The sequence below is a fragment of the Triticum aestivum genome, chromosome 3A, assembly GCF_018294505.1.
Source record: "Triticum aestivum cultivar Chinese Spring chromosome 3A, IWGSC CS RefSeq v2.1, whole genome shotgun sequence".
Lineage (NCBI taxonomy): Eukaryota > Viridiplantae > Streptophyta > Magnoliopsida > Poales > Poaceae > Triticum > Triticum aestivum.
The window spans coordinates 671,883,430-671,954,158 of NC_057800.1; the positions used below are offsets into that span (position 1 = coordinate 671,883,430).

General features: G+C 49.2%; 4 protein-coding genes across 5 annotated transcripts; 2 read left to right on the forward strand and 2 right to left on the reverse strand.

Moving 5' to 3' along the window:
• Positions 1-796: 796 nt before the first annotated feature.
• LOC123059034 (uncharacterized protein At4g15970) lies at positions 797-6,183 on the forward strand. The gene is made up of 3 exons (XM_044481691.1): positions 797-1,289; positions 5,097-5,462; positions 5,543-6,183. The coding sequence occupies exons 1-3, from the start codon at positions 1,080-1,082 to the stop codon at positions 6,065-6,067; spliced, it is 1,101 nt and encodes a 366-aa protein (XP_044337626.1). The 5' UTR covers positions 797-1,079; the 3' UTR covers positions 6,068-6,183.
• A 1,319-nt stretch (positions 6,184-7,502) lies between these two features.
• On the reverse strand, positions 7,503-9,949 carry LOC123063110 (glycine-rich RNA-binding protein 2, mitochondrial). The gene is made up of 5 exons (XM_044486847.1): positions 9,755-9,949; positions 9,050-9,167; positions 8,880-8,948; positions 8,685-8,791; positions 7,503-8,074 (listed from the first exon to the last, which is right to left on the reverse strand). Exons 2-5 carry the CDS (start codon positions 9,156-9,158, stop codon positions 7,679-7,681), a joined length of 681 nt encoding a protein of 226 aa, XP_044342782.1. The 5' UTR covers positions 9,159-9,167; positions 9,755-9,949; the 3' UTR covers positions 7,503-7,678.
• A 3,942-nt stretch (positions 9,950-13,891) lies between these two features.
• On the forward strand, positions 13,892-22,511 carry LOC123063111 (UPF0481 protein At3g47200). Of its 2 annotated transcripts, XM_044486849.1 has the most exons (3): positions 13,892-14,768; positions 21,740-21,943; positions 22,012-22,149. In XM_044486849.1, exons 1-3 carry the CDS (start codon positions 14,127-14,129, stop codon positions 22,015-22,017), a joined length of 852 nt encoding a protein of 283 aa, XP_044342784.1. In that variant the 5' UTR covers positions 13,892-14,126; the 3' UTR covers positions 22,018-22,149. The 2 variants fall into 2 exon arrangements, with proteins under 2 accessions (XP_044342784.1, XP_044342783.1); XM_044486848.1 differs by having other exon boundaries at positions 13,894-14,768; positions 21,740-22,511.
• Positions 22,512-46,326: 23,815 nt separating this feature from the next.
• On the reverse strand, positions 46,327-48,130 carry LOC123063112 (uncharacterized protein At4g15970). Its single transcript, XM_044486850.1, has 3 exons — positions 47,617-48,130; positions 47,161-47,535; positions 46,327-46,990 (listed from the first exon to the last, which is right to left on the reverse strand). The coding sequence occupies exons 1-3, from the start codon at positions 47,824-47,826 to the stop codon at positions 46,499-46,501; spliced, it is 1,077 nt and encodes a 358-aa protein (XP_044342785.1). The 5' UTR covers positions 47,827-48,130; the 3' UTR covers positions 46,327-46,498.
• Between the last annotated feature and the right edge of the window lie 22,599 nt (positions 48,131-70,729).

The following is a 70,729-nucleotide window of genomic DNA, read 5'->3' on the forward strand; positions in this document are numbered from 1 at the left end:
TATTTCCAACAAATATTTCATAATGCACTTGTACTGATAGGTGAATGATATTTCCCCTTTTTTATTTTGAAGAAACGCTATTCTTGGATAAAAAATACATGCACACTAATTAAGTTGGACCTGTGTCGGCGATTAGAGGTCAACTGCATTGGTCAATCAAGGAGAAACGACTTTCTATCCTAACGATATTTGTTGGGTCCTCGCTTGATTTCAAACTGTATCATCATATATAATATAATGTTTCGTTGTGTACCAACAAAACAAGAGTGCACTCGTTAAACTTCTGGCTAGTCTCATCAGATATTTTTCTTGCTTGAGGGCGCATCTTAACATTCCGTAATGTTTCGTAATATATGATATATATCAGCAAAATCCGGATGCACGAATCTCCAATATATTTCACGGTGCATATATAGATGCGCGCTGACCGTTCTTGCCCATCGAGGCGCAAACAAGTCTCCGAATACAATGTTCCATCCCGTCATTTCCGCTGCAAACAAGTCTCTGAAACATCGGTCTGTGCCGTGCCGTGCCGTGGGTGCTCTTCTACCTCAGTCTACTACTGTTTCTACGCTTGGGTATGGGTATTCAGCAAGGTCGCCCTAGCCGGACGTTCAGCGGGTTACTACGCACAGGTGGTCCAAGGTAGTGACCTCTGACCGCGTGCAACTAAACTGAACGCGTCAATAAAAAGAAGCATCCGGAAAATCCAAAACATCCACATTTGCACACACAATCGCATCGTTGACAAGTACTCCCTCGGTCCGGTGAAGAGTATACCAGTAGAAAACCGCATCCCCGGCCGCGTCGACAACCGTAGAAATTGCCTGCCCCCCTGGGTAGCATAGGCTAGCAAGGGATCCATCCCATTGGCCATGGCTAATCACACGTCGTTGGTCGATCCTTTGGAAGAACTAGACCAATTCATATATACAGCTAGCTATGACCCAGCCCACCCGTGTAGGCAGTGGACTGCAACGACCTAAGCTTGCCTCCTAGCTAGTACCTCCTCGTATTCTTGCCGATCGATCGCTCGACGAGCTAGCTATCTATCTCTGCGTCGTGGTTCGGAGAGAGCTATGTCGATGGGGTCGGTGAAGGAGGGGAGCCTGAAGCTGAGCGGCCACCACGTGGTGCCGTTCTTCCTCGGGGCAGCTCTGCCCACGATCCTCCTCTTCGTCTTGGCCTCCGACCGGGTGGGCGAGCAGCTGTCCAGCGTCTCCGGCAGCTGGCTGGGGAACAGCAACGGCGGGACCCCAGGGACGGCTCCGGCACCACAGCAACATGAGGTAATCAAGAAAGCAAGCCCATCGTATATTTATCCATGCACACGTGTTCACCTCCATCCCATGTTTTTATTTATCCATTTGCCCAGCTCTTGAGGGGGCTAAACACTTGCATAGACCTTGTTGAGTTGTGCCCTCAGCAGAACCTTCGTACTTGTGTGTGAGACTTGGGTGTGTGTGTTTGAACTAGTCCATGTATGTGCTCTGTGGCGGTTTGCTTTATTTATAAAGCGGGGCGAAAACCTTTTTCGATAAACACTTGCATGGATAAATTTCACTAGGTACGATGAAGATTTTCCTTCTATGATAAATTTTATGTTATGAATACCAGACGGGTGATGTTAAGGAGTTGTTCGGCAATCCGCCCTCTCCCTGAAATTTAAGAATCTGCGGAGTACCTGTTCACTCTCTTCACGGTTTTTAACTGGAACTCTGCGTGCTCGGCGAGCGGCCTCATGGAGCGGAGGGACTCTGAACAGGCCCTAATTTCTCCATACGTTCCAAAATACATGTAGTTATAGTTTGTCTTAAGTCAAACTTCATCACATTTGACCAAGTCTATATAAGAATATACAAACATTTACAACACTAAAGTTGTTTCACTACATTCATCATAAAAATATATTTGCATATTGTGCTGTATATATTTGATGGTGTGTGTATTAGCATTTTTTTTAATGTAAATCTGGTTAAATTAATGATGTTTAACTTGGGACAAAGCTAGAACTTCAAGTGTTTTGGAACGGAAGGAGTATGTATGATCGATCCAATGGCTCAAATCTATGATTGCTTCATCAAAATATCTTCGGAGCAAATCAATGTTTGGGCTCAAGGCGCAACACACACTATGTGGCCCGCTACGAAGAAGATAAGTGGCAAGCAGACATCGGGAGGATGAAAGAAGAGAAAAGGAGAGAAGGGAGGGGGTGAAGATGAGTGGGGCAACTAATCGTGTTGAGAGAATTAAGAGGTGCAAAGAGTCGGCGACTCAAGGAGGATGGACAAATAGTGGAAGAGCAAGAAGGTGATCAATAACGACAATGGAACCTCGTGGTAGGGATAAAGGACAGAGGAGGAAGAAGGATCGGGAAATGCTCTTACTTAGAAAAAACAGAGTACAATATACTTTGTTCCAGAATAACGAATTGAATTAAAGGGCTTGCTTTGACCCTTAGGAGTAGGTAACCCGTTCGATATCCTTGTTTCTATTTCTATTGCATTCTATCTCATAGTATTGATTTCCATGCAAGTCAATTATTAGAATATTTGATCAAGATTATAGAATGAAATAAAAACCTCAGCAATACTTGATAGATAAAATATGAAACTACTTTTCATGATGGATCAAATGATATAAATTTTGTATTTTTGATATTGATATATTTTTCTAAAAACTTGGTCAAACATGCACTCGTTTGACTTTTGAAAAACAAATATACTCCTAGTATAAAGGAACGGATGAAGTATCAAGATTGATAAGGTCTAATTGTTTTTTTTTCTAGTATAATTTTGGCTTATTGTCAGTAAGGTGTCGTCTAAAAGCACGGCCAAAATGGGCTTTTGTACTCCTCGTTCAGTTCCACTTTTACAAACAGTGGACTAGCTTCACACGGAATTTCCTATTGGCCGCTCATTGCGGCAAAATGCCGCCGCTTCGCACATGGGAACGACCGAGTGACGCTGCTTGGGCCGGCCCACTTACATAGATACCTTAGGAACTGCCCAATCCGGTTTTGCCGAAAAAGCAAAGAAATGTTCCTATTTTTTCAAAAAATGTTCTTGTTTTCTAAAATTTGTTTCATAATTTCTAGAAATACATGAAAGTTTCAAAAAATGTTCGTTTTCTGCAAATTGTTTTCAAATTTCCAAAACTTTCATGTTTTCTGATTTTTGTTCATAAATTCAATAAATGCTCCGAAATTTCAAAAAATGTTCGTGTTTTTTAAACTGTTCAGAATATTAAAATATGTTCCTGTTTTCAAATGATGTTCTGCAATTTAAAAAAAATGTTTATGCTTCTGAAAAACTGTTCAACAAGTCAAGAAATGTTACCAATATAGAAAACTATTCAGAATATTAAAAATTGTCTCACAAATCCAAATATTGTTCGTGTTTTCGAAAAATGTTCTGAAATTTCAAAAAATGTTCAAGCTTTTAAAAAATTATTTAACAATTCAAAACATGAACTCATTTTCAATTTTTGTTCTCAAAATTCTATAATTGTTCGAGCTTTTAAAAAAATGTTCAGGAATTTCAAATTATCTTTGCGCTTTACAAAAATTGTTCCCATTATTCAATTTTTTGTTCTCAAAAGTCAATAAATGTTCGCTATTTCAGTCAATGTTCAAGAATTCCATAATTTGTTTTGCCGAAATATGTTCACGCTTTTATTTTATTTTTTGGAATTTGTCTGAGTTTTTCAAATTTTTGTCTTCTTTATTCAAACTTTGTGCGTTGCTACAAAAAATAACAATTTCCGAGGAAAGTTCGAACTATATCAAAAAAGCTGTCCGGGTTCTTTTATATCGCCACGCTCTGATTTTTCACAAGTACTTGTTAGGTCAACTGGTTAGCTCTCTCCGACCGTTGTTGTAGGTGCTGAGTTCGAAGGAAAACGTTTGTCTAAAGTCGGATGAAAAGAACAAAACGCAAGCCGCTCCCGTTGATCGACACGTGTCCTCTTGCCCTCCACCGCTTCGCTCAGCCGGCCTTATCTCTTCACCCCGTCTCTCCTCCACACGTTTTCATCCCCGCTCACTTTTTTCTCTTTCCCATCTCTGCTCGCGAGAAGAGGAGAGCCCCCATGGCGTACTTCGGCCACGGTGCTGCGAAAAAGGGAGCGACGGCTCCACCACGCTCCTGCATCCCACCACAAATGGAGAGACGGTGAAGTCCGCACGCCACCGCCGCGGCGTTGCATCCTCGAGGGTGTGACGCAACGCGTACGGGGGAGGCGCTCGCTCGTCGGTACCGCCGGCGATGCGCCGCGCTCGTCGACGACCATCTGTGCTCCAATGCAGAGCAACGCATCCATGGCCACAGCACTGCGATACAACCTGCTGATGCTGCAAGTCGCCGGCGGCGGAGCTGCATTGGAGAGCTCTTGGGGCCATTGGAGCTCCACCGCGGCTGCAGTGAAGCGTCGCCGGAGGGTCGGGGTTGCAATATAGCATCACCGGAGCTGCAGTGAAGCACGCCAGAGGGTCGTCGGGGTTGCAATGGAGCGTCGCCAGGAGCTGCAGTAAAGCAGGCCGGAGGGTCGTCGGGGTTGCAATGGAGCGTCGCCGGAGCTGCAATGAAGCATGCCGGAAGGTCGTCGGGGTTGCAATGGAGCGTTGCCGGAGCTGCAGTGAAGCACGCCGGAGGTTGCAATGGAGCGTCGGCGGCGCCACCAGTGCTGCCATGGAAGCTGCTGCGCTTGGTACAGGGAAGGAAGACGAGATTTGTGCTGCGATCCAACTGCCGCGCTGCGTACATGGAAGGAAGACGAGGCTGTGCTACGATCCAACGGCAACCCCCGTCAGATCGGACGGCTGGTTAGGCGGATGATTTCCCGAGGAAATCATCCGACTTATTCGAATCCTGGTGACAGAGACTCTGCCTGCATTTCCGTTTTTTTAACATCAATGCGCTCACTACATCACCCTCTATTCGGGCCGGCCCAGTCGGGGGGTCCGTGCGTGGTCGCTTCGCTGTTTGACGCAAAATGCGTTGAATAGGAGCTCCCGCTTCACACACCCCTAACGGGCCCTTTGCACCGTACTTATGTTTCAGTTTCTAAATGAGCCCATTTTATTATCTCGCGCGCAGGCGGAGAGATTCCCGGGCCTGGCCCAGCTGCTGCCGAAGGTGTGCACGGAGGACCGGACGGTGATCATCACGTCGGTGAACGAGGCGTGGGCGCGGCCGGGCTCCCTCCTGGACCTCTACCTCGAGAGCTTCAAGAACGGCGAGGACACCGCGCACCTCCTCGACCACCTGCTCGTGGTCGCCCTCGACCCGGCCGGCTTCCGCCGGTGCGCCGCCGTGCACCCGCACTGCTACCTCCTCGAGGTGACCACCGTGAACCTCACCTCCGCCGCCCGGTTCATGTCCAAGCAGTACCTCGAGCTGGTGTGGACCAAGCTGGAGCTCCAGCAGCGCGTCCTCGAGCTCGGCTACAACTTCCTCTTCACCGTACGTGAGATTGAACGCCACAACACCACAAGCACAACTAATCAATGGTGATTTATATCTATCGCTTGCATGTACCGTAGGACGCCGACATGATCGTGCTCCGGAACCCGTTCCGGCGGATCCCGGTGTACGCGGACATGAGCGTGTCCTCCGACGACTACTCGGCGGCGCGGGCGCGCCCGCTGGACAACCCGCTCAACACGGGGCTCTACTACGTGAAGGCGACGAGCCGGGGCGTGCGCATGCTCAAGTACTGGCGGGCGGCGCGGGCGAGGTTCCCCGGCGCGCACGACCAGTCGGTGTTCGGCAACATCAAGCGCGAGCTCGTCCAGAAGCTGGGGGTCACCATCGAGCCCCTGGACACGGTCTACTTCGGCGGGTTCTGCGAGTACCACGACGACCTCGCCAGCGCCTGCACCATGCACGCCGACTGCTGCGTCGGCGTGGACAACAAGGTGCACGACCTCAGGGACGTGGTCGCCGACTGGAGGAGGTACCGGGGCATGGCGCCGGAGGAGAGGAAGAGGGACGGCCGGAATATGACATGGACGGTGCCCGCCCGGTGCCGGAGGTCCGTGAACTGGCGCAAACCCGTGCACCCCTGATGGCAGCTGCAGATCGATTGATAACTGATATACTATGGTCTGTTGACGGCATTGCCCAGGATTTGTGCACACGTACTGAATAAATTGTTGAAAAAAAAATACTCAATCAAGATGTTTATTTAGGCCCGGATGCAGCTGGTGTTTTCTGAATGTAAAGCTCTTGTTGCAAGCTTAACAAAGGTGGACGTGATCCATTGCTTCCGCGAAGCCAACAGTGTAGCAGATAGCTTAGCAAAATACTCCCTTAGTAATAGATCGTCTGAGGTTTGGGATAGCTCAATTCCGGACTTCATTTCTCATCTCATTGTACATGATCTCTCTATTATCTCTATTCTTATAAAAAACCGAGTTGGTGATGATGGTGTGCCTGCCATCTTGTAATATAGACTGTCCGATCTATATCTGATAGATAGAAAGCAAACTATGACAATTTTACAAAAGATACCCGCACCTCTTTCCATATTTACAGATAAGGCCTTGCCTCGTTCATCCTTATCTCCCACAACCTCATTGCTGAGCAATTAAAAAAGGAAGTCTCTAGAACAATCTAGCATGGTGGCCGCTGCCACCTTCCGGCGCCGTCCATCCCCATGCCTCCGCCCAGTCCGACCACCAGTCACCACCACGCTCTATTCCTCCTCACCTTATCTCTCATCTTTCATTTTTTTGATGAAATTCTCGAGATACCATTTTTTCGATAAAATTCTCGAGATATCATTAGTTTTTACACATGGGATTACTCCTGCATGGGTCAATCACAACCGGTGTTTTGTAAAAAAAATGCATCTTGATGTTCCGTGCAATGCACGGGCATCTTGCTAGTCTGAGGAATAAAGTTCTTTACCCGTCAAAAAATTTGTTGAGAAAATACGTTTAGTTCTGAAGAGTTTGAGAGAGGAACAGTAGTGCAGTTTCAGAGGGAGGCCCGTGGAGATTCTTTCAGGAAACTGCCGCAAACTGCTACTTTCAATGGGTTCAGAAGCACCTGCCAAACAACAATGTCTCTTGATCGAGCTGATTTCTTTTCAAATAAATGAATGCGAGTTTGTATGACTGGATGGAAAAGGAGCAGAAAACCTCAAGCGGATTCCCCTGCATTGTACAGAAAAGCCTGCATTCTATATGCATGGGTTTACACAGGCAGTTCAGACACAACAGAAAACAGCAAATGAGGAGTAACAGGTCATGGGATATAGGCAAAGAAGAACAGACAAAATATAATCCGAGTAAATAAACCTAGAAAAAATACTGACAGAAAACAATATGATCCTTGTGGCCACCAATCAAATTGTTCTGGGTAACCCTTGTCAGGCCATTATCAGAATGAGCTTCAGGTCGGTTGATGAAACCACAAAACTAACGGTTCCAAACATGATCCCCAAAATATCATCACTGCTGAAGGATAATTTGTGAAGAGAACGAAAAACATGCTAAATCAGGCAAACTGAAAGTGCATTCTCATTGTCACCTCAACGCAGGTACTCGAGTAAGTTATTTGGTCTCTACTAGACAGTCATCCGGAAAGTAGTCTCTGGTCTGGAGGATCATTCACCTCACACTTATCCAAGGTACATAACTAGGGACTTGCAGAAGGAGATGCAGACTGGAGCCCTAGAAATTCTTGCTGGCGTACTTGTCAGGTTCATCATCCTTGAAGAGGTCGTCCATGACATCGTCATTCTTGGCGCTTTCAAAGCTGGAACCAGGGGTGCCAAGGGAGAACTCATCACCACTGGTGGAACCTGCAGGAGCACCATGGTTTCCAGCTGGGTTTCCACCGAAACCACGGTCACCACCAAAGTTGCCGGCAGCAAAGTTGTCGCCGCCAGCAGGAGCAAAGCCGCCGCCACCACCACTGTTGCCACCATAACCACCTCCTCCATAGCCACCACCGCCATATCCTCCTCCTCCAAAGCCGCCACCACCACCTCCATAACCAGCACCATTACGGAAGCCAGCGGTCCTCTCAGTGGCAGCACTAACCCGTAGGTTGCGTCCATGTAGATCCTGAGATAAGGAAGAAATAAGTTGATGGGCAACATTAGATGCAAAGCTTTGAAACTTATATGAATCATTGCATGTTCTTGAAACTGAAACTCCTACAGTAAACCTGTCAAGGGAAGGTGATGAAAAAAATTGTAGTAAGCTCACTCACTGATGAACTTGACATAATTACATTTTCCTAACAGGCTAGCAGAGCATTAAGAAAGATGATGTGGCAGAATTCACGACTTTTTTTGCTATTATAACATCAATATCACAGTTCCCAATACTTCCATTACATGCTAGAGTTATCCAACTTGAATCGGATTGCAGTGATAACTGATGTACACCACATATCTCATTCTTTGTTATTAAAGACACAGCCATGACATCCAGGGAAGTACAACGAACTTCCAACCAATCAACAGGAGTTTCACCATCATTAATGTAGAATACGCAGTTAAAAAACAAGCTTAAGAAACATTGCTTTGATGGAGAGAATTGGGGCAAGATATAGTTCTAACAAATTTATCCTGGTCTGAAATTTCTCAGCTAAACATAGAGTAATTAGACTAATATCAGAAAGCACAGCACCAAAAAAATCTGTTAGAGTTCATCCCGATTATGATTTTACCTTTCCGTCCAAGGCCATGATGGCAGATGAAGCCTGTTCTTCTGCTGCATAAGTTATAAAGCCAAAACCTCTAGACCTTCCAGTGTCGCGATCTACGATAATCTTAGCTGGAAAGAACAAAGCAAAAAGGAAGAAAAAACCATTACCAAAACAGCAGCCCAAGATGAGCACAGAGAAAGATTAAGAACTGCATACCATCAATAATTTCTCCATAATGGGAAAAGGCATCTCTCAGACTGCCCTCGTCTGTGTTAAAGGAAAGCCCTGCAACAATTACTCATGGCAGTCAGAGAACAGCATCGCAGCAGAACAACTGATTTTTGAACAGATCATCAACAGAGGTATAAGCTGTAAGGAGGTCAAACCTCCAACGAAGAGCTTCGATGATGACATGCATCTTATTGCCTGATAGAGAGTCGGATTCGAGCTAGTGGCCTTCTTGAGCAGATTACCAAGCTTATTAACCAAGGCCATAGCTTCAATCTGCAGCAGGACGAGACGTCAAAACACAGAACATGTAAGGAAAGTTGATTCTTTAATGCAATGCCAGATTGCCGGTTGAGGAACAGGTAAGTACTTGGCACTTAGCAGCTAAGTTACACGGGACGGGGATACGAACACTGAATATACCGGTAGACGGCATTTCCCCAAAACACGAATTCAAGGATACGTGAGTGTGTGCTCTTTTTTATTTTTTATTCTTGAGAAGGAGAACACAACATGTGACAATACTACAAAATAGTGTCAACGGATTTTCGTCGTTCCCCTTTCCTAGGCTCTTCATTTCTCAAATTTTCATTAGGCTCCCAAGCAGCAAGCATCATCATATAGATATAGACAGCCAGACACATATACAGATGAATAATACAGTACAAATTAGCAAATTGGGAGCTACCAATCAGACCTATTCCCAATTACAGGCCGAGCCAACCCACTACTGCTGCCGCTGTTGCCATTCCTGTTTCTCTCTCTGCTCGGCGTAAGCAGCCAGGCACGCACCGAGCAGGGCGAGCACACACTACGGCAGAGAAAAACAGAGAGGGGAATGAGAGAGCCGGGGAGGAGGTCACCTGCTTCCTGCTGCAGTGGAGGACGGAGGCGGCGAGGGGCGGAGGATCCTGGAGGCGGCGGCGAGGGGCGGAGGGTCCTGGAGGCGGCGGCGCGTGTAGACCTGGCAGGTGCGTCTCGTCGTCCCTTCGCTCTGAGTCTGTGACCTAGGCAGTAGTGGACTGGACACTTGTTTCGTGGGTATGCAATTGGGCTGAAATCTTTTGGGCTTTCGGGTTGAAATTTACTGGGCTGCATATCTTCCCCCATCGGTGCCCTCTTTTATGGACGACGCCACGCTCTCTGAGTTTTGAACCTTTTGCTCAAAAAAATACATATCTGAGCTTTCAACCCTCAAAAGGAGCCTTAAAAAAACTCAAAAGGAAAGTTCTGATGGAATCATGAAAGAAGTAAGCATATTGATCTGAAAACATCATTATGTGTGTGAATGTGTTGAGAATGGAAGCGTAGAAGTGGAATTTGTACGCACAAGAGATCAGCTCGCAGATATAGACAAAGGCGTTGGGAAGAGTTAGCCTCCTGAAACTTAGGGACAGAATCGGAGTACGTTCATTGGAGCAGATCCCTTAAGTTTGAGGAGCTGAATGATGTTAACCTTGACGTATCTGCATCATTTAGTTTTTCTGTTTATTTGCTTGGTAGCAACATAAGTGCAGTCTCATGGTTTAGTCGAATTTATGTAGGTTGCACGGGCCAAAAGCTAGCTCGTTCTTGTTGTGGCCCGTCCTAGTCTTTAGCTTGGTTTGTTAGCTCCAGACTCGGCACGATCCTAGCCCGTGGGACGACACGCGTATTAGTTTTCTTTAGTTGGATTGTGGCGAGCTTCCTTCTGTTTTTCAGTTGCAAGATGGAATAAACAAAGCCCCAGAAAAGATGCAAAGAATTACCCATCGCAAAACTCTTATTTCTCTGTGTGACTGTGTTCCTCTGTTTTCAGTCTACCTCATGTGTGTAATGTTCTTCAGAGAAAAATTTAGAGAGAAGAAGAGATAGTTGAGATCACGCCATAAATCTAACAAATCAAGCATTTGAAAATGTTATAATGTGATTCAAGAATTGTTAATCTTATATTTTAAAAATATTTATCAAGCATTTAAAAAATGTCCAAATTGTGTATAGAAAAATATTGACAATGTCTTAAAAACTTGTTAAACTTGAATTTTAAAAAAATATGTATTAGAAAAATGTTCTTGACGTATACGAAAAGTGTAGACCAAGAACCAAAAGAAACGATGAAAACCAAAAAAGCAAAGAAAACACGAAACTAAAGAAAATGAAGAAACAAGTGCAAAAGGAATGAAAAACAGTGAGAACCAACAATGAAACAAAAAATAAAAAAACATTGAAAACCAAGAAAGAAACAAAAAATAGAGGAAAAATGGAAACTGGGAAAGAAAAGGAAAACTAAGAAAAGAAACAAAAACATAAGAAAGAACAGAAAGCCCATGAAAAATGAGAGAGAAATGGAGAAGGCAGGTTGGAAAAAAAATGATGAGAACCCATTAAAGAAACAGAAAAGCCAAAGTAAGAACAAAAAGAAGGAAAAAAATCGAAGAAACTGACAAAACTGCGCTGCCCAATGACTATACGTGATGGAAAGCATTTAGGCGAGGGCAGCACATTTCTGGCTATAAGCGAGATATAGCTCCCGCACGCCCGGCGTGCCTAGCGTCGTGTCGTGCCGACCTGAATAGCATTTAGGCTGTGCCTGGGCTAGATGGTGCAGCACACGGGCCGGCACAGCACCACTTGTTTAGTAAACATGCCCCCATGGGCCAGGCCGGGCACAATTATGGTGGGCCGAGCCGGGCCGGCTTGTTCGGCCTACCGTGTTTCTCAAAATGGGTTGAACAGGGGAGCAACTAGTTAACGAGCGCTTCTTCGGGAGCCTCGCAACGATCAGCGCCATTTGGCGCGTTCTCAGACATTTGTCACGTGTCGTGCTCTGGACGCTCCCTTTGAATTTTATTTTTTTTTATTTTTCCGCACGTGTTTTCGGCTTTTTAAACTGTTTTTTGGGTTTTTTCGACGTTTTGGTTTTTTCTGGTCTTTCTTAACTTTTCGATCAAAAAAAATTCCGAATTTTTTTTTCATGAAAAAACGCGTTTTTTTTCTTTCTTTCGTGAAAGTCACGGTTTTTCTTTCGCGAGAGGCATGGTTGTGCTTTAGCGAGAGTCACCGCCGTGCCTCTCGAAAACAAAAAAACGCGTTTTCTGTTTTTTTCTTTCGTGAGAGTCACGGTTTTGCTTTCGTGAGAGGCACGGTTGTGCTTTCGCGAGAGTCACGGCCGTGCCTCTCGGAAAGGGAAAAACAAAACGCGTTTTTCTATTTTTTTTCGTTCGTGAAAGTCACGGTTTTGCTTCCGTGAGAGGCACGGTTGTGTTTACGCGAAAGTCACGGCCGTGCCTCTTGAAAAGGGAAAAAAATACGCGTTTTCTGTTTTTTTTTCTTTCGCGAGAGCCACGGTTTTGCTTTCGCGAGAGCCACGGTTGTGCTTTCGCGAGTCACAGCCGTGGCTCTCGGAAACAGAAAAAAAAACACGTTTTCTGTTTTTTTTCCTTACACGAGAGTCATGGTTTTGCTTCCACGAGAGGCACGGTTGTGATTTTGCGAGATGCACGGGCGTGCCTATTTCGGAAAGGAAAAAAACCGTGCTCCCGGTTCGGTTTTCTCGCCCGTTTTTTTTCGTGAAAAAAAAGTTCGTCAAAACCTATCAATATGGGACTCTAGTTTTGAAGATCTCGACGCGAGGAATTCAACGGTGAAAACGGTTCGAGATTTGGACGCACGGTTTAAGAGATAAAACGTTTTGAATAAACGAATCTACGAAAAAAGAGAAAACTTCCGGATTCCGACAAGTGGCGCGCTGCAAAGTGTAGTGGTCTTTGCAACGAGTACCTTCTAATTAGTGATTTGGGTTAAACAGTGTCGTGCATGCCTCGGTCGTATCGGATGCAAAAGAGAAAGGTGTGGACTGTGGAGACACTGAGGCGAGGTTGAAGACCGACACAGATAAGAGTGAGCTGAGACAGTGATGGGTTGCCGCAAAGCGAAAGGGTCTTACTACTACTTGAAACTAAGGATTAAACCAACGCGAGGTCAAAAATATTCTCTCCTGCTTTCGATGTAGCAGCTGTCAGAGCCACGCCTCGAACTATCGACGATGCGGCGTCCGTCAAACAGAAACAAAAGATGGTGTGCTGCAGGAGCAGGACACACTGCCCTTGCTGGCCCCTGGGACCTGGATGGTGCTCGCTCGGCGGATCGAAGCCTGCAATTCCGTCGTTGATGGAGATGAAGCTCGCTGGTTCTGGCAGAGATATCTACTGACGTGTTTGGGATCCTGAGCTGCGGCGATAGCCGCCGCCCACCGCCTGTTCATATGCTACCGGTTGATCTTTTGGTCTTGCCGCCGGTGTGGTTTGATGGGCTGGGATCGATCGTCCGTTGTGCTGCATGTAACTAGCCTTTGCTGCTTGTTTACTATCAGAGCTTTCTCTATTTTTACCTTGCTTTTGTTTGCGGTGTACAAAGATGTCAATTTAGAGCCCGGGTGTCCTCGATGAGCGCTTTATTTTAAATAAAAAAACCATGTGTGGAATTGCTTTAGCATTAAAAAAACGAAATATTTAAAATAAAGTGCTCACTGACACCTGTAGCTGCAAAAACCCTATTGATGCATATTTCTTGAGTCCCATTCCGATAATCCTACACCTACGAAGTGGCTATGAAGGCCTATATTATTTCCGTCCCATACACCTCTCTCGCCCCCTGATTTTAACAGGGTGGGCCCGTTCCCTCTAACCGATCCAATAATCTTTCTTCACGATGTTGTTTACGTTGAACCCGTAACAGACCTTACGTAGGTCTAGCATTGCCCGTCTCATTCTGCCAAACTGGAAACTCCCTTTACAGCAGGAACGCGTACTCAGATTTGTACACCTTTCAAACTTGTGCGCTGGATGCCGGTTACTCGTAGTCTATTTCGTTAGCTCCTCTCTTGACAGTGGAACCGGGCATAAACTCAGCATCAGTAAGAAAAAATGTGAGGAAAAATGGTGGTCGTGTCACTGCATTATTGGGGCCGGCCAGATTTGCTTTTTCCGCCGATACCATAAATAATCCACAGACAAGGTTAGGTTACCGCCGAAAGGGGCGGCCTATGGTGGAGGGAGCCCACGCAAGAAAATTCCTTGTCCTTACCGAAGACGATCATCGGCATCGGTAGCGTGCGCTTCCAATCCATGGGTGTGGGCGCCATCCGACCAATTGCAACTTGCCTGCCTGCCCCTTCTCCATAGCGACAGTGCAGCGACCTTCCAGCTCAGTGCCCCAGTGAGCTGAACCCAGTCCAGTCCCGAGCGTGATCCATTAATGGGGGAGGCGACGGCGGCGGCGACGGTGGAGGCGGACGCGGGGGCGCCGCTGAGCAGCTGGGTGGTGGAGATGGAGAAGACGATCGGCGAGATGCACATCGACCCGGCGGCGGAGATGGCGCGGTGGAAGCGGCACTCCATCTACCGCGTGCCGGAGCGGATCAAGAACCTGCACAACAGCAAGGCGTACCAGCCGGAGCTGGTCTCGCTGGGGCCCTTCCACCACGGCGACCCGGAGCTGCTCCCGATGGAGGAGCACAAGCGCCGGGCCGTGGTGCACCTCGTCAAGCGCTCGGGGCGGCCGCTGCGGGAGTTCGTGGCCGCCGTGGCGGAGGTGGCGCAGCAGCTGCAGGACGCCTACAAGGACCTCGGCGACGAGTGGCGCGGCGCCGGTGAGAACCGGGACCGCTTCGTGCAGCTGATGGTCACCGACGGGTGCTTCCTGGTGGAGGCGATGCGGATGGACGCGCTGCGGGGAAAGGTGCACGAGGAGTACGCGCCCAACGACCCGGTCTTCAGCAAGTACGGCTACCTCTACCTGTGGAACTACATCCAGTCCGACATGGTCGTCGTCGAGAACCAGCTGCCGCTCCTCCTCCTCCAGAGGCTCCTCATTGTCCTCGATCACCACAAATATCAGGTACTTTTCGCTCCTTCATTCATCCCCCTTGCAAGCACTAGTTTCCTTCCGTCCGTAGTTTGCCAATGAAATCCCGATCGATCCACCAGATTCAAACCGGCAATAATGACTTCACTGATAGATTTACTTAAAGTACTGCTACCGTTGATGCGATCTGCATTGGAGTAGTTGGATTTGACAATAATGTCTTCACTGGCAATAGATTTATTTATTCAAGGAATTGATTCGACTGAGTGGATTGGTTGCTGGATTCAGTTTAAGTGGCGTAGAAGCATCGCTCAGTGAGTGTCGTTGCATGCCGACCTGGACAGGAACAGAAGGAGACATGACATGCTTGATTGGCAGGCTGCAAAGGGGAGCCAGCCAAACGTTTGTGTGAAAGTGATATCTTACTTGAAACTTTGAAAGAGAGGCATAGAGATAATTGAAAGATATTATCATGCACGGACAAACATACGCAGTATGCATGAAATACACGTGGATACTCACACGATAAACAACTTGATGCCGGGATAGAAGAACCGTTGTATATGTTTTTTTGTTGTGGCCTTCCTTCCGGCATCTAGTACAACGAAGACTTTTCTTGATTATTATAATGAACTTTAATGAAAAGGCTTGAACACTTATGCGATTGATAAGGATAAAATATTTCACACTGGCAGCTTATTTGTTCAGTCCGCAACTAAAAACATCTTATGTTAACTTACAGAGGTCACGAGGACAGTGGCTTCAGTCTCACAAAGTTCTTTGGCAGGCATTGTTCTCGTGCATCGTCCCTGTGTTCTTAACACACTAGTACATATTACTAATAAGTATTACTTCCTTCGTCTCATAATATAAGATGTTATTACAATAATATGTATATTATATTATGGGACAGAAGGAGTACAACTTTGTACGCGTGAAATTTTTGGGAGAAAAACTTCAAAAAAGTATTACTATTACGGTATTACCCTGCGCCAGTCTCCACTACAAATACTAAGAATACTAGGCCCGTAAGGGATTCATTTTTCTGGTTTTTTTGAACTTTTTTTTAGCACGGTTGTTGGGGTGACGCGTGTCCAGCAGTTTTCCTGGGTGCAGTAAAAAAATCTTGGTTGGATGGTTTTAGCACGTTTGATTTGACGTGGTGATTGCCAAAGTCAGATGACCTTGTCTATTGACGCGTGTGCATGAGATTCTACCGGAGAGTTCCTCTATATTATTGTACTTGTCTTTTGATATTACGTGGCAGTGGCCTATTTAGACGGGTGGATGTGGAGGCGTCTAGAGCTGTCTCTCTGGACCTCTCGAGAGGCATCCCATCAAAACTGCTTCCGATGTAGACGACTATAAAATGCCCCTATTCATCTCCCAGATCGCGGCTCCCACAACCATCCTTCCCGTTCTCTGCCAGGCCCGACTGCCGGCATCCAAATCCTCTCGGAGCGACGGCTTCACATCTACCCTCCCCGGGCCAAGGTGGTGGCGCACGTAGCCATCGCACCTCCTTCCACTACGGCTACACCACCCCCTCTTCACATACACCCTGTCCTAGCCGGCTGCACAAGGGAGGCGACCGGGCACCTCCCAGAGGAAGACGAGACGGGCGACCACCGGGACAGCCAACCCACGGTGCTGGATGGCGGAGAGGGACGATGGTGACGCCGCTCGGCGAAGAGGTGGCGATGGAAGGGGCGTTTGTGGTGGTCGGTCGCGGACGGCATGGTCATGGAACGGTGACTGGGCAGACGAGCGGTGGCGGCACCAGGCGGTGGGGCTCGCGGGGAGGACACGACCGCGTCAAGTTGGTGCTCGCCAGCATCCTCACGGATGGGTTGCTGTCCGCTGCGTCCGTGAAGCCAAGATTGAGAGTGTGCAGCGCCGTCCTCGGCACATCCCGGCGACCGCCGCCCCAGCAAGCCGCGTCACCGCCACGCATCCCCCATGCCCCGAGTGATGGCGTTTCACCTGATGTTTCTCCCCACGGAAGCGCAGAAGGGAACCGACGCGTCATCTGCCAGTACGGGCGAGCGAGAGGATGATGCTGACGGATCTGCTCTCTTTTTTTCGGCGTTGCTCTCAGTTTGGTCCTAGGCGGTGCCCTTCCGCCTTCCTCGGCAAGCCTACAGCGCCAGCTTCCAACTTGGTGGCGGCGGTGGACGAGCCCACTGCCCACGGCCTTCTGTCCTCCGGAGGCGAGCCAACAGCGAGCTGCTGCAGTGTTTCACCCCTCCTTTCCCCACGAGCTCTCGACTCCTCCTCTGTCACTCACGCGGCAAGCAGCGAGCTAGCAACTCTCAGGCGGTAGCTCTCCAGTTGGTCGTCACTTTATTGGCAGTAGCAACACCACTAAGGTATGCTCCTCTTTTTGTTCTTTTTCACATCCACTGTTCAAATCTATATAACTACACACACCATAATTATTACTAGATTAGATGATAGTTTGTATTATCTAGACTTCTGTTTTTACTGATGTAAGGGAAAAAACATGTGGGAGGTTTTTTTGCTCTTGGTTTGATATGTCGTTGCAGAAAGGTTTTGTTTTACAAGGAGATGAACTGTCATTGCTTACAAGTTCAGATCAGAAGGTGGGTGCATATAGTACAGAAAATTGTATACCTAATTGATTATTAGTCTAAACGGAAGGTTTACCAGGTATGTGTGCAAGTCTGTGGGGAGGACATGGATTTTGAGATCCAGCTCCTGCCCGTATGTGCAAGAAATTCATGACCTACATCTCTAATATAGCATGGTAAATCGTTTTTATTCTTGATCTATCCATTACGTTGTGTTCCATTTCCTGGTAGGAATTCTGTTTTAATTTCGCATGCTGTTCAAACACATAAGCACTTGATGTGCATTACTGACGTACTGAGGAAATGCTACAGCTTGATGTCTATGTACATTTGGAACTTTAGTTCTGACGAGATGTGTCTTGTGGAGTATATTGGCTTCCAGTACAACTGAGCATGATTTATTGGCAATATACTGCTGCACTACATTATTCCCGAGTCAAGCATAACATTTTGGGCATAACTTTACATGCAGTGCAATTTGGCAAAACAGATGAGAAATTCCTTCTTATTCCAGAACCACTTAAATTTCCCCGTACCTATTTCCCCATTTGATCTTTGTAGGAGATATTGGCACAATGACTTTATGTTTTTAGCAGTATTGTTTGTATTTTCTTTTGCAAGAAATGCTTTAGAAATTGGACTGTAGCAGTTTGGTCTCTTGAGCTCACAAGATCTGTTCTTACTAACAGAGCTGCTTACAAACGTACCGGTCATTAATTACCAATTAATGGTTGCATAATCTGACTGCTTTCTCTCCTATGGATCATGCTTACAGTTGAGTATCCACTGATTCCTAAATGCTTGAACTGGCTATACATCTCCTTTTGTAAATCATTCTAGCTCCTGATTACCAGCTAGGCAAATTTTAACATGCTCCCTCTTACCCCAGCTTTTTACATGTCAGGTAAGAAGGTAAGAGTTAATTAGACCACCAATTAATGAGATCAACGGGTCAGATCTATTATATGCTCTTACCTCTCATGTGAAAAAAGGAGATAAGGGGGAGCATGTTAAAACTGCTCAACTACCAACTAACAGCTGCATAAGAGGACTTCGCTTTCTCCCTTGTTAATCATGCTTCCAATTCAGTGCCTACTGATTCACATTGTCTAATATGCATGTACCATTTTTTGTTTATAATAATCATGCTCTGGTTAAATAGTAAAGAGCATAGACCAACATTTCCTATAAGATTCTCCAAACAAAATATATATTAGAGAGCTACTTAGTGCCTACCTTTTCAATACCAATTACTGCAAGTAAATAACCCTATTGTGGATATTTGGGTAACTTCAGAATTATTATTTTCTTTGCTTTCTTGCACTCTGAGAAAAAACGACCACACCCTACACAACTTCTGGGAGCCAAGGTCGTTTTAGCCTTTTGTCATCTCTATCTCAAGGCTGCTTATTATGTGGAACTTCCTACAATCTTTTCTTTTTTTTGTTCACTGCTTCATTGCTGCTCTAGCAATTAGTTTGTACAATTCCTTTTCTAAATGGAAGTACCTACAAATCTAAGTGAACTTGTGCCTTCTCCATGTCATTTATCGTATTTTATTTTGGAAGGTTGCTAATTATATACTCCATCTATTTTCTTTCTTTTTTCTTTCATACTTGATTGTTTTCTTGAGGCCACAAGGGATTTTCCGTGTTTCTAAGGTTCTAATGGCCTTTATCAGTATAAAACTTAGGCCCCTGGAACTTCCCATTTCTAGCATCATTGCTATCTTACATAAAGCTGACAATTTTATCATGAGATTTTCCTTGGTCCTTAGATAGTGTGGTCTGGTCACATGAATTTCTACAGATTTCAATCCTGATATTAAAGCAACTCAAATGTTTGCATACATCGTGCTGATCGGACATCATCCGTGCTAACTAATTCTCTAAAAGGACAGTTGATTGTTCCATGAAGCCGAGCTGTTATGGATTTGGCGCATTGTATATCATCCATGCTAATGAATTCTCTAAAAAGACAGTTGATTGTTCCAGGAAGCTGTGTTAAAGTTGCACATGTGGTCTTCTTGAGTGTTTCCCAGTATATATGTAGTATGAAAACTGACCGGTAGTGATTAAATAAATGGGGTCTTGAAACAGCCTCATTGTTGGCATCATCTTCTATTTGTTAGCGAAGAACAATCCTTTTTTTAGCTAACCTCAGGTCTAAGAAAAGAACTAGAGCTTTGCAATTTTGTATCCAGTAGCCACTATCACCACGTACTGTAGATCACTTATGCATATACCGCCTAGACTAGATGTACCCTTTTCCCACCTACTGTAGATCACTTATGCATACACCCTTTTCTTATATGAACTACTTTGTCGTGAATTAAGCCTTGAGATGACTTACCAAAAATTACCAAAAAAAACAAATAACTAATTTGCCGTGAATTAAGCCTTGAGACGACTTACCAAAAATTACCAAAAAAAACAAATAACTAATTTGTGGTGAATTAAGCCTTGAGACGACTTACCAAAAATTACAAAAAATAAATAAATAACTTACCAATCCATGTGGCGCGTGCCGCCGCGCACTACACGCTAGTTTTAGCTATCAGGACTATACTCCTGATCAGATCAATAGCTTGAGCGCCATCTTCCAAATCCCAGCACCAGCACAGTTGTTCTCTTCTTCATGCTGAGCTGAGCAGAGCCGGGAACATTCCCTCGCCTTGGTCTCCATGATCTGGAGGCATTTGTCCAGCATCAGGACACAGTGGCCTCCATCTTTTGAGCAAGCGCAACAGGCGTCGCCGCATCATCCGCAAAACAGACCAAACTGCATGGCCAAAAAATATGTCATTTATCAGTTTCCAAGTGGTCCACAACTCCACATTAATCCAGAAGAAATCATGTAAGCTAAAGCCTCTTTTCTTATTACACAACCAAGGACTTGCAACATTAACATAGCTGTCAAGCACAACAGGAACATCAACTATGACTCCCACTTCTTTCCAGGGTAGTGCCAATAACATCAAATTCAAAGAAACGGTGGCGAGTTTCTAATCTACAGCACAATGAGTATCTTTTATCAGGGATGTCTTGTCTCTCACACAAATTGTCTCTAATGAGCAATTTATTGTGTGACAAGAGCCTGTACCCTGGGGGGAACGATGGGTAATTTTCAAACAGCAGGGACAAAGATGGGGGTACTCCCCCCTGAAATTAATCACTACATAAAGAAACTGCGACTATGCAGGCCAGAACCATGTAATTGCTAGGCCATCTGGTCCGGACAATCTGTACAAGGTCTTCCTGTTGCTGCATAAGTTTAGCATCAAAGCCCCTCCCAAAAGAGATCTTGATTTGAACCCCGTCCCAAATCTCGGCAATAGTGACATTAACCTCATTGCACACAAAATTTATGTCAAAGAACTGAATAGCTGAACTAAAATATTTGACTGACCGAAATAAAAATAGCCGCCTGCCAAGTTAATTTCACTACTCACTCCGATCCATATTACTTGTCGCGCAAATAGATGTATCTACATGTATACATCATTTTGAGTGACAAATAACATGGACCGGATGGAGTATGACTTTACATGACGTTGTGTGATTAAAATGACACATTTCTCTATGAATTTTTTATACTTCAACTAGATTAATTTTTCTTTGCAATTGAACCAGATTAAACATTAACTAGTACTCCCTCCGTCCGAAAAAGCTTGTCCCTCAAATAGATGTATCCAGCATCAAGTTAGTGCTAGATACATCCATTTGAGGGATAAACTTGGGACGAGCTTTTTCGGACAGAGGGAGTATATAAAATTATACATATACATGGTTGCACACGCCTACTTGTTGTCGTACTGGTCTTCATTAGCTGGTCTTGTCAACCGGGATGAAAATCCTTGTCTAGATCATCTTTCATCTTTGGCCGGATGTGGCGGTGATAACGTGAGAACGTTATTCCTTCTTGAAGGTGTTGCTGCAGAAGAAGTCGACTTAGTTGTAGGTGCTTTTTTCATATCTTGTAATGGTTCGGTTGTGGCTACTTTGTTTTGTACTCTGCTTACTAATTGATAAAAATGGATGTGTGCAACAATGATGCAGAGACCGGGGGTTTGAACCTTGTGCGCTGGGACGTAGAACCCATTCCTGTTAAATTCATATTCCAGTTTGACGAGTTATTTTTTCAGGGGTATTTCTTTTAGGTGTAGACTTAGAATTCAAGCATGCCACCATGTTTGCTCTAAGAATTTGAAAATTCATATGTTCATCGAATAAAAAAAGATAGCTATACTCTCGGCCTTGAGGTGGCATAAGATTGTCATAATGCAGATTAATCAGAACATTATATATTGAACCTGTTAATATTATTACAAAGATATCATAGTCGGGTCATACACACGATGGAGATCAGAACAACCTTGTTAGTTCTAACTTTATGTCTAACTAATTTTTATAGAACGCTTCACGGGTGAGCAGGTTGGTGCTTGATTCTCTATGTCCGTGGCGCCGACACTTGGTTGGCATCAATCACCTTGGGCTCCACCCTCTCGACATCTTGTACACAAGCCTCACCCACGGCGACCATCAAGAACGCACCGGATCGACGGCGTATGTCATGCCCTCGGCGATGGAGATATACGAGGCCGGAATCCATTTCAGGGTGAGCGATACCGACAGCCTCCTCGACGTCCACTTCGAACGTGGCAAGCTAAGCATGCCGGCGATCAGGGTTGATGACAGGACCGAGAAGAAGTTTCTGAACCTGATGGCGTTCGAGCGGCTCCACCCCGGTGCTGGCAATGACGTGACGGCGTACGTGATCTTCATGGACAACATCATCAGCTCGGCCAAAGACGTGGCGCTGCTGAGATCCAAGAACATCATCGAGTGTGGGCTGGGCAGTGACGAGGAGGTGGCCAAGCTACTCAACAACACGCTCAACAAAGGAGGAGTGATGAGCCCGGCTAGCAGGCTCCACGACGTGCAGCGGCGGGTGAAGGCCCAGTGCACGATGAGGAGGAACAAGTGGCGAGCCAATTTCATACAGAGGTACTTAAGGAATCCTTGGGTGTTTATCTCACTTGTAGCCGCCGTCGTCCTGCTTGTGGCCACTCTATTGCAGACTGTGTATACTGTTTTGCCCTTCTATAAGATTATTTAGTACCACTTGAATATACCATGTAAGCTTTCTAATATTGAAGCATATATGTTTTGCCCAATTTGGTTCATGGACTCTCTCCCTTGTTTGTTTTATGAGTACCTACCTTGTCCCAATTTTTTTGGCCATATGCATCCCACCACCAACAACACCACGACGCTACAGATCAGAGTTACCGGTATTTGGGGAAAGCGTCTTACGTGCAATGTGTGCTCCAAGGACTCGCAGTCGCATACTTGCACGGACTCTCATTTTCTGCTCAAGCTCAACGCAGTGGTGGTGCATCATATCCATGCGTCAGAATAAATCCTGCACGCCATGGCAACCCGTGTGCAGTTGACGTCTTGACGTGGCTCAGAACAGAAAATAACCCTGGACTGTGTTGGCTGCAGTTGGCTATGTGCATCATGTTACGCCCTCCATATGGTGATACTGAAATTGCCTTTATATTATCGCAAATCGTGTGGGCTTTGTGTTACTCCAGATTGCTACAGATGTAATCCCTGGTAGGGAGTCGTCTCAACTCTCGTGTATCGTGTGCGTGTGGTTGTAAGGCCCTGTTTGGTTTCAATAAGTCACCTGACCATCAACCTATAATCATGTCTACGGAAGAGCAGGGTTCCCACAGAGGGAACTTAAATTCAGAATTCCTACGAAGCAGCACTACAGTGAGCAAAGTAACTCTAGCGACAGGGAAAAAAGCTCGTGGAAACTACATAGCTCATCCAAGAAGTGCACCTTATTATTTATGTTGAACATTTGATCATATCTCTCTTCAAATCTTTCTGTTTTGATTCAATGTGGGCTCAGCATGGGACCTCAAAATCTGACTTCATCATCGATATAACAATTAGCGAACAAAATGAATATATCGCCTTCAAAACTCCTGAAGTTAAGGTTCAACGCAAGGACAAGATGCAGGTAAACTGAAGTCATAGCTGATACAAGGAAGCAAGACAAAGTCAAGAATTCGTGTGACTTACTTCAAAATGTTCAGAGTGTGCACTGCATACTATGGATGATGGCCAATTGGCCATGGAATCCAAATAATGAATATATCCTATCTACTTATAAGGAGTATTGCACTGTGCGGCAAAATCACCTGTTAGCCTGTTAATGCGTTCTGCAACCATTGGAGTTTTTGAGCCAGCCCCTGACAAGAACATTATGTCTATTTTGCCAGGAAGTTTTTGTTAAAATCTGTGGAAACAGAGAGAAAACATAAATCACAGAGACAAAAGAAAATAGTACTCAAGTTCTAGGTGTTATTGACTCATTATTGGTTTGACAGGTACATGAGGGTCTAAGGTATATTGATGGAATAACTTTTCGTCACCTTTAAAGTATCAGATAGATCATTATGTTTGAAGAGTCTTCAATCATGTCCGGCAGATTAAAGCTTCCCACTTTGCGTAAAAAGAGTAAATGTCACTGGCGGTCTTAGAACTTGCGCTGCTGGTGCACTTAAGTCACACTACTTACAAACAGGAAAAACCCGTCACAGAACTTGCGTTGCGGGTGCATTTAAGTCAGAGAGGCAAGCTGAACCGGTCGGACGCCCGATTTTCTCTCTTTTGCAGTCTCGCAAGGCGCACGTGACACCTCCGGGGATTGGTATTTTTGCAGTAAAGTCGGTACTGATTTATTTGCAGGGCCGTATTGCGAAATCGCTAGATGATGATCGCCGAGCAGCATGGCCGGTAAGGAGATGATGGAGAGTGGCAGCGCCGCCGTGGCTAGCAGGCGCACCCCTTCCTATTTTCCCGTGCGCCCGTCGTCAGTCGCCTTGAACATAGCCGTGCGTCCAGCTCTCCACCGCCACCATTCTACTGTTGCCACACGAACAGTTGCCGCTGCCCTGCAGCTACGCCTTGCCTCCTACCTGCCGGCTGCTCGCGTACGGCGCGCCGAGAAAATGTTAGGAAATAAGCCACAGTGGGCACGTGTGTGTGCGGTGAGCGTGTCGGGCGCCGATCCGTGGCCGCGCCGAGCCCGTGGCAGGCGTGCGTGTGTGCGTCTGGTCATTGTATGGGCATAGCCCGACTAGTGTATGGGCATAGTCTGACTAGTGCGTGGGCAGTGTGCGTGCGTTTCGAGTGTGTTGTTGCGCGGCCGGAGCCAGAGTCCAGCATGAGCATGCAGAGGCGTGGGCGCTCGGGTCGGATGCGCAAGTCGCCGAGCTGCAAGTGGACGTGGGCGAGTCGCCAGCGTGGGCCGTGCATTGAGGAGCACGTCCTGCGGACGAGGGCATGCTCGGGCGCAGCGTGATCCGCGTCGAACGAAACGGCGCTTGAAGACCGGGTAGTGGAGGAGTGCTCCGTGTGGTGACCCTGGTGTATAAAGGGCATTGTAATCAGGCGTTTTGGGTTGAGTCCAGAGAGAGAATAAGGCTAAGATACAGGCGTTCGTCGCCACAGCGTTCGTCGCCGGAATATCCTTGTGTGCTCCATTGTTCTTCATCTTCCTTGCGTTCTCGTCGCGAGAGAGAGTGACGGTACAGCTGGAGGCGTCCTGGACTCTAAGGATCTAGGGGTCTTTGTGCGAGAAAACGATGCAGCCTAGAGGCGCTTAACCGCAAAACAGAAAAAATCGGGCGTCCGATCGGTTCAGCTCGTCTTTGTGACTTAAATGCACCCGCAACACAAGTTCTGTAACGGGTTTTTCCGGTTTGCAAGTTGTGTGACTTATGTGCACCCGTAAAGCAAGTTCTAAGACCGCCAGCGCCATTTACTCCGTAAAAACTAATGGTGCTAGCAATACGAATGTCTTCGGTCCTTTTGTTCCGAGCAAGTTGGGGTTGGCTACAGATGAAACCCAACAAAAAGCCATGAGAAAGAGATAAGAATAATTCCAACTATCATGTCATAAGCGGAAAGAGAAAAGGATCAACATAGTTAAGTACCTAGCACGAATTCTGAGATATACAATTGGCCTGCAAGTCCCACAATACAGGCGTTCTTTGTGATCTCTTTGCAACTGGCAGCCAGTCAACATTAACCATCAGAGATCTAATCAATTTACTGTAAAAAAAATCTATAGTAGTATGCAAGAAATGGGAGCCTTACATCACGTTGTGCAGAAGTAGAGTGCATATAGCACGTTAGAATCCTCGTTCCATTGTACTTACTATAGCTACCAAATGTTCAGCCCCAGTTACCAAATGTTCAAACATAGAGCAGAAATGTTCAACTGGAGTACAAATAATTTTAACACCTATCTGACCAAAAAAATTTCGATAAACGGTGGATTTTATTGACTCAAAATGAAACATCAAAAAGATACAAAACACGATGAGCCCATATCCGGGCTTTGCATAACTAAGAGCATCTCCAGCCATTGTGCCCTCCAGCCGGCATTTTTTTTGCCTTTTGGGGTTGGCCTGGCAAAGTATTTGGCATGTGATCGAGAACTTTCCCAGCCGTCCTCCCCAACCGGCCCCGAGCGCGCCACGCCTCCTGCCTGCTCTCATGCATTGCGACACCTCATTCTCCCCCTGCTCTCTCCCTCATTCCCTGGACGCCATGGCCGAAGTCGCCGTTCGCTCGCTCTCACTCCCCCCCCCCCTCTCGCTCTCTCCCGCCTCCCCGCGCCACCACCACCTCGCCGCGCCAGCTCCCGCCTCGACGTTGCGGCGCGCGCAGCCGCGTCCTCTTCTCTCTCCCCTCCCCGTCCCCTTCCCTGCCCTCGCAGCAGCGCGCGACTCCGCGCGGCACGCTCCCTCGACGAGCAGCAGCCGAGCAACAGCCTCGCTCGAGCAGGGGGGAGACGGGGACACGAGCAACAGCAGCCGCCGCCACAAGGCCAGGCGCTCGCCGCTGGGCGTCGCCGGACAAGAGCGCGTCGACGGCGCCCTTGCGCGCGAGCGGCCCATGGACTCGACGAGCGGTGGCGCGCGGATGGTCACCAGTCAACCCCGCGCAACCCCGACTGGTCCAGGAGCACCGCCAGCGTCGACCACTTCTCCTGCGGGCATCGGAACGGGCTGGGTCGCCGTAGAGCTTTGGGATCGACCGCCTCTTCCCGCTTCGGTCGCCGGAGATCCCCGCCGAACCCACTGCCGGCTATTGCTACTGAGCTTCTCGCCGAGCCCCCTTGAGCCCCTCTGGTGAGCACCGCCGCTCCTGCATCCCCTCCTGAGCTCCATCTCCTCCTCTAGCTAGCTGGCCGCAGCCGCCGGCTCTGCCGTCCGCCATGAACGAACAACGACTCGATGTCGAGCTGCCCGAGCCCACTCCTGATGCCCGTTGTCGGTGTCAAAACCGGCGGATCTCGGGTAGGGGGTCCCGAACTGTGCGTCTAGGCCGGATGGTAACAGGAGGCATGGGACACGATGTTTTACCCAGGTTCGGGCCCTCTTGATGGACGTAAAACCCTACATCCTGCTTGATTGATATTGATGATATGGGTAGTACAAGAGTAGATCTACCACGAGATCAGAGAGGCTAAACCCTAGAAGCTAGCCTATGGTATGATTGTTGTTCGTCCTACGGACTAAAACCCTCCGGTTTATATAGACACCGGAGAGGGCTAGGGTTACAGAGAGTCGGTTACAATGGTAGGCGATCTACATATCCGTATCGCCAAGCTTGCCTTCCACGCCAAGGAAAGTCCCTTCCGGACACGGGACGAAGTCTTCGATCTTGTATCTTCATAGTCCAGGAGTCCGGCCGAAGGTATAGTCCGGCCATCCGGACACCCCCTAATCCAGGACTCCCTCAGTAGCCCCTAAACCAGATTTCAATGACGACGGGTCCGGCGCGCAGATTGTCTTCGGCATTGCAAGGCGGGTTCCTCCTCCAAGTACTTCATAGAAGATTTTGAACACAAAGGTAGTGTCCGGCTCTGCAAAATAAGTTTCCACATATTGCCATAGAGAGAATAATATTTACACAAATCTAATATGCTGACGTATTCCGTAGCGTGACATCATACCACGGCCAAGTCTTTATTTGAATCGTTTTACTGTCCCACCTCAGTGCGTTTAGCGAGGCGGTTTCCTTGGCACGTCTTGTTAAAGCAGAGATCGTGTCCCCTTATTCCGGGATTCTCATCAATACGGGTGTGGGAGATAAGCGAGTTTTACCACGCTGGTGGGGGCGCATAGTCGCGTCCGCCCATATAAGGGGATAAGGATCCACCTTTTCATCCACGCCTTCTTCCTCCTTTGCCTATCCATTTCCGCGCACTCGAGCTCCAGCGCCCAAGTCCGCATACCCCACCTCAACCTTCTCCAGCCATGTCCGGAGCGGGAGGCAAGTGGATGGTCTCCTCCGTCACGGAGGGACACATCAAAAGACTGAGGAAGGCCGGATACTTGTCTAACGACATTGCGCACCGGCTTCCCGAAGAGGGGCAGCTCATCCCCACCCCTAGGCCCCATGAGAGGGTGGTGTTCCTCCCCCATTTCCTCTGCGGACTGGGCTTCCCTCTCCACCCATTTGTCCGGGGGCTCATGTTCTACTATGGCCTGGATTTCCACGATCTGGCCCCGAACTTTGTCCTCAACATATCGGCGTTTATCGTCGTGTGTGAGGCTTTCTTCCGCATCTGCCCCCATTTCGGCCTATGGCTCAAGACTTTCAATGTCAAGCCAAAGGTGGTGCACCGCACCCAAGCGGAGTACGGAGGCGCCATGGTGGGCAAGATGCCCAACGTCCTATGGTTCGAGGGCTCCTTCGTGGAATCCCTAAAGGGGTGGCAGTCGGGGTGGTTTTACATCACCGAGCCGCGCGACCCTGAATGGGTCGCAGCCCCCGAGTTCCGATCTGGACCCCCTACGCGGCTCGCCTCCTGAAAAGAGACGGGCCTGTCGTGGGGTAAAAAAGGAGAGCTGACCGGACTCCAAACATGCATCCAAACCCTAGTGGACAGGAAGCTCAAACTTGTCAACGTAGTCCAGGTTATGCTCATCCGCCGGATCCTCCCGTGTCAACAACGGGCTTTCAACCTGTGGGAGTTCGACCCGGCGCGACACCGAACTCTAAGAAGGCTCTTCGACATGATGTACGAAGATGCCTAGAAGGTGCTTTTAAAGGGCGCCGAGGCCCCCGCATCCGCTATCGAGGATCGCGGATTCAGCACGCAGCGTCACGCTTGTGCGGTAAGCTGTTTTTACCTTTTACAGGGTATTAGTTTTTCATAGTTTGACTCCATGCGGGATCTAAGCTCCCTTACCTTTGACAGGATTGGCAGAAGACGTCCGGACAGATCAACTGTCCGGCTCCTTTGCCCGAAGGCCCAGCGGACGCTCGCTTGGCGAAGCTGCTGGTTCCGGCACCCTACGTGGTGCTAGAGAAGAAGGCCGAGAAGAAGGCCACGGGGACTGGAAAGAGTGCCCAGCGCCGGGAGGTGTCGGATTCATCATCCGACGACTCCAAGGCGCACTCCTCCCATGAAGACGAGGAGGAGGAAGAAGAGACCTCTCCCTCTCCAGCGGGGGGAAGGAAGAAAAGGAAGGCCGCCCCAACTAGGGAGGCCGAAGGGTCCAAGAGGGGGAAGACCCCTCCTCCGGACTACTCCACCAACGCCGACGACAGTGAAGAAGAGTGGCCGCACAGGGCCAAGCCCCTGGCGAGATCGTAAATATCCGGATACCAGAGTGATTCATAGTATTCCCCCATTGCACAACTTTTCCTTATGTCAAACATGATTGTGCAGTCCGCCCAAGGCCGGGCTTGATGAGTCGTCCAGTGGCTCCCTGGATTCGTCAGATGTGAATTCGCTTCCGATGGCTTCCTCCCCCACCCTACGGACGGCGCCGAGGTGGCGTTCCAACAGGTTCCAAGCCAGGAGGAGGTGTCCTGGAGGCGCCGCAAGGCAACCTCCCGGACTCCAGGCGTAAAGGGGATAGAAGCCCCAAGGGCTCCAAGTCCGGCCTTGAGCCGGACACCGCGCTGGAACCTTCAACGGTTCCGGACTCCGGTAGGCAGCCTCCTTCCAAGAGGAGCAAGCCTACCGAGCCGGTGACCTCCGTCCAACCGGAGGCACCGGACAATTTGCTGGAGACGCTTAATGGCGCCTCCATCGACGAGGAGCACCGCACTATTATGAGTGCGGTGATCCAGAAGGTTCAGTCCGCCAAGAGCGGACTGACTAAAGCCTGTGCCAGCCTTCTAACAGGCTTTGAGCTAAGTAAAGAATATGTAAAAATATTACCGCATAGACAGTAGCCCCTAATGCTCTGTTCGGTGTTCGGAAAGAAAAGCCGAATAGAGGATCTAATAACATTCATAGGAGTCTAACATAATCAAGTCAATATGCGTATGCAGGCTTCGCCGCTGGCCTCCGCCGCACTGACTGCGGAGGTGGATACGCTGAAGCAGAACCTCGAGCGGTCCGAGCAAGAGCTCAGCCTAGCCAAGCAGCAGCTCGAGGAGAAGGAAGGTAAGAAATACCTTATTGAAATATGTGAAAGGTGCAATTGCAAAAAGTGACAGGATTAACGCGGCTATTGTAGGGGCCACAACTGAGGTGGTGACCCTTAAGCAAGCGTTGTCCAAGGCCGAAAAAAGGGTGGCCACGGAGCGCACCGAGCGGGAGAAGCATGAGACGCAGGTTGGCGAGGTGCAGCAAGAGGTCCAGTCTCTCATGAAAAAACATGAGAGTTTGGAGCTTGACTCGAAGACGCGAGAGTCTGAGCTCGCGGCGGCCATTGAAGATGCCAAGTCTGCCAAGGCCGAAGCCTAGAAGGCCCTCCAGGAGGTTGAGGCAATAAAAAAGATAGCGGCGGGTAAGGCATTCTTTATGCAAAGCAAGCACATAAAAGTAAATTACTTGTTACTTACCCGAATGCGGAGCTCTCCAGGAGCATTCGTAGACTTGCCCCGTAGCGTGTCAGATGCCGCCGCCTTCTACCGAGCCAAGGAGGGAAGCTCGATGGAGAAGGTGTTCTGGTCTCAATATGCTGAGGCCGAACATCCGGTGCCCTTAAGCGACCAGCTGAAACAGCTGGTCGAGCTCCATAAGGTGGCCGAGCAGGCCATGAAGGGCCTCATAGTCCGGCTGTGGCCTGGAGAGGCCATGCCTGGGAGCTACTTCGAGCTGGTGAGGCGGCTGGTGGAGGCCTGTCCAAGGCTCGAAGTCATCAAGCGCTCCGTATGCATCGAGGGTGCCCGTAGGGCGCTTGCCCATGCGAAGGTGCACTGGGGCAAGCTGGATGCTGAGAAGCTTGTGAAGGACGGGCCACCACCGGGCAAGGAGCATCGCAAGCCCGAGATGTATTATGAGGGCGTTCTGAAGGGTGCCCGCCTTGTGGCGGATGAATGTTCCATGGATGTAATTTTTCAGTAAACTCGCTCGTTTTGTCCTGTGCGCTCAAAACTTGTTCATGTGCGCTAAGAAATGCTTTTTGAATTTAAAATATTACCTTCTGTGCGGCCGTTTATCAAATTTGAGAGATGGCGAGTCGTCGGCTTCTACCCCCATGGCACGAGTGCTGGGGTGTTCGGGATAAACATGAGCGCTCTTTTTCCCATTCTTGGGTCCTTCGAGGGAGGCGCTCAACACAACGAACAAGGCAATCGGACTATAGTACTTGAACACTCTCACTTAGCCATAGAATTCTATAATTTTATATTTCGGCGAAGCCCCTAGTGTTCGGAAGACCGAATTCGGGGCGCTATCCACGCCTAGGCCGGACAAAGCCGACTCCTCGCTCTAAGCGGCATAAGTATTTAGGGACTCGAAAACCTCTCGAACAACGACCAGCTCTCGCCTCATCATGACGGTCAGTTTTAGCTTTCTCTACTGAGGTGCTTAGCCCAGTTCAACTAGGGCACAATCGCAGTAGTTCTCCTAGTGCTACCTTAGCTGATATAACAAAACGTAAGGTACCAAAACATAGGAGCCGGGCAAACCCAACTATTGACCCAAGACATGATTCGGAGCTGATGCATATAATGCTATAAGTTCGGGGTGCCGCACTTGTGAAAGTGTTCGGACTTCTTACACCGTATTGTGGGGTACTTAAGCCCCTGGCGTATTGGCCGTACCAAAGTGTACGGTGCAATATGTCATTAATGAACATATATTCGTAAAAAAAGTAATGTAATAATAGACGGAAGCTATGCATTGTTTATTTAAAAAGGTTGCGATCAAAGCAGGACGATACAAATAGTGTGATAAGCAAAAGATGAGAGTATCAAATATGTCCTTTCCAGGGGCGAGCTGCGGAATGTTATGCGAAACAGGTATACTGCTCGTTATAGAGACCACCTTAGAGTTTCGTAGTGCGGCGTAGCTTTCTGCTTCCCTGGTTATATCGTTTGTGCGGCAATTGTACTAACGGACAAGCCTTCCGAAGAATGGAGTCCTGAAAATAAGAGAAAATTAAGAAATCGGCAGCCCCTAGTGCGGTTTAAGCCGCGTTTCGGCCGTGCCGTGATGGTGCCCCTCCCCCTGTGCCCATGGTATTTCCAGAGCATAGTTATGTACGCGCAACACTGGTTTCGCAAGTTCGCGAGGGCTGGGGCTGGGGCCGCATTGCTACGCTTGCTCTGAACGTGCCGGGCAGTCTTGGTGTAGGTTACTCCGGGTGCGCTTGACGGTGTCCAGATGTTTAATGGCCGGACTAGAGAATTGCCATGAGAGGCTGCTTTGTACTTCCGCTGCGATAGCCGCCGTATGCTCCTCCGTTCGGAGAGAGCGTTCGGTGTTTCCATTGACCGTGATGACGCCTCGAGGGCCTGGCATCTTGAGCTTGAGGTATGCGTAGTGCGGCACCGCATTGAACTTGGCAAATGCGGTTCGCCCGAGCAGTGCATGATAGCCACTGCGGAACGGGACTATGTCGAAGATTAACTCCTCGCTTCGGAAATTATCCGGAGATCCGAAGACCACTTCAAGTGTAACTAAGCCTGTACAGTTGGCTTCTACACCTGGTATGACGCCTTTAAAGGTCGTTCTGGTGGGTTTAATCCTCGAGGATCGATGCCCATTTTCCGCACTGTATCCTGATAAAGCAGGTTCAGGCTGCTGCCGCCATCCATAAGGACTCTAGTGAGGTGAAATCCGTCAATAATTGGGTCTAGAACCAATGCGGCGAATCTGCCATGACGGATGCTAGTGGGGTGGTCCCTTCGATCAAAAGTGATTGGGCAGGAAGACCATGGGTTGAACTTTGGGGCGACTGACTCCATTGCGTATACGTCCCTTAGCACACACTTTCGCTCCCTCTTGGGGACATGGGTTGCGTATATCATGTTCACCGTCCGCACTTGTGGGGGAAAACCTTTCTGTCCACTGTTGTTCGGCGGCCGGGGCTCCCCCTCGTCATCGCTATGCATCCCCTTGTCTCTGCTTTCGGCATTTAACTTGCCTGCCTGCTTGAACACCCAACAATCCTTGTTGGTGTGATTGGCTGGTTTTTCGGGGGTGCCATGTATCTGGCATGAGAGGTCGAGTATTCGGTCCAAACTAGACGGGCCCAGAGTATTTCTTTTGAATTGCTTTTTCCGCTGACCGGGTTTAGAGCCTCTGAATCCGGCATTAACTGTCGTATCCTCAGCATTGTCGCTGTTAATGCGGCGCTTTTGCTTGTTGCGACGCGACCTGCCACTGCTGTCCTTGGTATCCGAATTACCAGGGCTCTTGGTCATGTTATTGCTGCGAGCTAGCCAGTTGTCTTCTCCCGCGCAAAAGCGGGTCATAAGTGTCGTGAGGGCTGTCATAGATTTCAGCTTTTCCTGTCCTAGGTGCCGTGCAAGCCACTCGTCGCGGATGTTATGCTTGAAGGCTGCTAGAGCCTCTGCGTCCGGACAGTCGACAATTTGATTTTTCTTGGTTAGGAACCGTGTCCAGAATTGTCTGGCCGATTCCTCTGGCTGCTGAATTATGTGGCTTAGGTCATCGACGTCTGGTGGTCGCACATAAGTGCCCTGGAAATTGTCGAGAAATGCGGCTTCCAGGTCCTCCCAACAACCAATTGATTCTGCTGGCAAGTTGTTAAGCCAATGCCGAGCTGGTCCTTTAAGCTTGAGTGGGAGGTATTTGATGGCGTGTAGGTCATCACCGCGGGCCATGTGGATATGAAGGAGATAGTCCTCGATCCATACCGCAGGATCTGTTGTGCCATCGTATGATTCAATGTTCACGAGTTTGAAACCCTCGGGGATTTGATGATCCATTACTTCATCTGTGAAGCATAGTGGGTGTGCGGCGCCTCTGTATTGGGCTACATCACGATGCAGCTCAAACGAGCTTTGTCTACTGTGTTCGGCCCGACCGGATTTACCGTATCCGGCGTGACGAGTACCGTCTCGTGCCGTGGGGCGCCCACGTGATCCGTAGATCGATCTTGTTTGCCTTGTCTTGTCCTCCAATATATCTCGCAGGTCTGGCGCATTTTCCCATGCCTTGGTATTTTTTGAGCGGCGCCGGGGTGCGACTTGAGTGGAGGGCCGAGAGGCCTCTCTGTCGCGGCCACGGGGTGGCCGGTCGGCTGCATCATGCGCTGGTGATGTAAGTTTAGGTGCTTCCTCCTCTAATTGGGGTAGCAACCTGCGCTTTGGGTAGCTCTTGGAGGGGCGTTTGAGTTCATACTCTTCGGCCGCAAGGACTTCAGTACATCTGTCGGCTAGCAAATCTTGATCAGCTCTAAGCTGTTGTTATTTTTTCTTGAGGCTGCTCGCCGTGGCCATAAGCCTGCGTTTGAAACGCTCTTGTTCGATGGGATCCTCCGGCACGACAAATTCGTCGTCGTCGAGGCTTGCCTCGTCTTCGGAGGGAGGCATATAATTATCGTCCTCGACCTCTCTGTCTGCCGCTCTCTCATGAGGGCTGGCTTCTCTATCCTCTTGTGCTGAATCTTGCTGGAGGTGGTTGTCTTCGGCACTGTCCGGGGTGTTATTATCTCCCGTGCCGGAATCACCGTTTTTGTTTTGGTGGGATTTAGAGCGGCGCCGCTGACGCCGACGCTTAGGCTGCTTCTTGGAGGGGTCATCCTCCGCTGTTCCATCGCCATTGCCTTCTTTTGGGGTGTCCACCATGTATATATCATACGACGAGGTGGCTTTCCAGTGCCCTATAGGCGTTGGTTATTGATCGTCTCCTGCATCGGCGTCCATACCGTCGATGTCTTCGGAGTCGAAGTCGAGCATATCGGTTAAATCATCGACAGTGGCTATGAAGTGGGCGGTGGGTGGGCTTTGAATTTCTTCATCATCCGCATCCCAACCTTGCTGACCATAGTCCGGCCAGGGCTCTCCTGACAAAGAGAGAGACTTTAGTGAATTCAGAATATCGCCGAAGGGCGAGTGCTGAAAGATGTCCGCGGCGGTGAACTCCATGATCGGCGCCCAATCGGGTTCGATCGGTCGCGCGCGGAGGGCTCGGTGTCTGGAGAGGAGTCCGGCTTCTTGGAGTCATGGGCTTCGCAGAGAATAGGGCTGGTGTTCGGCTCGATCGCCATAGAGATTGCATCCCCTGAGGCGGTGTCTAACCACCCATCCTTGATTGGTGTGATCGGCTCCGAGCTAGGGGTCGGAGCGGACACAGGTGCGGCCTCCAGGGCACTGTTCGGCGGCAGAGCTAAATCATGCCCATCGTGACAGTGCGGCGCGCTCGGCTGTGGCTCGAATCTATCGAAGATCAAGTCTCCGCAGATGTCGGCCGTGTAGTTCAAACTTCCAGCTGACCTGATGGCCAGGGGCGTAGCTTTCGATCTGCTCCAGATGACCAAGCGAATTGGCCCGCAGTGCAAAGCCGCCGAATACGAAGATCTGTCCGGGGAGAAAAGTCTCACCCTGGATCGCATCGCTGTTGATGATCGGAGAAGCCATCGGGCCTAAAAGTGACGACACAGAGGAACTCTCAATGAAAGCACCAATGTCGGTGTCAAAACCGGCGGATCTCGGGTAGAGGGTCCCGAACTGTGCGTCTAGGCCGGATGGTAACATGAGGCAGGGGACACGATGTTTTACCCAGGTTCGGGCCCTCTTGATGGAGGTAAAACCCTACGTCCTGCTTGATTGATATTGATGATATGGGTAGTACAAGAGTAGATCTACCACGAGATCAAAGAGGCTAAACCCTAGAAGCTAGCCTATGGTATGATTGTTGTTCGTCCTATGGACTAAAACCCTCCGGTTTATATAGACACCGAAGAGGGCTAGGGTTACAGAGAGTCAGTTACAATGGTAGGAGATCTACATATCCGTATCGCCAAGCTTGCCTTCCACGCCAAGGAAAGTCCCTTCCGGACACGGGACGAAGTCTTCAATCTTGTATCTTCATAGTCCAGGAGTCCGGCCGAAGGTATAGTCCGGCCATCCGGACACCCCCTAATCCAGGACTCCCTCACCCGTCATGCTCTTTGAGCTCCCAGTAGTCCGCCTAGCCGCTCGCTACGCTCGAAGATGAGCCATAGCAGCACGACGCGGCTGCTCCGAGGAGATGCGGGCGAGGCCGGCAACAGGAGACGGGGTCGTCCGCTTGTGGCTCCTCCGGGGAGATGCGGGCGAGGCCGGCGACGGGAGACGGGGCCGGCCGCTTGCGCCTCCTCCGGGGAGAGGCGGGTGAGGCCAGCGACGGGAGACGGGGCCGGCTCGCCGGTGGAGGGCGTCCAAGATCGCAGGAGCGAGGAGCAGGGGAGAGAGGAGAGAGAGCAGAGGAGCGAGGCGGGAATGCGAGAGACAGCTTGTCTTTTTTACATGCATCACGTGGTGGGCCAAGCCAGGAAAAGAAGGAGAGAGAGATTAGAGAGGCTGCCAGTGGGCCTTTGGCAGCGAAAGTATCGCGCCGGCGCCCCCAGCTGCCTCCCGCTTGCGCGCGCCGGCCGTAATTTTAGGCAAATCCGGCGCAAAACGAGGTTATGGGGTGTGACTGGAACTTTTTTGATCGCCGGTGCTAAAAAAAGGCTCCTGTGGGTTTCTTGGGGAGGCGGCTGGAGATGCTCTAAGATGCACACAGCCAATACACGCAAACACGCCGGCAATTAGCAAAGTCATAAGACCAAAGCTATGCATGGGCGAGGAAAAGATAAAAAAATCCCAAAGCAATCAGATCAGCGACTGCCAAAACTACAACAATGACCATGTATGCACCAATCATATCATGACACAACATGGACGATGAGGTCTTCAACAACAACGCCTTCAGGGAGAGTGATGCTCAAGCATCATCGTCACTGGATGCAGCCATAAAGGCCAGAATCTAGATTTTCACCCTGAAGAATCAGTCCGAAGCATGTCCAAGCAATGCCTTCAACAAGGTAACAACGCAAAAAACATCGCCATTGCCAGGTATGACCAACTCCGGTCGAACCTAGGTTTTCACCCCGGAGCTCTAGACTGGGTGCTCGGATAGCACCACCATTTATCCGCAATCCCAACAGTACATGCGATGTGTCGTCGCCGTTGCACGATCATTCCTCTGCATCAAGCCGCCGTCCGTAGTTTTGCATCTCACAGCTGAAGTCAACCGCCGGATCTCAAGAGATGAACCCTCCGTAAGACCTTCGGATGACCATCGCCGTCATGGAGCCGTAGGAGGTCAGTCACCACCAAACAGACCGACTGGATCTGGATCACCACCACCAAGCCTTCCAGGCCTGAATCAAGGCAACTACGCCGGGGTACCATGCTGTGGCCGCCTGACTACAGATACGACTGTCTGGCATACCGTAGACAGTCGTCCGTTCCAAGACTCTGGCCACCCGCACACCGGCACCAGGAGGCCGGCGTCTGCGCGTGCGCTACAGATCCATGCTGGGAGAACATGCGCCTTCTGCCTCGGGCTGCCAGCTGCCACCACGCCGCGGCCCTCGCACGCTAGCTGCGGCAGCACGGGACAAGTCCGACCGCGAGCCCACGAAGCTGGGATCCATTAGGACTGACCCAGCTCATAGGTAAGAGCATCTCCAACAGCCGCGCCAAAAGGCGCGCGCGGTAAACTTGGTGTTTTGCGCGCGCTGGACGGTTTCGCACGCTCCAGCGGTGGCAGGAAACAATTACGCGCGCGGGGGAAAGGGCGGCAGCTCGCTCGCTACTTTTGACGCGCCGCTTCCGGCGCGCCTATAAATTGCGGCGCTTGCCACGCGCGCCTCGTAGCTTCTTCGCCGCTCCAGCGCGTCCACCGCTTCCTCTCCTCGCCGCTCCAGCGCCCCGCCACCGACGCGCCACCATGCCGCCGCGTCGCCGAGGAGCATCGGGCTACCGCGGCGTCCGCCAGCACCCCAACGGCTGGTACTCCGCCGAGATTCGGTCCGGCGACGTCCGGCTCGGCCTCGGTACGTTCCGGACCTCGCACGAGGCCGCACGCGCCTACGACGCGGCGGCGTGGCGCCTGGACAGGCCGCAGCAGATGAACTTCCAGGATGTCCAAACGCGCCAGCAGGCGCAGGACGTCGCCCCTCCGCCTCGTCTTATCACGAACTAGGACCGTGCGGATCACGCTCGGCGGCAGCGCCGCCTCCTCGTCGCCGAGGAGGACGAGCGGGCCATGGCGAAGTGGCGCCGGCGCCACCCGGAGGACATCGCCAACGAGGAAGCCTTCTGGGCAAGGCGCCGCGAGAAGACGGCAAGGTGCCGCATGGAGCGGTTGGACAGGCGTCGGCGGAAAGCCCTGGCGTTATCGCAGTGCGAAAATCGTTGAAAATGGTGGGCAGTCGATCTTTTCGTCTAATGATGACCGTTGGGAAGACATGTGGCTCGATACCTCGGACGAGATCAGCGAAGATGGCGATGATGATGACGACGACGATTGGGAATAGGCTGTAATTGCACTATCTAGTAATTTTTTTAAAATCGTTGCACCGTAGTTTTTTTATCTATCTATGCTATCCAGGATATCTATCTATGTATCGTTTTAATCTATGAATTTTATTTATCATTTTATTAAAAAAAATATACGCAATGTTTAGCATGTGCTGCATTTTAGCGCGGCCGCTGGAGCTACGCGTGCGCGCTCAGTTTTAGCGCGGCTGCTGGAGCCAGCGCTGCCGGCCGCGCTAAACCAGACAAAGAGCGCGCGGCAAATGAGTTTTTAGTGAAGATGCTCTAACGCGTGCTGTGCCGATGCACCCCGCCGAGCCGCGTGGCCTCGCGCCTCTGCCAGGATGAGCGGCCCCTGCGACCCCCACCCAAGGAGAGAAGAGTAGGACTCACCGCCACCGACCCTGAGCGGGCTTTGCCCGGCGACGCTTGTCAGCTGCGGCGGGGAGAGAGACGGCGGCTCGCGGCGACTAATTTCACGCCCAGCTCGCCCGCGGGGGAGCGACCGGGGCGTCAGTTACGGGCCAGTTGTTTGTCTCGTGCGCGTTTTAGCAAAGCAACGAAGGGGGCGGCAGAAATGACGCCACGAACTAATGATCCTCACCAGAGGCAGATCCGTAGGCTGCAGCCTGTAACTTATCAGTAGGTGTAGAATTTTCGTGCGCGCCGCGGCGGCCTCCGACTCCGACTCCGTCTGCAACCACCCGGCAGCGGATGCGAGGAAGGCGACGGACGGGAGGGTGAACTGAATTTCGAACTATCATTTTTTGAATTTTCAAAAAAGTACGTGCATTCTAAAAAATGTCTTCGTGTTTTTTGGAAAACAACGGATGAAAAAAAAACACTTGAAAACAAAAAAATAACCATTAGAAGCCTGAGCAGGGAATTTTTTTGGGTTCCTCAACTATCTGGAACAGAGAGTCTTTTTTTTAAGTAAGAGAGTTGAATGGGCTGACCCACTCGGTCGTTCACTGGGCGAAAGGTCCAGATTACAGGCTTGATGTGCTCTAGTTGTTAGTTCGGGCTGGAGTTAGATGGGCATTGGTTGTCAGGCCATGGCCAGGAAGAGTTGCATCGAAGGTCTTAGCCAACTGGCTGAAGCAGATTCTCCTCGATATCATCTCCGAAGAGCAGTCCGCTTTTGTCCCTGGACGCCTTATCACAGATAATTTTATCACAGCTTACGAGTGTTTGCACTATATGAAAACCAGGAGGGTGAAGGAAAACAGGTTTTGTGCACTTAAGCTAGATATGATGAAGGCATACGATCGCCTAGAGTGGCCGTATCTGAAAGCGGTCATGATTAAGTTGGGTTTTAGCCCCAGATTTACAGAGACCATTATAAGGTGCGTTTCTTCGGTTTCTTTCTCCGTTCTGTTTAACGGTGGCAGTTTGGAGGGTTTCAGGCCTACACGTGGACTTCGGCAGGGGGATCCGATCTCGCCTTACCTTTTCCTGCTAGCTGCGGAGGGTTTATCGTGCCTTTTGAAGTCCAATATTGGGGTTCAGGGAATATCAGTGGCGCCTGAAGCACCTCTGGTTAATCACCTACTTTTCGCTGACGACAGTTTACTCTTTTTTGAGGCAAACGATGAGGCTGCTACAAGGGTTAATGGTCTGCTGAGAGTATACTGTGATGCTTCGGGGCAGAGAATCAATGTGGAAAAATCATCAATCTTTTTTAGCAAGGGGGTTGCGGATTCGGTAAGAGGATCAACCATGAATATCCTTGATGTGCACAATGAGTCGTTAACTGAGAAGTATTTGGGTTTACCATCAGACGTGGGCAGAGCAAAGGAAGGATCTTTTAAATATTTGAAGGACCGAATTTGGAAACGTGTTCAGGGTTGGATGGAAAAGTGCATGTCAACGGGAGGGAAGGAAGTTCTCATCAAGTCTGTAGCCCAGGCCATTCCAACATACTCAATGGCATGTTTTAAGCTACCCCGAGGTTTATGTGAGCACATCAATAGTTTGATACGCAAATTTTGGTGGGGGAGTAAAAACGGTGAGCGAAAAACAGCATGGGTGTCGTGGGAAACAATATGGAAACCAAAATTTATGGGCGGCCTGGGTTTCCGAGATATTGAGCTATTCAACCTAGCTCTTCTTGCCCGGCAAGCGTGGCGATTGATGCAGCAGCCGGATTCCCTTAGCGCCCGCATTCTAAAAGCTCGTTAGTTCCCAAATACAGATTTGCTGAACGCCACACTTGGCAATGCTCCTTCGCAGGTTTGGCGGTCACTCTTGGAGGGCCGTGACATTCTGTCTTTGGGGCTCATCAAGAGAATTGGAACCGGAGCAACTACGCATATTTGGCAGGATAACTGGTTGCCGAGAGATTATAAGTTGAGGCCCTTTTGCGCCCGCTCCACGAACCCGCCGGGGATGGTTTCAGAGCTAATCAACCCAGCCACAAGGTCATGGAACCGACAAGTATTATCTGAGTTTTTCATTCCTGCTGATGTAGAAGCGATTCTCAATATACCGCTCAGTACCAGGCAACAGGAGGACTTTTGGGCATGGCACTACGACAAGAGAGGGATCTTTTCGGTTCGATCAGCTTACATGATGATTTGCGCCATCAAAACACAACGAGAGGATTGGCTTGAACATCGCCCTGGTCATTCTAACGTGCCTGCGGACAAAAACTCTTGGTCTCAGCTATGGAAGGTGAAGGTCCCCTCAAAGATAAGAGTTTTTGTATGGCGGTTGGCGCATACTTCTATCCCTACCGGCCGGGTGAGACATGAAAGACATATGGCAGAGTCCCCTGCCTGCTCTATATGCGGAGCAATGGAGGATACATGGTGCCACTCGCTACTGAGTTGCTACATGGCGAGATGTGTTTGGGCTCTGGAGGATGATGAACTGGTTGAGCATATGATATCAAACCAAACCGAAGATGCGAGACTATGGCTGTTCTGGCTGTTTGAGAATACAAATCAGCGAGACCTAGCTCGAATTTTAGTGACCATGTGGGCGATTTGGTGGGCTAGGAGAAAAGCTATACACGAGGAGGAATTTCAGAGCCCGCTTTCCACTATGTCTTTCGTAAACAAATTTTGGGAGGAGCTGTATATAGCTAACTCGCTAAAACCCTCGACTACTGTCACACGAGTTAACCGGCAACGAGCAAAGGTGTGGCTACCACCCCCGGGCGAGACCTCAAAGCTAAACTGTGATGGGGGGCTGTCAACCTTAGGAGACAAAGGAGCAGCAGGAGTTGTGTGTCGTGACAGACTTGGCAAGTTTCTTGGTGCTTCTGCAATGGTGTTCGATGGCCTCACTGACCCGGCAAGTCTTGAAGCTCATGCATGTAGCGAAGCACTAGCTCTAGCCCGGGATTTGCATTTTCAGGATCTCACCATTGCCACGAATTGTGCTGAAGTGATTTCAAACATTAGATCGTCAGGGGTTCCTTCTTATGCTCCTATCCTTCGAGAGATCCATACTAGTTGTAATGATTTTTCTTTTGTTGATTTCCGTTTTGAAAGTAGAGATAATAATTTTGAGGCCCACTTGCTTGTCAAGGGAGCTGCGTCTCTCGCAGTGAGTCGTCATGTGTGGCTAGGGATGCTACCAGAGATTGCTTGTATTCCGGACGTTGTGAACTTTGAATAAAATCCCTAGATTACCTTCAAAAAGAAAAGAAAAAAAAGGGGCATCGTCTCTTCACTCCATCGACTCGCCTCGATCCCCAATTCCCCGTTCTGCCCAAACCCTGAATCCACGGGAAACAAACGAACAGAATGGAAGGAGAGACGCGGCCGCCGCCGGAGCTGGACGGAATGGAGGGTGAGGCGCAGCCGCCGGCGGCGGCGTGTGTCTCCAAGGTGCTCGACGACGAGAACCTCCTGACGGAGATCATCGTCCGCGTCGGCTGCCCCACCAGCCTCGTCCGCGCCGCCGGAGTCTGCAGGCTCTGGCTCAGCCACGCCTCCGACCGCGCCTTCCTCCGCCGTTTCCGCGAACTCCACCCGCCCAGACTCCTCGGCTTCTACCTCGCGCAAAGGGAGTATCCGGACGCCGCCGCACGCTTCTTCCCGATGCTGCCTCAGCCTCCGGGGCTCGATGCCGTCGTCCGCCGCGCAAGCTTCAGCCTGGACACCTACGAGGGCGCAGACATGATGGAATGCTGGAACGGCAGCGTCCTCACCTGCTTGCACGTACAGAACTTCAATCACCGCCGATCCGAAATTATATTTGCTGTGCACAGCCCGCTATGTTCCGAGAGAGGTATACCCACCATCCCAGCATTACACCACAAATTCGGGGAAGGCAAATTATGCACTTTTATTCAGCTCTTTTCCAAAGAAGAAGGCGATGGCGTGTCCTACTTTTATATCAGGGTGGAGTGCGACAGGCTTCAAACATATTCTACGGTGCATGTATATGTGTTGCAAAATGGTGATGATGTCTGGCGCACCCATCTTACCTTGGCCTCAGGAGACATCCTACTATATCCACGATCCAGTCCCAAAGGGGTGCTCGTTCACAACAAAATCTATGTGCCGTGCGACCCAAATGAAATTGTTGTCCTGGATTTGACAACCTCGATCTTATTGACAATTCAGCTCCCACAAGGGGTGGGTTTTGGCTTAGCAGGCAACACCATGCTGTCACGGGCTGATGATTCTTCTGGTGTATATCTCATCCATGCCAAAGAGTTTCAACTTCACATATGGCTCCTCAAGGGAGACAGCTGGTTGTTGGTGGACACCATTTGTTTGCGTGAAATGTGTGCTAATTTGCTTGAGGATGAGCCTATTGCTGATATCTAGATAAACCATGTGGGGGACTATAATGAGTTTGTATTCTTGGAGATGGGTCGATGTGCACTCTATTTGGATATCAAGTGCAGGACACTGCGTAAAGTGTATGAGATGACATCAGAGGAGCAACATTTGGGTGATATCTATCCTTTTATGATGAGCTGGCCTCCCATATTCCCTGCACTCGTGGATAGTCCTACAAGGTGTGCCTTTTTTCCCTTTTGGTGATCTGTATCGCGTCCTCGTAGAGGTTGCAGAGTTTTCCAATGTGCATCGTGCATCTCACTGTTTCGTATAGTTGTGGGGTGGTTTTACATATGTGATTGATTCCTTAGGCCTTTTTAAGAATACTAATTAAGCGACATTAGTGAATTTTGCTCAATATTAGTTGCAAAATTGCACATGATAGTGTCGATGGTTGTTGTTGTTTGTACATATATTGAAGTATTAGACTGTAGCGGACCCCTCTGTGACTCTGTGGAATACTCCCTCCGTCCAGAAATACTTGTCATCAAAATGAATAAAAGGGATGTATCTAGAACATACATCCCTTTTATTCATTTTGATGACAAGTATTTCCGGACGGAGAGAGTACTTGCTTCTGTTTGTGCTGGCAGCAGAAGTCATGCTTCCTGAACCTGGTCTTCCCTTTATAGTCTCATAATAAAAATTCGTAGTGGTGCTGAAAACTGCCCTATTTGCTTCTTTCGCATGGATCTCTCATTCTGTTCTATACTTGTATCACAGTTATCTGAACTAGCAGTGCAAAATTGCAAACTGGACCTACAAAAACATGAGACAGCATGTATAAGAGGATTAAGAGCTGAAGTATGCCTAGCCTTGTCAATCTGTTATCATGCTGACCACTATGTTTTCTTGCACATAAATAGTCAGAAACCCATAAATTCTGGAATTTCCTATTTCTTAAATCCATTGTGTAATTTTCTACATACTACTTCTCGACTGTGAACCTCAAGCTACTTATGAGGTTGCTAATACTTGTTTCCCCCCAGAATGTTGCCTAGTGGATCGTATGTTCTTTTTCTCAAACACAAGTGCTGGATTTTACGCCGGTGCTCTTGACCTTATTCATGATTTGTGATTCAGATATATTGCAGTGAAAACCTTCCTTTTGGTACTCCCAAGCTAAAAGTGGCTAGTTTATGTTTGTGTGGCATTTCTCTTTCTATATCGGAGTTTTGGTTTTGTTGGAATACAAACTATAAAATGGAAATATGTCTGACTGGGATACGAAGGCATTTAACCTATGCTGCTGTAAATTTTGGAAATAAAAACTATATTGCTTGACCAAATCCATCCCTTTGATTTCTGAGTGCACTTGACATTTGACTATCGGTGGTGTTATTGTGATGCTTAAAGTGGCAAATTGAATGAAACATGATGCTTAATTACCTCCATCTGGATTCTCCTATGTCTTCTCTGAAACAGAAATGTCACGTGAAGGAGACTAGGAAGCTTTTGGATGGTTTGCTTGTGTCAAGAGCGCTATAAACGAAGAGCACGGGGCTGCATTTCCTCAGTAGCAGTTCTAACCGTGTTCATCTTATAAGTAGTGGTGGATTAATTAGGATGCTATGTAACTGTATCAGGCACTCTTGTCCTGTGACATCAGTAGTGTTACTCTGTTAGCGACCAATTGATTTCTCTGTTTCGTCTTGTTGCCCTGTGTGGTTCCGGTGCTTGCCCGCTTCAGCTTGCTCCTTGTGGCATCTGGGGGTTGGTTCCACAGCTTTGCTACTTGTGGCATCTGGGGTTGGTTCCACAGCTTGCTAGTTGTGGCATTTGGAGAAGCGTCTTACTGTATCAATATTACAGAATCGGTTTCAGTTAGGGATGTGTAGCTATCTGACGTAACAGTAAAAGAAAGCTTCGTTGAAGGCACGATCTACTCTTCTTCTACTTTCCCTGTTCCTAAATATAAGTCTTTTTGAGATTTCAATAAGAATATTTTTGTTGAGAACTCCCTTCGAACTGCTCAAATTTGAGAGGCGGTCGACACGACTCCTAACTTTTTGAACAGCTAAGAGCAACTCTAGCCTATCCCCTAAGAAATAGAGAAAATGGCCGAGTAAAGTTTAGTGGAGCCCTTCGACCAATCAAATTTGAGAGGCGGTCAACGCGACTCGTAACTTTTTGAGCAGCTAATAGCAACTCTAGCCTAACCCCTAAAAAATAGAGAAAATGGCCGAGCAACTCTAGCCTATCCCCTAAAAAATAGAGAAAATGGCCGAGTAAAGTTTAGTGGAGTAAAAATACTCCAGTAAGTTTTGACCAGACCTAGCCGACCCTCTAAATATAAATGGAGTAAACTTACGTTTGGGTCATACATTTTGTCGAACACATGCTATGCACCGCTGCAATGATGGTGGCCACGCCGGCAACGTTGGTGCGCACTTCAGACACGCTAGCAATGCTGGTGAGCGCTTCTCGCGGCCTTACTGGAGCGGGGCCTCCGTCCACACCATGCATGGTGGGGCGCTAGGGGCGACCTTGTGGCCCGTGCTGCTCTAGCGAGGCGCGGGCGAGGAAGGATGCGAGGTTCGAGGTGTCAGCATCCATGGTCAGGGCGTGCTTTGGTTGGTGTGGGTGACGTCGCTGGTTCTGTTGGCTTCTTGGTTGCGGCTTCATGGGTCGCTTCGCGTCCTACCGCAGCTGCAAAACTCCTGCAGCAGCGGCAAAGGGGTGGGACGCTACAGAGGTGGTGGCCCAGGGGCGGAGCTGGTGATGGGATGCAGCGGCAGATTTGGGTCGGAGGGGGCGAGGAAAGCCACTAGATTTTACTCGGTCAGCTAAAGGCCGAGTATATTTACTCTACGGATAGGCTGAGTAAAAAAAATTTACTCCCCTAACCACTTGAGGAGATTGGCCAGGTGCCTGTTAGAGGAGTAAAATCAAAATTTTACTCTTTTATTATACTCCCTCCGTACTTGAAAAAGTGTACTTTCAACTTTGTTGAAATGTCAAAATATCTCAAAGATTGACCAAGTATGTGCAAAACTATATTAATTTTGTGAAACCTAATAGATATATGATAAAAATATATTTAATCATGAATCTAATGCTACTAATTCGATGAAAAAAAGTTAGTGTATTATTGTATAAAATACGGTCAACTATAAATTTTTTTGACTTACCAACAAAATTGAAAGTACACTCTTTAAAAAACGAAGGGCGTAGTCTTTAGGGGATCGGCTAGAGTTGCTCTCAACCGGCCGAGAGTTCGACTAGGTCTGATTAGGGTTGGGCTTGAGATGCTCTAACTGCTTGACAGCAACAAAATTACAGTTTAACACCGTAAAATCCACCGGAGCATAGCAATACGTATTCTTCTTCCCTAAGAAAAGCATAATTTTTGTGTACTCTTTTCGAGAAATATAGCATGTGTGCGTGTTGTAACTAGTTAATTTCTGAAATATGAACAGAATGGCGAAACACAGCAACGACAGGCCGGAAGCTCGCTCGCAATCTTCCATGCACCATCGGTCTCTCTCAATGAGCATTCCCGCATCGATCGGTCCCCGTCGTCGATCTCAATCAATCAACAAATCGATCAATCAATGTATGCACTTGCCTCCCTCGAACCTCCACCCGATCTTGCCGGCCCGGCGCTCCCACTCCGGGCGCGACACGTAGCGCCTCCAGTCCTCGACGACGCGCCGGAGGTCGTGCAGCTTGTTCTCCAGGCCGATGCAGCAGGTCATGTGCACGGTGGCGATCCGGTTCAGGTCGCGCCCGAGCTGGCAGAAGCCGCTGACGTGCTTGCTGTCGACGAACCTGATCCGGACGCCGATGGGCGGCGCCGCCAGCTCCCGCTTGATCTCGTTGAAGACGAACTGGTCGTGGTTCTCCGGGAAGCGCGCCCTGGCGGCGTGCCAGTAAGCCATGGCGCGCGCGTTGCGGGCCGTGGCCTTGAAGTAGATGAAGCCCGTGTTGGGGTAGTTGCCCAGGTCGTCCGGGTCGCCGAAGTAGAAGTCGCTCGACGTCGTGATGTCCGCCGCCGCCGTGATGTGCACCCGCGGGTCCCGGAACCACGCCACGTCCACGTCCTGCACCCACGCACCCCGCACCTCGTCAACGCCTCGATCGGTAGAGAGATGCCGGCACGATTATTATTTCTAACGGAGATCGAGAGAGCACGTCGATCGATCTCCAGAGAAAAGAAAACGATGGAAAAAAACTAAACTAAAGTAATGGCAATGGCGACGAGACGACGTGCCGTGAAGAGGAGGTTGTAGCCGAGGAGGAGGACGCGGTGCTGGAGCCGGAGCTTGCTCCAGACGAGGTCGAGGTACTCCTTGGTCATGTAGCTCTTGGCGCCGGAGAGGTCGAGGCCGTGGACGTCCGGGAGCAGCAGGTGGCAGTGCGGGTGCACGGCGCGGCACCGGCGGAGCGCGCCCTCGTCCATGGCCACCACCACGATGTGCTTCACCAGGTGCGAGATGTTGAGCCCCACGCGGAAGCTCTCGAGGAAGGAGTCCAGCAGCGACCCCTCCGCCGCCCACGCCTCGTTCACCGACGTCATGATCACCGTCCGGTCCTCCATCGCCGCCCGCCGCAGCATCCGCGCGAACGCGTCGTCGCCGCCGCCCGTCTGCGCCAAGGAAACCGTTAAGCAGATTAGAATCAGATAGCAACGGCCGAAGAGCTAGCAAATACGAGTAGATCGTAGTACCGCATTGGTAGGAGAAGAAGCCTTCGTCGCCGGCGCGGAAGCCGGCCGAGCCACCGCGTGGCTTCCCTGAGGGGTGAACTCCGTCGTCGCCGTGGGCCACGCGGGGCCTGCGGTGGCGGTGTAGAAGAAGACGAGCAGCGCAGTCGCTGAGGCCGCCCCTGAGAGGAAGATGGCCACCGGCGAGGGCTGGGTGCTCTTGGAGATCGCCATGCCGGAGCAGCAGCTGGATCAACTCCGAGGCATGCAGGGGAAAGGAAGGAGCAAAGAGCTCGGAGGCGGCTTCCTATAACTCTACCAGCAGCAAGCCCGGCTTTCCTCGGACGCTGATAGGCCGTGCCAGTTCGTGCCTTCTCCACTCTCACTGTACTGCTACCATTTCTTGGCCCATTATTTATTGGACTAGTATCATTCTATGCATGTTATGCATCACGGGTGGCTCGTTGACGGGGTGATTAACTAACGCGCCATCGACTAATCAAACGCGAGGTCGTAGCCAGGTCCGATGCCATCCACATGGCTGCCCGCAATCAAACCGACAGATGAAACCAGCAGGGCGCGCGCATGGTCATGGCCAGGTCTCAGAACTCTCGCAGCCGAGCTTAATTACGAACGCGACGGATGACTGGGGTGGGCCGGTCCTATTGCTTGGACGAGTTCGCCATGCCTCCATCGCTGCCACAGTGCACACGGCCGGAGGAGGAGGAGGAGAAGCTTCCGCAAGCAAAGCAGCAGCCGGTCGACAGACACTGGCGCCAATTGAATGCCGAGACCTCGACGTGCACGGTGCAACGCATGGTTGTGGGCCGGGGAGGCATTCGCGGGAACAAATAATCATGGCGAACTCCGGCCGTCCGTCACCAGCGCCTACCTACTAGTGTCAGCGTCACCAGTATCGCCGCCCGTACTGGCATGCTGCTGGCTTCTGCCAGAGCGACGCGTGCACGTCTTGGCCGGCGTATCGTGTGCACGGCGCACCGACGACGGCCGCCTCCATATGCAGCGGCACAGCGGCACATCTGATCCGCACATGGCGCGGTTCTTTGGCATGCTGGCGACACCGTACCAGTGGACGGTGGTGTTAGAACGAGGCGGGCGGGCACGTCTGTGACTGTGATAGTACTTGCTGTTAGGTGGTTAAACTGACTTTGCTCTGACCTCTGCGAATAGGACTGAACTCCGCCGAACTTCTCATCTTTTTTCCGTTGCGCGTCCGTCGTTGGACTGAAGAAGAAAGCTGCGGCTCGACCGAGAGACAGCTTGCCTGACGGGTGCTTGTGAACCAATTCATCGCTTCCATACAAGCCCCGGTAGCCCCGAGTCGTGGCGTTTTCCCCTTCTGCGATTAGTCGCCAGTCGCGACGGAATCATGATGGCCTCCCACCGGAAAACTGCACTGTTCCTGCTGTCTAAGTTTCGAAGGGAAAAAACTGCTTCTACTGTGCAAGTCACCTAAGGCACCTTCAACGCCAACCCTTAAACCATCTACAATTGTTCGGACCATGGAAGCCATCCAATTTGATCCTATATTGGTCGGCAGCACGGTCTGGACGTGTTTTCTCCCACAAACCGGAGACAAAAGTGGAGAAGGTTTGCGGAAGTCCAAACCAATTCCAAGCCCGCTCCCATGCCCGCTTCCAAGTCCAGACCGATCCATCACAAAAAAAAAGACCGATCCCAAGCCCACTTCCGACCGTCATGACCCTCCGAAAAACTGCACGTCATCTATGTGTTTGGCTCAAGGGAGATGCTAAGGTGGTTATGGGTATCCCTATCCAACTGGTTAGAGCATTTCCAACAGGCGCGCAACGCTCGGCGCCTAAAAAACAGTTTGCAGCGCCTGAATCGCCTATTTTTGCGCGCCGCGGTGCGCTGGCTTCAGCGGCTGAGGCAGTCCTGGATTAAGGGGTCCTCGGGCGTCCGGCCTATGTGACATGGGCCGGACTATTGGGCCATGAAGATAAAAGATAAAAGACTTCCTCCCGTGTTCGGATGGGACTCTCCTATGCGTGGGAGCCAAGCTAGGCGTCTGGATGTATTATTTTCTTTCTCTGTAACCGACTTTGTATAACCCTAGGCCCCTCTGGTGTCTATATAAACCGGAGGGTTTAGTCCGTAGAGAGCAATCACAATCATACAGGCTAGACTTCTAGGGTTTAGCCACAACGATCTCGTGGTAGATCATAATCCTCATACTCATCAATATCAATCAAGCATGACCTAGGGTATTATCTCCATCAAGAGGGCTCGAACCTAAGTAAAATATCACGTCCCTTACCTCCTGTTACCATCGACCTTAGACGCACAGTTCGGGACCCCCTACCCGAGATCCGCCGGTTTTGACATCGGCATTGGTGCTTTCATTGAGAGTTCCACTGTGACGTCGAAGTTAGGGTTGATGGCTTGCCTCGTTATCAGAGACAATATCAACTCTGGAGGAGCTCTGGCCTCAGGCCAAACCCTAAAAATCTTTTTTGTGTAATTCCAAATGTGAAGCAAGTCTCCATATCCTATTGGTGAAACTGAATACTTGAAATCCAACAGAACCCTTGTTTTCGGGCGGCTTTACCATGACCGCCTGTTCGGCCGTTAAGCCGACGATGACTTCTCGGGTCATCGAAAATCGCCTCCGTGTTGACTTTGAATACTCCAGACAGATGGATTCGGTGGAGTGCTTGTCTTTAAACGAACTCCTGGATCGCATTGCCGCCATGGGGGTCGCTACTGACTATGATCGGATTGGGCTTAAACCCGATCAGAGAGAAATCAAATCACCGCCGATCACCCATCAGATAGCGGTCATAGAAGAGCAAAACAATAATTCTTCCCCTATGCTGAAGACGAACTATGTTCGGATTTTTGAGCTCGAGGAGCTGGATACCTGTCTGCGGAACGACAATCCAAGACCTCAGAATCCGGAATCGGGCGTGGGGCCCGGAAAATCATTGGACATCACGGAACCCGAACTAATAAGCTCGGAAGCTTCTCAAACTCCGGACTTCAAATTGGGTCAGGGTTCGGATTTAAAGCCACCCACCCACCACATGCAATATTCAACAAGAAATTCCGGTCATCCGGATATATGCAACCTCACGTGCATACGACAGCGGTCTCAGGAAACAGTCCATCACTTTTGGACCAGGTTCCTCCTTGTCAAAGACAAGATTAAAGATTGTCGCGATGAGGACACGATTTCAGTATTCTGCAATAATTGCACGGATGAAGGAATCCTCAACGCCATCAACCACCGTTGCGAATTACACTTCGCGGACTTGGCAACTATAGTACAGAAGTACTGCACAATAGAAAGCGCCTGGAAAACTCAGACAGCTCGCTGGGAGCCACGGTCTCCACCCAATCCCATGCACCCTCACGGGGCACCCGAACCCATAGTAAAGAAAATTAAACCCATTACGGGATGCGGAACCGTTCTGGAGGGCTGGCTCAATAGGCCATGCAAAATACACACGACACTGGATGCCGTACCAACCCACGGCCTTAGAGCATGTTGGATACTCCGGCAAGTGTCCAAGAGCGGCGAGGATATCCTCACCAAAAACACCACGGAGCAACTCCCCCCGGAACACGACGACCACATAGTATTGACAGTCTTCGAGACTTTCGCTTCAAACAATCGGCGCAAGAGGGCACTCCGCGACCTCGCTGAAGTCTGCCAAGTCGCAACAATAAATCCTTGGAACGACACGGCCATAACTTTCAACGCCAGTGACGAACCAAAAATCCGGTCAGTCCGGGCACCGGCCGCCTTGGTCCTCAACTCAATTGTGGATGGCTTTCGGCTCACTAAAGTGCTCATGGACGGCGGCAGCGGAATAAACCTCATCTAGGAGGACACACTGAATAAAATGGAAATAGACAGGAGCCGCATCGAGCATAGTAATACGACCTTCCGAGGGATCATTCCCAGCCGAGAGGCATGATGTGCGGGGAAAATTACACTCGACGTGGTATTCGGCACGTCGGAGAACTATCGGTCCGAAGAGATAACCTTCCAAGTGGCCCCTTTCAACAGTGGATATCACGCCCTATTGGGGAGAGATGCATTCACACGCTTTCAAGCTATACCTCATTATGGGTATATGAAGCTCAAGATGCCCGGGCTCAACGGTATTATCACTCTTGCTAGTGATCCGGACATAGCCCTCCGTGCCGAAAACAAAACAACATCCCTGGCCCTCGAGGCACTGTCTGAGGCCCTCGCGGCTGAAGAGTTAACCGCACTACACTCTACGGTGGATAGGGATGACATAATCCTTAATAAGCGTCCCAAATCCACCTCCTTCAAACCAACAGACCAAATAGTCAAATTTTAAGTCCACCCGACGGACCCCAAGAAGACAGCTTCCATCGGGGCACAACTGGACCCAACGGTTGACGCCGCACTACGAATCCTGGCGCCTGAACGTCGGTTTCAAATCCTGGCGCCTGTGCATTCAAAGACCTCAATAAGGCTTTCCCTAAGGATCCCTTCCCCCTCCCCCGCATCAATCAGTTTATTGATGCTACTGCAGGACACGACTCACTGTGTTTCCTCGACGCATACTCCGGATACCATCAAATCAAAATGAAGGAGTCCGATCAAGCCGCAATGGCATTCATTACCCCATACGGGCCTTTCTGCTTCAACACTATGACTTTTGGGCTAAAAAACACCGGCGCCACCTACCAACGCATGATACAAACATGCCTGGAGAAGCAAATCAGCAAGACAGTTGAAGCATATGTAGATGACGTCGTCATAAAGACTAGGCACGTCGAGTCATTAATAGACAATCCGCGTCTCACATTCGACAGTCTCCGAACTTATGACATCAAGCTCAATCCAGAAAAGTGTGTTTTCGACGTTCCCGCTGGAAAACTGTTGGGCTTCATCGTTTTCAATAGAGGAATTGAGGCAAATCCAGCCAAAATCCGAGCTTTGTCACAATTGACTACACCAACAGACCTTAAACAGGTCCAAAAGCTAGCCGGATGCGTAGCAGCATGTAACGCCCTCGATGCGGCTATAGCTCCCACGTGTCGAGGCACGACTTAGAGACATAACCGCATCGAAAGCAATGTCGCAAGTTAGGCAATCATCACAACATCCCATGTAATGCATAATAAAAGGGGGAGACACATAGTTGGCTTACACTCGCCACGTCACATCAAAGTACATAAATAACATCCATCATACAAACACTCATGGCCCGACTACGGCGCCAAAATAGAAAAGAACCCAACATGCGACAAGGCCCCGAATCAAACCCCAACTAGGCACCACTACTGATCATCAGGAAAAGACACGTAGTAACGCTGAGAGTCCTCGTCGAACTCCCACTTGAGCTCGTACTCGTCACCTGGAGCGGAATCACCTGGACCTGCATCTGGAATTATAGTATCTGTGAGCCACGGGGACTCAGCAATCTCGCACCCTCGCGATCAAGACTATTTAAGCTTATAGGAAGGGTAAGGCAAAATATATGTGGAGCTGCAGCAAGCGACCAGCTTGTATGGTGGCAATCTTACTCGCAAAAGAGAGCGAGAAGAGGAGGCAAGGCACGAGCGAGAAGCTAGAGGGCAACCTGCACAAACATTACTCCAACACCGTGTCCACTTCCCGGACTCCGCCGAGAAGAGGCCATCACGGTAACGCACACAGTTGATTCATTTTAATTAATTAAGGTTCAAGTTATCTACAAGCGGACATTAACAAATTTCCATTTGCCCATAACCGTGGGCACGGCTTTCGAAAGATCAATCCCTGCAGGGGAGTCCCAACTTAGCCCATGACAAGCTCTCACGGTCAACGAAGGAATAGACCTCCTCCCAAGACGTTCCGATCAGACTCGGTATCTCGGTAACTCAAGACACTTCGACAGGTTAAAACAAGACCAGCAACACCGCCCGAATGTGCCGACAAATCCCGATAGGAGCTGCACATATCTCTTTCTTAGGGCACACTCAGATTGTCTTAGGTACGGGTAGGCCAGCCCAGAGTTGCCCCTGGTGGCCACCGGCAGCTGACAGGTGGACCAACACTCAGAGGAGCACTGGCCCGGGGGGGTAAAATAAGATGACCCTTGAGTCTGCAGAACCCAAGGGAAAGAAAAGGGTAGGTGGCAAATGGTAAAACCAAGGTTGGGCATTGCTGGAAAAGCTTTAATCAAGGCGAAATATCAAGGGGTTCCCATTATAACCCAACCGCGTAAGGAACGCAAAATCCGGGAACATAACACCGATATGACGGAAACTAGGGCGGCAAGAGTGGAACAAAACACTAGGCGAGAGGCCGAGCCTTCCACCCTTTACCAAGTATATAGATGCATTAAGATAACATAGCAATATAATGATATCCCAACAAGTAAATAAAGATGTTCCAACAAGGAACGGCCTCCAATCTTCACCTGCAACTAGCAACGCTATAAGAGGGGCTGAGCAAAGCGGTAACATAGCCAATCAACGGTTTGCTAGGACAAGGTGGGTTAGAGGTTTGACATGGCAATTGGGAGGCTGACAAGCAAAAGGTAGGCATCGTAGCATTGGCATAGCAAAGAGCGAGCAAACTAGCATAGCAAAGATAGTAGTGATTTCGAGGGTATGATCATCTTGCCTGCACAGTTGTCAGAGTTGACTGGATCCTCACAAGCAAACTCAACGGGCTCCTCGGTAGCGAACTCGTCTCCCGGCTCTACCCAAACAAGACAAACAAGCAACAAGGATACAATCAACCACGTGCAAGACCAAGCAATATGATGAAATGAAGATATGCTATGCGGGATGCGATGCGGGATGCAAAATGCAAGATATGACAGGAAAATGCATGAACCTGGCCTCAACTTGGAATTCCAAGGGTGCCACTGGAAAGATGAGATGAAATCGCTTGAAAACGATATAAAGTTCATCGGAATCGGAGTTACGGTTTGGAAATGGCAAGCGATTCAAAATTGACACCGGTCTGCGATTTACAGCAAGTAGGCATCTAAATGCAACGAAAAGAACATGCTACAGCCACCAAACATGACAACAAAATACATGGCAGGGATGCACACAAGATGCTTAACAAAAGACTAGCACTGAGCCACGGCCAATTCATCCATTATGAGGTTCAAACAAGCATGGCAAAAACGCAAATGCAAAACAGATTCCAGACTTAGTGAAATTAACACTTGTCTGAAATTTCAGATCACGAAGCCCTCTTCGGAGCAGCAAAACAACATGATAAATGACCTGATTATGATAAATAAGAACATGGCATGGAGCTACTCAACAAGCTTAACAAAAGACCCAAAGTGACCTGGGGCCAAAAGGGATCACAAAATATACTAACGAGCACCCGAACATAGCAAAAACATAATCAATTTTCAGACTTAGTGAAAACTGAGACATGCTGAAATATAACTCACGAAGGCATGTAAACGAGCTCGATGCACTCACCACGGTGCAAGTCATGGCAAGGCAAGCATACATCCATTAAGAAGGCACAAAATTCTAGCTAGACATGGCAAGAACAATGACATAGCATGCACGGATCAACTACAATAGCATCGGCAAAATCGCAAACGAGTTGACGATCTGCCCAGATTCACAACGAAGTAAAAGTAGAGCTCGATTGACTCAAGCTAGGGTGCTCCATAATTGCAAACAAAGACATGGATGGATATATCATAACATGATTAACAAAACTCCTTTACTGATCATCCTCAAAAGAGGCACGGATCACTAGGAAACAAGCTGAACATATGGCATCATGAACTAAATAATCCCAGACTTAGTGAAAACAACTAAGTTTATGAAAACAGATTTCCCGGGTGCCTCACTTTGCAAGCTTGCATAAGTCACCACACACATCCTAAAAATGCATGGGTTAGACCTCTGGAAAGAAGACAAAATCCTTAACAAAACATATGAAGGACTCACAGGCATAGCATGCACACAAAAATCATGGCAAAAATGACAAAAGTCTAAGATGAACTAGCAGATCTGACAATTAACTCACGAAGCCTCCTTCTAACAGCAGTTTGGGCATCAAGATGAGCTCAAATGAAAATAATGCAATGGAATGAAATGATGTACTCGTCGAGACGAACATTTTGATATACTGTGTGCCCAAATCGGAGCTACGGATGCAAAGTTACGAAGCCTCGAACAGGAGTATATGAAGTGAAAATTCCTGGGACTTGGCAAAAAAAAAATCAACCTCTCGGATTAGATCTAGGGTTTCGCACGGAAACCGAGGCGCGGCCGGCACTGTTCATCGAAGCTCTCCGGCGAGGAAGCAGGGCTCCGGCAAGGAGGGAGTCGGCGCCGGCGAGGGCTGCCGGACGACGGGGCGGCGGCGGCCGGAGCAGGGCCCGCCGGCGACGGGCTTGGCGGTGGGGCGGCGAGCTTGGCGAGGCGGGGTCCGGCACGTGGCGGCGAGGGCCGGGTCCGGCGCGTGTCGGCGAGGCGGCCGGCGAGTCGGCGGCGAGAGGAGGCGGCGTCGGCGCCGGAGAAGAAGGGCGGCGCGGGCGGCGGAGGATGACCCGGGCGGCGGCATGGCTACGGGCCTCGGGGGCCTGACTCGGGCCTCCCGGGCCGCGGCGGCAGCGGAGTGGCGAGGGCCACGTGGCATCGCCCGATTGGGCGTGGGCGGCAGCGGACGCTGTCCGGCCAGGGGCGGACACGTCCGTCGGTGCGGGGATCTGTTTTTTTAGACTAGGGTTTCGGGGAGGAAGAAGAGATCCGAAAACGGGGGGGCTATTTATAGGCATAAGTGGAGCTAGGAGAGTCCAAATGAGGTGCGGTTTTCGGCCACACGATCGTGATCGAACGCTCTAGGACATGGAGCAGAGTTTGGTGGGTTTTGGGCCAAATTGGAGGGGTGTTGGGCTGCAACACACACGAGGCCTTTTCGGTCCCTCGGTTAACCGTTGGAGTATCAAACGAAGTCCAAATGGCACGAAACTTGACAGGCGGTCTACCGGTAGTAAACCAAGGCCGCTTGGCAAGTCTCGGTCCAATCCGGAAATGTTTAATCTCCACACACGAAAGAAAGCTAGAAATGACCACCGGAGGAGAACGAAGCGCCGGAATGCAAAACGGACAACGGGGAAAATGCTCGAATGCATGAGATGAACACGTATGTAAATGCAATGCACATGATGACATGATATGAGATGCATGACAAAGAAAACAACACACGGAGACAAAGACCCGAACCCGAGAAATAAATATAACTTAACGCCGGAAACGGCAAGAGTTGGAGTACAAATAGGGAAAGTTACATCCGGGGTGTTACAACACTCCACCACTACGAAAAGATCTCGTCTCGAGATCTAGGACTGAAAGAACTCCGGGTACTCAGAACGGAGGTGATCCTCGCGTTCCCAGGTAGCTTCACGGTCGGAATGGTGTGACCACTTGACTTTGAGAAATTTGATTGACTTGTTGCGAGTCTTGCGTTCAGTCTCTTCAAGAATAGCAACTGGGTGCTCACGATAAGAGAGATCTTCTTGGAGCTCAATGTCCTCGAAGTTGACTGTGCGGTCAGGAGTCTTGAAGCACTTTCGAAGCTGAGAGACATGGAACACGTCATGAACATTTGCAAAGTTTGAAGGAAGCTCGAGTTGATAGGCGAGGTCGCCTCTCTTGCTGACAATCTTGAAAGGTCCCACGTATCTAGGGGCAAGCTTCCCTTTGATACCGAAGCGACGAGTACCTTTCATAGGAGAGACACGGAGGTAAACATGATCTCCGATCTCGAAAGCCAAATCACGGTGCTTACTATCATAGTAGCTCTTCTGGCGGGATTGGGCTGCTTTGAGGTTATCACGAATGACTTTGCACATTTCTTCTGCTTCTGTGATTAAGTCATTACCCAACAGCTGACGTTCACCGGTTTCAGACCAGTTGAGAGGGGTACGGCACTTCCTGCCATACAGAATTTCAAATGGGGCCTTGCCCGAACTTGCTTGAAAACTGTTGTTGTATGAGAATTCAGCATAAGGAAGACAATCCTCCCACTTCATGCCGAAGGAGATCACACAAGCCCTGAGCATATCTTCAAGAATCTGGTTGACACGCTCGACTTGACCGCTTGTTTGAGGATGGAAAGCAGTGCTGAAGCGGATGTTGGTGCCCATGGCCTTCTGAAAAGAATCCCAAAACTTCGAGGTAAAGATGCTGCCACGGTCTGAAGATATCACTTGAGGAATACCGTGCAGAGAGACAATGCGAGAGGTATAGAGTTCCGCCAATTGAGCTGCAGTGATCGACTCTTTGATAGGCAGAAAGTGAGCCACTTTGGTGAGTTTGTCGATGACAACAAATATAGCATCATTGCCACGCTTGGACTTTGGAAACCCAGTCACGAAGTCCATTTCAATGTGGTCAAACTTCCATTCTGGAATGGCAAGAGGTTGGAGGAGACCTGCTGGCCTTTGGTGTTCTGCCTTCACTCTTCTGCAGACATCACATTCATTCACGAATTGAGCGATCTCGCGCTTCATTCGAGTCCACCAATAAGCTTGCTTAAGGTCCTGATACATCTTCGTGCTCCCAGGGTGGATGGAGAGGAGAGAATTGTGAGCCTCGTTCATGATCACTTTACGGAGGTCACCTTTGGGCACAACAATACGATCCTCGAAGAAGAGAGTGTCCTTGTCATCAAGGCGGTAGCACTTGTACTTGGACTGACTCTTGGCAATCCCAATCTTCACCTTTTTCACCATAGCATCAAGAAGCTGGGCTTGGCGAATCTGGTCTTCTAAGGTAGGAGAGACTTGAAGGTTGGCGAGGAAACCTTGAGGAACAACTTGCAGATTAAGTTTGCGGAAAGCTTCACAAAGCTCGGGTTGATAAGGCTTGAGAATCAGACTGTTGCAGTAGGCCTTTCTGCTCAAAGCGTCAGCAATCACATTGGCCTTGCCTGGAGTATACTCAATACTCGGATTATACTCTTGAATCATTTCGACCCATCGAGTTTGCCTGAGGTTGAGATTAGGCTGAGTGAAGATGTACTTGAGACTCTTGTGATCAGTGAAAATGTCCACTTTTCTTCCCAATAGAAGATGTCTCCAAGTCAAAAGAGCATGCACAACTGCCGCCAACTCGAGATCATGAGTGGGGTAGTTCTTCTCATTAGGCTTCAACTGGCGAGATGTATAAGCAACAACTTTCTTCTCTTGCATCAATACTGCGCCAAGACCTTGGAGAGAGGCATCACAAAAGACCTCGTACGGCTTGGATTCATCAGGCGGAGTCAGAACTGGAGCAGTGATCAACTTCTCTTTCAAAGTGTTGAAAGCAATATCACACTCCGGAGACCAAACGTACTTGACGTGCTTCTGAAGAAGATTTGAGAGAGGCTTCGCGATCTTAGAAAAGTTTTCAACGAATCTTCGGCAATAGCTTGCGAGACCGAGAAAACTGCGGAGTTGCTTCACGTTCTGAGGAGGTTCCCAATTCACAATTGCAGACACCTTCTCAGGATTCACGGAAATGCCCTTGGCAGAGATGATATGACCAAGATAAAGAACCTCATCGAGCCAAAATTCACACTTGGAGAACTTGGCGTAGAACTGATGTTCTCTGAGCTTATCAAGAACCAAACGCAAGTGCTTGGCATGATCTTCCTTGTTCTTCGAGAAAACCAGAATGTCGTCGAGATAGACCAAAACGAAGTCATTGGTGTAGGCGTTGAAGATGAAGTTCATCATGCGAGAGAACGTCGGAGGAGCGTTGGCGAGGCCAAAAGACATGACAGTGTATTCATATGAACCAAAGCTTGTTCTGAATGCTGTCTTGGGAATATCTTCTTCACGAATGCGAATCTGGTGATAACCCATACGGAGATCAAGCTTGGAGAATACTTGGGCACCTTTGAGTTGTTCGAACAGCTCATTGATGTTGGGAAGTGGGTATTTGTTCTTGATGGTCTTCTTGTTCACTGGACGGTAATCAACACAAAGTCGGTCCGTTCCATCCTTCTTCTTCACAAAAAGAACACCACAACCCCACGGAGGAGAACTAGGCCGGATGAGACCCATTCTTTCTTGCTCATCGAGTTGCTTCTTCAGCTCCTTCAACTCTTCAGGTCCGAGCTTGTAAGGACGTTTGCACACAGGTTCCGTGCCAGGCTCAAGTTCAATAACGAATTCAACTGGCCGGTGCGGAGGCATTCCTGGGAGCTCTTCTGGAAAGATGTCTTGATATTCGCAAACGACTGGAATTTGGGAGATGGCGTCCAATTCACCCTTCTCATTGAGAGAAAACAGACGGATAGTATTATCCTGAGCGACAAAGACAATCACATCCTCAGACGAATGAGTCAATTGAATCTGCCTGGCTGCACAATCAAGCTGAGCCTTGTGCTTAGAAAGCCAATCCATTCCGAGAATAAGATCAATATCCGAGTCACCGAGAACCGTTGGAGAAGATAGAAACTTGTAGTCACCCAAAGTGATAGAAACATCCGGAGCAATGGAGTTAGCATGCATGCGCTTACCGGGAGAGACAACTGCTAAAGGACTAGGCAAAATTTGCAAAGGCAAACCATGCTTAGATGAAAACGGTCTCGAGATGAAACAATGCGATGCACCCGTGTCAAAAAGAACTTTAGCTGGAATATCATTAACAGGAAGGTTACCCATGATCACATCTGACGAGTCCTCTGCCTGAGCTGCATTCATCAAATTGACCTTGGCATGCTTGGGGTTATGCTTGACCACAGCTGTACTTGCCGATCTGACAGGAGGAGGAGGAGGAAGACGCCTCTGGTTGAAACACTTGTTGGCATAGTGACCCTTCTGTTGGCACTTGTTGCACGTGACCTCTGAAAGCGGACGGTGATACGGAGCACTCGATCTTGGAGCTTGAGACGAAGTCTTGTTCTGAAAGCCAGGGTTGGGTGGGTGGGAAGAACCACTGCCACCTTTGCTCTTCTGCTGATACGGCTGACGGAACGGAGGAGGAGGAAGCCAAAACTTCTGCTGCTTGGCCACTTGAGTAGAGGAAGAAGGAGTAACATCTCTGACTCGCTTCCTGGAAGCATCACACCTCAACTGAGCAGCCTCTTGCTTCAGTGCCATGTTGTAGAACTCATCGTATCTCAAGGGCTCAAAGAGAACAAGAGCGAGCTGAATATCTTCTCTGAGACCACCCCTGAACTGATATATCATGCTCTTCTCATCAGGCACGTCCTGCTTGGCAAAGCGGGCAAGCTTCTGGAACAACTTGTTGTAGTCATAGACAGACAAAGAGCCTTGCTTCAGATTGCGGAATTCCTCACGCTTGCTTTCAACCACGCTCTGCGGAATATGATGAGCTCGGAAATCTCGACGGAAATCATCCCAAGTGATAACACGTCCACCTCTGGAATCCTTGTACTGCTGGAACCATTCTGCAGCTTGATCTTTGAGTTGGAAGGAAGCGAACTTGACAAAGTCCTCAGGCCTGACGTTACTGCACTCGAAATGCTTACACAGATCCACAAGCCAATCGTCAGCATCGGTTGCCTCAACACAATTGCTGAAAGTCTTTGGCCCGTTAGCAAGGAACTGGTTGAGTGTAGCAAAGTGACTCTGATTGCTGCCTTGATTCCCTTGACTGCCTTGATTGCGCTCTTGGAGAATTTGCATGATCAGCTGAGTGTTTGCATTGGTTGCGGCCATCACAGCTTGCCATGCCTCTGGAGGAGGTGGAGGTGGTGGCGGATCAGGATTCGGAGTCTGCTGTGCTCTTGGAGGAGCCATCCTGAAGAGGTTGACCACCATTAGCACATTGACAGATAAATATTGAAGCTGAATCCAACGGAATGAAAATTGCAACATATAGTCTTCACATCCGAACAAAATGAACGAATGCATTCCTCTTCAAATGGTCACATATCCATAAATTGAGAAGCCACGTAGAATTAAGGTAGAGAAATAAATCAACAAGGTACGGATCAAGAACGAATAATCGGTAAGAAATCCCAATCTCAAACCAATATCCGTGGAAGAAGAACTAGAGCTACTAGAATTCCCACCTATGAAACTCCCGAACCTTTCCGGTTATGCAATCAGGTGTTGGGGATACAGGGGAAGCATAATATCTCACCCAAACTAGCAAATCCTACATCCAGCTGTATCCATCCTTCAACACATAACCAAGAAAACTTCGGAAACCATCTACCTCAACCTTCGAAAAGCATCCGTTATACAAGTTATGGCGATACTCCCGAACTCCCGCCCCAGTACTGGGTGGCGTCGAGGTTATCTCACCAACGAACTGCATAAAAGAGATTTTCGATGTCGGCGAACATATCTCAAGTATTCCAGAATTGCAACGATAAAATTATGATGACAACACCTCAGAGCTCAACTCCCCGGGACACTTCCACTAAACCCCTGACAGGAGGCACCAAGACAATGTTCTCATCATAAGCCATCGGAACGATTCCAAGATACTCGCGTGATCCTAAAATTTTTTTAGTGAAATTTGAGAAGAGAAGAGTCAAAACTCTACGTCAGGATGCCTTACCAGAGCGATGAGGAGACTGGGAAGTAAAAAGAATTCCTAAGCTCTCCGATATATAATTCCTAAATGACTCAAAACATTTTTCTAGACACAACTCGGCTGCTAAAAACGATCAAGCAATGGGGCTCCTAAGGTCGGGGAAGGCTCTGATTACCAACTTGTAACGCCCTCGATGCGGCTATAGCTCCCACGTGTCGAGGCACGACTTAGAGACATAACCGCATTGAAAGCAATGTCGCAAGTTAGGCAATCATCACAACATCCCATGTAATATAATAAAAGGGGGAGATACATAGTTGGCTTACACTCGCCACGTCACATCAAAGTACATAAATAACATCCATCATACAAACACTCATGGCCCGACTACGGCGCCAAAATAGAAAAGAACCCAACATGCGACAAGGCCCTGAATCAAACCCCAACTAGGCACCACTACTGATCATCAGGAAAAGACACGTAGTAACGCTGAGAGTCCTCGTCGAACTCCCACTTGAGCTCGTACTCGTCACCTGGAGCGGAATCACCTGGACCTGCATCTGGAGTTATAGTATCTGTGAGCCACAGGGACTCAGCAATCTCGCACCCTCGCGATCAAGACTATTTAAGCTTATAGGAAGGGTAAGGCAAATATATGTGGATCTGCAGCAAGCGACTAGCATATATGGTGGCTAACTTATTCGCAAAAGAGAGCGAGAAGAGGAGGCAAAGCGCGAGCGAGAAGCTAGAGGACAACCTGCGCAAACATTACTCCAACACCGTGTCCACTTCCCGGACTCCGCCGAGAAGAGGCCATCACGGTAACACACTCAGTTGATTCATTTTAATTAATTAAGGTTCAAGTTATCTACAACCGGACATTAACAAATTCCCATCTGCCCATAACCGCGGGCACGGCTTTCGAAAGTTCAATCCCTGCAGGGGAGTCCCAACTTAGCCCATGACAAGCTCTCACGGTCAACGAAGGAATAGACCTCCTCCCAAGACGTTCCGATCAGACTCGGTATCTCGGTAACTCAAGACACTTCGACAGGTTAAAACAAGACCAGCAACACCGCCCGAATGTGCCGACAAATCCCGATAGGAGCTGCACATATCTCTTTCTCAGGGCACACTCAGATTGTCTAGGTACGGGTAGGCCAGCCCAGAGTTGCCCCTGGTGGCCACCGGCAGCTGACAGGTGGACCAACACTCAGAGGAGCACTGGCCCGGGGGGTAAAATAAGATGACCCTTGAGTCTGCAGAACCCAAGGGAAAGGAAAGGCTAGGTGGCAAATGGTAAAACCAAGGTTGGGCATTGCTGGACAAGCTTTAATCAAGGCGAAATATCAAGGGGTTCCCATTATAACCCAACCGCGTAAGGAACGCAAAATCCGGGAACATAACACCGATATGACGGAAACTAGGGTGGCAAGAGTGGAACAAAACACTAGGCGAGAGGCCGAGCCTTCCACCCTTTACCAAGTATATAGATGCATTAAGATAACATAGCAATATAGTGATATCCCGACAAATAAATAAAAGATGTTCCAACGAGGAACGGCCTCCAATCTTCACCTGCAACTAGCAACGCTATAAGAGGGGCTGAGCAAAGCGGTAACATAGCCAATCAATGGTTTGCTAGGACAAGGTGGGTTAGAGGTTTGACATGGTAGGCATCGTAGCATTGGCATAGCAAAAGAGCGAGCAAACTAGCATAGCAAAGATAGTAGTGATTTCAAGGGTATGATCATCTTGCCTACACAGTTGTCAGAGTTGACTGGATCCTCACAAGCAAACTCAACGGGCTCCTCGATAGCGAACTCATCTCCCGGCTCTACCCAAACAAGACAAACAAGCAACAAGGATACAATCAACCACGTGCAAGACCAAGCAATATGATGAAATGAAGATATGTTATGCGGGATGCGATGCGGGATGCAAAATGCAAGATATGACAGAAAAAGCATGAAGCTGGCCTCAACTTGGAATTCCAAGGGTGCCACTGGAAATATGAGGTGAAATCGCTTGAAAACGATATAAAGTTCATCGGAATCGGAGTTACGGTTTGGAAATGGCAAGCGATTTAAGATATGACACCGGTCTGCAATTTACAGCAAGTAGGCATCTAAATGCAACGAAATGAACATGCTACAGCCACCAAACATGACAACAAAATACATGGCAGGGATGCACACAAGATGCTTAACAAAAGACTAGCACTGAGCCACGGCCAATTCATCCATGATGAGGTTCAAACAAGCATGGCAAAAACGCAAATGCAAAACAGATTCCAGACTTAGTGAAATTAACACTTGTCTGAAATTTCAGATCACGAAGCCCTCTTCGGAGCAGCAAAACAACATGATACATGACCTGATTATGACAAGTAAGAACATGGCATGGAGCTACTCAACAAGCTTAACAAAAGACCCAAAGTGACCTGGGGCCAAAAGGGATCACAAAATATACTAACGGGCACACGAACATAGCTAAAACACAATCAGTTTTCAGACTTAGTGAAAACTGAGACATGCTGAAATATAACTCACGAAGGCATGTAAACGAGCTCGATGCACTCACCACGGTGCAAGTCATGGCAAGGCAAGCATACATCCATTAAGAAGGCACAAAATACTAGCTAGACATGGCAAGAACAATGGCATAGCATGCACGGATCAACTACAATAACATCGGCAAAATCGCAAACGAGTTGACGATCTGCCCAGATTCACAACGAAGCAAAAGTAGAGCTCGATTGACTCAAGCTAGGATGCTCCATAATTGCAAACAAAGACATGGATGGATAGATCATAACATGATTAACAAAACTCCTTTACTGATCATCCTCAAAAGAGGCACGGATCACTAGGAAACAAGCTGAACATATGGCATCATGAACTAAATAATCCCAGACTTAGTGAAAACAACTAAGTCTCTGAAAACAGATTTACCGGGTGCCTCACTTTGCAAGCTTGCATAAGTCACCACACACATCCTAAAAATGCATGGGTTAGACCTCTGGAAAGAAGACAAAATCCTTAACAAAACATATGAAGGACTCACAGGCATAGCATGCACACAAAAATCATGGCAAAAATGACAAAAGTCTAAGATGAACTAGCAGATCTGACAATTAACTCACGAAGCCTCCTTCTAACAGCAGTTTGGGCATCAAGATGAGCTCAAATGAAAATGGTGCAATGGAATGAAATGATGTACTCGTCGAGACAAACATTTTGATATACTATATGCCCAAATCGGAGCTACGGATGCAAAGTTACGGAGCCTTGAACAGGAGTATATGAAGTGAAAATTCCTGGGACTTAGCAAAAAAAAATCAACCTCTCGGATTAGATCTAGGGTTTCGCACGGAAACCGAGGCGCGGCCGGCGCTGTTCACCGAAGCTCTCCGGCGAGGAAGCAGGGCTCTGGCGAGGAGGGAGTCGGCGCCGGCGAGGGCTGCCGGACGACGGGGGCGGCGGCGGCCGAAGCAGGGCCCGCTGGCGACGGGCTTGCGGCGGGGCGGCGAGCTTGGCGAGGCGGGGTCCGGCGCGTGGCGGCGAGGGCCGGGTCCGGCGCATGTCGGTGAGGCGGCCGGCGAGTCGGCGGCGAGAGGAGGCGGCGTCGGCGCCGGAGAAGAAGGGCGGCGCGGCGGCGGAGGATGACCCGGGCGGCGGCGTGGCTACGGGCCTCGGGGGCCTGACTCGGGCCTCCCGGGCCGCGGCGGCGGCGGAGTGGCAGGGCCACGTGGCAACGCCCGGTTGGGCGCGGGCGGCGGCGGACGCTGTCCGGCCGGGGGCGGACACGTCCGTCGGTGCGGGGATCTGTTTTTTTACTAGGGTTTCGGGGAGGAAGAAGAGATCCGAAAACGGGGGGGGGCTATTTATAGGCATAAGTGGAGCTAGGAGAGTCCAAATGAGGTGCGGTTTTCGGCCACGAGATCGTGATCGAACGCTCTAGGACATGGAGCAGAGTTTGGTGGGTTTTGGGCCAAATTGGAGGGGTGTTGGGCTGCAACACACACGAGGCCTTTTCGGTCCCTCGGTTAACCGTTGGAGTATCAAACGAAGTCCAAATGATACGAAACTTGACAGGCGGTCTACCGGTAGTAAACCAAGGCCGCTTGGCAAGTCTCGGTCCAATCCGGAAATGTTTAATCCCCACACACGAAAGAAAGCTAGAAATGACCACCGGAGGAGAACGAAGCGCCGGAATGCAAAACGGACAACGGGGAAAAAGCTCGGATGTATGAGATGAACACGTATGCAAATGCAATGCACATGATGACATGATATGAGATGCATGACAAAGAAAACAACACACAGAGACAAAGACCCGAACCCGAGAAATAAATATAACTTAACGCCGGAAACGACAAGAGTTGGAGTACAAATAGGGAAAGTTACATCCGGGGTGTTACACAGCATTAAGCCGCTTTATCTACAGACTAGGAGAAAAGGCATTGCCACTTTATCACCTTCTCCGACGCACCGACCACTTCGAGTGGACGGATGCGGCAATGGCCAGACTGGAAGAAATAAAGGCTCTTTTAGCGAGCAACCCAATCCTAGCCGCGCCAAACATCGACGAACCAATGTTATTATACATATCTACAACTCATCAGGTGGTGAGCGCGGTGCTCGTCGTTGAGCAAGAGGAGGACGGGCACAAATTCCCACTTTAGAAACCGGTATACTATGTATCCACCGTCCTCACACCATGCAAATCCCGGTACCCTCATTACCAAAAGATAGCATATGCGGTCTTCATGGCATCCTGGAAGCTACGACACTACTTCCAAGAGTGCTCGATAACGGTGGCTTCCGAAGTACCACTCAATGACAAAATATAAAACCGCGACACTATGGGCCGGATTGCTAAGTAGGCCATTGAGCTCCTGCCATTCGACATAACATACAAACCATGCCGAGCCATTAAATCCCAAGTATTGGCCGACTTCGTCGCCGAATGGACAGAGGCCAAACATCCTAAAGAGTACGGTACATATTCCAACTGGGTCATGCACTTCGATGGCTCTAAAATGCTGGCCGGTTTAGGAGCAGGCGTCATTTTAATGTCCCCCATTAGAGACACAGTCCAGTACGTACTCCAAATATTATACACAGACTCCAACAATGCAGCCGAATAAGAGGCCTTATTGCACAGTCTTCGGATGGCTACCTCCATGGGCATACAACGCCTGGAGGTGCACGGGGATTCAAATATCACAATATCCCAAATAAATGGAGACTTCGACACCAAGGATCCAAAGATGGAGGCCTATCGCAACGCCGTACTCAAAATATCAGCTCGGTTCGAGGACTCGAGTTTCATCATGTGGCTCGAGAAAGAAATCAAGTGACGGATGTCCTTGCTCGCATGGGCACCAAGCTTGACCGCGTCCCGCCTAACATATTTTTGGAAAGGCTCTTCAAGCCATCTGTGGTGTGGCAGGATGAGAGCGGCAACACTAGGCCGGATCCGATTATATCCCCAGATTCTGAACACAATACCGATGTCATTGAGGGCTCAGCCACCGAAATAACACCATCGACCCATCTAATAATGGCAGTAATTGCCCCATGGACCGAACCCTTCTTGGTCTACCTTAATAGGCGAGAGCTCCCTGAGGACCAGAATGAGGCTCGCTGCATTGTTCGGCGCTCGAAAGCCTACAAGGTCCATGTCGGAGAGCTCTATAAGAAAAGTGCTACCGGAGTCCTTCAAAGATGTATCTCCGAAGAAGAGGGACGGCAGCTCCTGGCTGAAACCCATGCTGGTCTCGGCGGTCACGACGCCGCAGCTCGGGCCCTTGTAAGTAAGGCCTTCCGTACAAATTTCTTATGGCCGACGACCCGAGAAGATGCAGAGGACCTGGTCCAACGTTGTGTCAGATGCCAACTCTTCGCCAATCAAGGCCATATGCCGCCTACTGCTTTACAAACAATCCCCATTACTTGGCCTTTTGCGGTCTGGGGGCTTGATATGGTAGGACCCCTTAAAGGAGGAAGCCATAAGAAAAAATATCTGCTAGTCATGGTAGATAAATTCACCAAATGGATAGAGGCCAAACCAGTGAAAACGACTGAAGCTGGACCGGTGATAGACTTTATATCTGGTGTCGTGCACCGTTATGGTGTCCCACACAGCATCATCACCGATAACGGCTCCAATTTCACAGCCGATGAAGTGAAATCCTGGTGTGCTAAATTGGGCATTAAGCCTGATTATGCCTCGGTCTATCATCCACAAAAAACGGTCAAGTAAAACGAGCTAATGGTCTTATTATGAGCGGCATTAAGCCTAGACTAGTGCGGTCGTTGAAAGAATCAGACAAGCACTGGGTTGAGGAGCTAGACTCCGTGCTCTGGGGGCTGCGGACCATGCCCAATCATACTACCGGATACACACCATTCTTCATGGTGTACGGCGCAGAGGCCGTTTTGCCCTGCGACATCATTCATGACTCACCTCGAGTGCGCATGTATGAAGAGAGAGAAGCCGAGTTGGATCGACAGGACAGTCTAGATGCCTTGGAGGAGGAGCACGATGTTGCAAAGGCCCGTTCTGCATTCTATCAACAACAGGCTCGCAGATATCAAAGCAGAGAGGTGCGGGCCAAGACTTATAATGTTGGCGAACTCGTTCTACGCTCGCGAGAAAAGAAAAAGGACAAACTCAAGCCCAAGTGGGAGGGTTCCTTCATCATTGATGAAGTTCTCACCGGAGGAGCGTACCGCCTGCGTGATGCATTGGACAATCGCCTAGAGCTGAACCCGTGGAATGCGGCCAGACTCCAAAGATTCTATGCCTAGAGCCGGACTCTTTGTTCGTTTTCTTCTCCCTTTGTCTCCATTTCCCCCTCTTTTTAACCTTTTTATCTAGCCTCTTAGCTCTTGTGCGGCCAGACCGCACACCTATGATGTGCACATCCTTAATGTATACCACTCATAATACCTGGGGGGCCTCTTTACAAAGCTATTATTATTTTCTCCGACGTCAAGCCAACACAATGTGTCCCTTCCACATATTACATTTTCTTCGCCATTATATGCATCGTATGACTTAAGTTTTTGCCAAGCTGGTTGCCTGGGCTTGTGTGCTTATGCCCTACGTTCCCGTTTGTTCGGCTAGGGCATAAAGGGAGCACCTCTGCGATTGTACAGCCGGGTCATCCGGACTTGTACCTCAGACTGGTGAAGCGAAATCTAGCATCTTAAGGAATATCGTCGGCGGAACTAAAGACGTTTACCTTCATCACACCATGAACCCCCATATGTCACGTATACTGCGATTTTTCAATCATAGTTCGGATATGCATACTAACGCATATCCGCCCAGGGAAAGGAACCCTTAACAGAACTATTCTCCCTGGAAGATATTTCTTACAATTAACATGTAATATAACATAGCTAGCTGGATACAACTTGTCTGTTCAAGCAACTATGACCCCTACGCCTGGTTTCCACGCATACCCCGGTCTATATTGCCGTTACAATATTCAGAAACACTCCGAGTCTTCGGGTCCAGAGGTCGAAGCGAAAAGGTCTACCATGACAATCGTTTTACAATCTGGCTAGCGACAAATTTGTAAATCAAAGTACATAGTCATTTGGACTAAAAAACTTCTTACTCTATGCCATCTAACAGGTTATCTAGCTTACAATCCTGTTGGGAATACTTGGCGGCTATCTTTACTTGGTCATATACCAGACTAACTAGAATTTCTTTTCCATCTGACCCCCGAGGTCTGACCCGGGCCATATGATTCAAATCAAGCTTGGTGTACCATGTTTTTACCATGGCCCAGGCCTCTCGTGCACCATCTCGGCAGGCTGATATCTTCCATAATCAGAAGCGCCGCCGAGCTCCCTGGAATGTCTTCACAAGCTCCTCCATACTTCCTGGAGGAGAGGCGGATGGCCACAAAGCTTTGGCAATGCTCCACATTGCTTGCCGAGCTCGCTCGTGCAGTTGGGACAGCTCTTGCAGCAGGTCGCCTTGAGAGCTGGACATTTCCTCTTCGGAACGGCCAGTCAGCATACCTGCAGACATCAATCTGTTAGATCATTTCCTCGCTGAATTACATAAAGGTAAGGTCAAAAGCATACTGAATATGCCGCCTCGTAGCTTCTTATTCTCCTTTACGGCGTCAGCCAGCTGGGCCCGTACATCTTTTAGCTCTTCACCCATCAGGATGTTGGAATCCTGCAGCTTGTTCTTGTCGTCCCTGACCCACATCAACACACGTTCGCCTGATGCGTGTTGCCTTTTGGCCTCCTGTTCACCCGCCTGGGCGACTTTCAATTTCTCTTTCAGTTGATCTACCGATCCTGTTAGCGGAGACACAATAGTATTAATATTACTGGTATATGATTATCCTTTTTTGGACGGAGGGAAACATTACCAGGCGGTGCCTCCTTGGATTTCTCCAATTCGGCGGTAGCCGTAGCTAGCAGAGTCCGGCACTCTTCCAGCTCTTGAGACAGCAGGTGAAAGGATTGATATGGTTGACTAGAGGGGGGGGGGTGAATAGGCAACTAACAATTTTTAGCTTTTCTTTAGCAATTTAAACTTTGCATCAAAGTAGGTTTTCTAGATATGCAACTAGGTGAGCAACCTATATGATGCAACA

Coding starts and splice junctions, on each gene's coding strand:
- LOC123059034 (XM_044481691.1), top strand. CDS start 1,080: ATGTCGATGGGGTCGGTGAAGGAGGGGAGCCTGAAGCTGAGCGGCCAC. Junction 1,290..5,096: donor CGGCACCACAGCAACATGAG/GTAATCAAGAAA, acceptor TCTCGCGCGCAG/GCGGAGAGATTCCCGGGCCT. Junction 5,463..5,542: donor GCTACAACTTCCTCTTCACC/GTACGTGAGATT, acceptor CATGTACCGTAG/GACGCCGACATGATCGTGCT.
- LOC123063110 (XM_044486847.1), bottom strand. CDS start 9,158: ATGGCCTTGGTTAATAAGCTTGGTAATCTGCTCAAGAAGGCCACTAGC. Junction 8,792..8,879: donor TTATGGAGAAATTATTGATG/GTATGCAGTTCT, acceptor TGTTCTTTCCAG/CTAAGATTATCGTAGATCGC. Junction 8,075..8,684: donor TCATGGCCTTGGACGGAAAG/GTAAAATCATAA, acceptor TCCTTATCTCAG/GATCTACATGGACGCAACCT.
- LOC123063111 (XM_044486848.1), top strand. CDS start 14,127: ATGGGGGAGGCGACGGCGGCGGCGACGGTGGAGGCGGACGCGGGGGCG. Junction 14,769..21,739: donor TCGATCACCACAAATATCAG/GTACTTTTCGCT, acceptor TAATTTTTATAG/AACGCTTCACGGGTGAGCAG.
- LOC123063112 (XM_044486850.1), bottom strand. CDS start 47,826: ATGGCGATCTCCAAGAGCACCCAGCCCTCGCCGGTGGCCATCTTCCTC. Junction 47,536..47,616: donor CTTCTTCTCCTACCAATGCG/GTACTACGATCT, acceptor TCCTTGGCGCAG/ACGGGCGGCGGCGACGACGC. Junction 46,991..47,160: donor GCTACAACCTCCTCTTCACG/GCACGTCGTCTC, acceptor GCGTGGGTGCAG/GACGTGGACGTGGCGTGGTT.